Raw genomic sequence first — 72089 nt, 5'->3', positions numbered from 1 at the left:
ATGATATTGTATTTATACTAAAGGGACTAACGGACGCCTTAATTACTCTGTTTTCTTAGACAAACCTTGGTGGGGCTATTATTGACTTTTTTTGAGCTATCATCGACTTGGACGCGGGGTTTGGGGGCCAAAGGCCTACTATTATACTCGCACGACCGACCTGACATGCTCTACCCTAGCCGCCGCTGTATCATATGGTTTCGCACCGTTCCAGATCTTAGCGCCGCCACACAATTCTTCTCCAGCCCTCCTTCTGGCGTGCACCGCGAGAAGGGACAGTAGTCCTCCGAACCCCGCCTTTCGTGATCCTGTACGGGAGAGGGGCGATTAGGTTTTTGGGGAGCACACTCCTGTGACTGCTGCCAGCGACGACTTCCTCAATGATAGCCTTCTTCCCCGACCTCGGTAACCTCTTCATCAACGACATGAGTGACAACATCAACCACATCGGTTCTGCTCCCGCTGTACAGTATGTGATTCTGTCCTCCTGGTTTAGTTCGCATCATTACTTTGATGTTTTCAATTGTCGTCATGATCTATTTACTGCTGATTCAGATTAAATCTCATACTAAATTGCTCATATATTCAACAATCCAATCCAAAAACCTGATTACAGGCAATTTACTCCGGGTGGTTTTGCTGCGCTTTTGAAGCCGCCTACTTTTAAGGGGGTGCAATATAAAAGGTGGCGCACAAGAGCAGTATATTGGTTTCAGATCATGTACTGCTATGACGCCACTAAGGGTAAGCATGAGGGTGATCTTAATCCTACACAGCAGGAAGCTTTTCAGAACATGGATACCCTCTTCAAAGCCGCCCTGCTGAGTGTTCTTGACGATTACATTGTGGATTCATATATGTCGTTTGACAGCAGCAAAGACATGTGGGATGTGCTCGAGGCTACGTTTGGGCCCTCGGGCGCTGGCAACGAGTTGTACGTCATGGAGCAATTCTGTGACTACAAGATGACTGATGAGCGCTCTGTTGTCCAGCAGACTCATGAGATACAATCACTCTCTTAGGAACTTCAGTACTTTAAGTGTGTGTTGCCGGATAAATTTGTTGCTGGGACCATCATTGCCAAGCTTCCACCTTCATGGAACGATTTTGCTACTTCTCTGAAAAACAAGAGACATGAGTTTTCTGTTTTGGATCTCATTAGCACTCTTAATTTTGAGGAGAAGGCGAGAGCAAAAGACACACGTGCTCGGGTCACTGAGGGAGCTTCTAGTGCCCACATGGTACACGAGAAGAACTTCCAGCCCAACCAGCCCCAAAACAAGAGCAAATCTCAGGGGAAAGGCAAGTTTGATGCAAAGAACAAGCCATCGCATTCTACCAACTTCAAGAAGAATTCTCATAACGGGAAGGGATACAAACCTCAATTTTGGTAGCACCACACAAAACTTATATGGCTGGATCTACCTGCTGTCAGCTAACCTCATGGTGCTCCAGGTATTCCTACATTCGTAACTAGGTACAATGACCACCGCAAGATGAAATTAGCTTATTCGTACGTTGACTTGCTGAATGTAGTGTGGAACGATCCTATCATGTGTGGAGGAGCAAATAAGCAGTGCAACCAAAGGTGGAAATCAACCAAGGACTTATGAAATTATATATATTCTTCCTCAGGCAGGTCAGTATCCCCTTCGTCCAGATGATCGTGTTTTGTCATGCCGAGCTATTGATATGTGCTACTGTTTTGCAACACCGTTTAAGTATAGCTACTGTTTTCCTATCTTTTCAGATTCAGGACAATGAATATGATTTCAGAGGAACTGCACAATATGGACCCATGTTGATTCATCTCTATTGCCTCATGTGTTTGCTGCAAATGTGTCAGCATCAATTGCAAGATGAGGCAATTAGCTAGCTGTGGAGTTGCCAACATGCTCAAAGTGCTCGCAACATTGAGAAGAAACAAGCATGCCCAGGAAATTAATGCGTGTGCAGGGAGGCCCTTTGCTTAGAGAAGCATCAACCGATTTTCTTTATTTCCACACCTTCTCACAGCTTTGTATTGGTTATAGTATGGTGAATCATTGAGATGCATAGACATGCTGAACTTTGTTCTTCTCAATGTTAGGTTAATGTGAGTGTATGCATCCAGTACCACACCCTCTAATTTGGTGGATGCACACAGAGAAAATAAATCTCCTTAATTTACTCCATAACCACCCTATTAAATAGGCCTAGTAACAAACCAGGCGCATGCAGTGGCCGACGGGCACATGCATCCTGCATGCATGGCCTGTCAGCCAAGCCCATGCGCCAGCTCCAATGCAGCAACGGAAAAGAAGAGAGTGGTTCTTGGGAAAAGCGAGTAATTAGTGCAGTGGGCCTTATAAACACGAACAACTCGCTCTCCCGCTTCCGTCTCCCCACCCAATTCCCCCCGCACCCCAATCTTCCTCACTCGTCCAAAAAAACCCAGTCACCTTCTTCCTCATCCGTACAGAAAACGCCTGCTCCTCTTCTTCCACTCCTACAGAAATCCCCAGCCCTCCTTCTTCCCCACTCGCACTGCCAGTAGGCTCGTCTCTGGCTACTCTGCTCAAACCCGTGAGCTCGTCGTGACGCCCACAAGGAAAATGGAGTCGGCTGGCCCCAGCGCCAAGAAGATGAGGCTCCCGCCAGCGGCGACGCTGGTTGTAGATCCCGCACCCGGCAGCGCGGGGAGAAGCGGCCAGCCCCCTCCCCCCACCCGGATCTGAGGAACCGGTAAAATCTCCGGTGGACCGCATCAGCGATCTCCTGGGCGTAATCCTTGAGAAGATCATCTCGCTTCCCCCCACCAAGGATTGCTGCCGCACACAAGTCCTCTCAACTCGGTGGCGCCCTCTATGGCGCACCATGCCCCTCAATATTGACCGTCGTCAGATATCTGTCCTTCCTGAATTTGATCTCCTCAGAGCCATCGTCTCTTCTCACCAGCAGGGCCCCATTCAATGCCTCTGCATCCCGACAAGCTACCTGCTGTCCATACCCGGCAAGGTGGACCCTTGGCTGACATCCCCTGAATTCGGAAAACTCCAGCAGTTTGAGTTCTACCATTACCACAAAAGTTTCATACCACGAACATACCAAGAATTCGTGCCCACACCACCGTTGTCCATCTCGCGGTTTTCCTCCTCTCTCCACACCGCCACCTTTGCCCGGTGCCATCTACCAGATGATCTGGTACAAATGCTTCAACTCCCACTGCTAAAAAAACTTTTGCTTGTGACGATTTATCTGTCGGAGGCCTCACTGCACAGCATCATCCACTCCAATTGCCCTGCCCTGGAGCGCTTGCTGATTGTTTTGGGAATACAAATCGGTATCAGTTGTTTCCAAATAAAGTCGCCTCACCTTAAAAGCATTGGAATTTGTTTTAAAGGACAGCAGCTCATCATCGAAGATGCCCCTTCACTTGAAAGGTTGCTCCTTCATAATTGTTATACACCTTCAGAAATAATTGTCGTCTCTGCGCCCAAACTGGAGACCTTGGGTGTAATTCGTGAACCGTTTAATAATCACAAGGAGTTGGTGTTTGGCTCCTCACTTTTTCAGGTACCGTATATTATCATCTACACATTTGTAATCATATGCTGCATTTTTCATTTGTGCGCATAAGTTTTATATCATCTTGGAGTACACTTTGGGTACTAATATTATGTTCTATGCTCAATGAAGAGTTTGTCCATTGATAGCCTATCAATGCTGCTGGATTCTGTCAAGATCATATATATTAGAATGTATAGTTTTGATCTGGACATAATTATTGGCTTGCTGCGATGCTTTTGATCTTTGGAGAATTTATACATAGAGGCAATGATTTCATGCACATTGAAAGCCCGTATATATTGTACTAGAATTAACTATTCAGCTGTCGTTCTTTCGATATACTCTTTTTTCAGACCTTAACTGTTTTCAATCTTCATGTCTACTTAGGCAGAACCACATGGAGAAAAACATATAACCAATCACTAGCGTAATAAGCACAAGGATTTTCTCAGTTCTCATGACATTCATTTGAGGACAATAACGGTGGGGCGATATGCATCCAACCAGGCAAACAGAAGCTTTGTCACATTCTTCCTGTTGAATGCGAGGTTACTATTGTCCATGAGGCTTAATTTTTACAGCAAGATATTTCTCACGGACGAACATGTTGAGTAGTAAAAAAAGAAGTTTCAGGTGGACAATGGGCTTCTAAACGTGCTTGGCTTCTATTTACAATAAGTTGTAGACATCCTGAAATAATTTTTTTCCACAAGATGTTGATTTTATGGATCAGACCGATCCATTTGTTTGTGACTACAAAAAAGAGTGGTTGGGTTAGATGTTACTATCATGTTCAATCTAGGTTTTGTCTAAAAATTTGATGAACAATTAATCCTTGGGCTTTTTGTACCATTTGTATGCTTGACTTGCATGTTGTTGCCCTCGTACTCCCCTCCACCAGCCACTACACTGCCGCATCTTCCATGGCTGTTGTTCGTTCCCGTCCGAGGCCTTGCCGTCGTTCTCCGCCTTGGTTAGCTTGCTATGCCCGCCGCCGTCTGGCGTTGTCAACATGGTCAACAACCAAGAGGAATCAGGAGATGACTGTATGTGGAGAGGCTGACAGTAGGGACCCACCAAGGTCATTGCATTTCACAAGCAGGTGCCTCGTTATTACAAGCTAAAAAAATACTTCCTCCTAATTGTTTGACAACTAGGTTCCACGCCATTGTCAATGTAGTCAATAAACGAGAAAATTACACAACGAGCGGATAACACCAGGGACCCAGCAGCTCGCCCAGTTGTTTTTCAGTTTCAGAGATGGAGCTCAACTGCGCGTTGTGCAGGGGTTGTGGCCCGTCTCGCCCACGCTTTCGCTTTTAAGCACATGACGAGCCCAGTTAATATATTTTTTCTTTCTGAAATTGGCTAGCCAAGTTCTTTTTTTGGAGAATAGCAAAACCGAGGCCTACTTGCTTTTCTCAGCCCTGCTGGGCTACAAATCTTTCAAGACAAGGAGGGATGTAAGTAGTAAGAAATGGGCTTCCCCAGAAAATAGGCTATAAGTTGTAAGAAATGGGCTGTAAATTTTTAAACCAAAGCCAACCGACAATTGCATTAAAATATCTTTTTTTTAGGATTTCTCTACTCTCTACTCTTATAAAAACCAAAGCCAACTGGCAATTACATTAAAATATCATCTTTTCTCCCACAAGATAAACTACTCATACAAATGCATCTTCATGTTCCGTGCAACGAACGGGCATCTTGCTAGTTAAGATTCTAAATTTCATTCATTTTTTGCGGAGAATTGTTTTTTGAATTTTATTTTGATATAATTTTTTGAAAATTATTTTTAACGTGACTCGAAATTTCATGATTAAAAGAGTTCGGACCCCCCGAAATATGCAAAATTTCGTTGAATTTTTTAGCAGTGCTCAAAATATATGGTATGTCATGCTAATAAAAAGAATACGTGCTTCAAATATCCTTAAGAATTAGCAAATGGGATGTAAATTATTGAAAATAATGGCTAATGGGTTGTATGTTGTTTTCCACATATTTGGATGCTGACTTCTGGGCCTACTAGGTTGACGATGACGATGTCCTAAATTTTTTTACGCGTACGCAAGGCTTTGTCAACTTAGTCAACACACAACAGTGACTGTTGGATGTCCATCCAACGACCATCGTGCTTATTCAATCTTCAATCTTCCTGCTCCAACCGCCCAAACCAGCGCCGGCGGGACTGCCTGCTCCCTCCTCCCATGGCTGGCTGTGCTGCCGCCAGGCCATCCCTCTAACCACCCACACATCCTGTTATTTTCCGGTGACGTCAGCCTCAGCCGCAGCCAACCAGTCAGCGCTCGTTCTCCCCTCAGCGTGGGCATCCGCTGCGGTGGCTTCGCCGGCTCCGGGTGGTTCTCTTCCTGGGCCTCGCCCTCGTCCACCGCGTTTGTGCTCTCAGCGCGGCGAGGTCAACATGGTTAACAAACAACAGCCATCGGAAGAGGCTGACGGTAGGGGCCCACATAGGAAAATGCCTCCTTATTACGCGCAAAATAATTATTCCTCCACCTGATAGCTGGGACCCACCGGAAGGGCCTCTATATTTCGTGAAAAAAACGTTCCCCCCGCTGTCAGCTCGGACCCACCGGAAATGCCTCCTTATTACGCACAAAAAAATGAATACTCCCCCTGCTAGCTGGGACTCACCTTGGTGAGAGGCTGACTTGTGGGCCCACTAAGTTTATGGGGATGGAGGGCTTTGTCAACTTAGTCAATATGAACGATTCTAGCTCTAGTGACCGTACGATGTCCATCCAACGGCCGTAGTGCTTCTTCAACCTCTGGTCTTCGTGCTCCAGCCGTCCAAAGCAGCGCCGGTCGTGCCGCATGCTCCTGCCTCCCGTGGCCGGCTATGATGCCGCGGAGGCCTCACCTCCCCCTACTACTCCCACCACTGGCCAAGCCATCCCTCTACTCACCCACACCCCCTATTATTCTGCGGCGATGGCAGCCTCACACCGCAGCCGAACCAGTGAACCCTCGTACTCCTCTTCGCGTGGGCATCCACTGCTGCGTCTTCCTCAGCTCCGTGCCGTCCCCTTCCGAGGCCTCACCGTCGTCCACTGTCGTGGTGCTCTCGGCGTGGCGTGGTCAATGTGGTCAATGACCGTCTTTCATCGGAAGAGTACTATGCGTGGAGAGACTGATAGCTGGGTCCACGGCGGCCGCAAGGAAGTGCCTCTTTATTAGGCGCAAAATAATTATTCCTCCACCTGACAGCAGGGACCCACCGGATGGGCCACTGTATTTTGCGAAAAAAACATTTCCCCCTGACTGCTGGGACCCACCAGCTACACCTTCGCACACAAGGAAGTGCATCTGAAAAAAAAACGATTCGCCCCCCTGACTGCTAGGACCCACCAGCTACATCTTCGCATGCAAGGAAGTGCGTCCGAGCAAAAAAATCGATTCGCCCCCCTGACTGCTGGGACCCACCAGCTACATCTTCGCACACAAGGAAGTGCCTGACTGTCGGGACCCACCTGGTCGAAGTGTACGTAGCGTTGTCATTCTGGTCGCGAACGTGTACGTACATATATACTGGTCGATGTAGAGCCACGCACGTGTCGTCGTAGAGGCGCGCATGTAGCATGTACACGTACGTACAGCGGCCAGGGTGCAAGAAAGAAAATACAACCACAGATGTGTACATACGGGCGGGGTCTCGAACGCCTACTCGCGCATACATACGGCCAGGGCTCATGTATACGGTCGGTACTTCTTGTAGTACTTTGAATGTCCTTGACTCTAGGGTAGTAACCTTGGGTAGGGCGTATAGGTCAGGCCTATGACCCTACCCTAGGTTCATGGCATCGTCATGGCATACTTTCATTGTCAACATAACAACCAAGAGATCTCAATATCTTCCATGCTACATACATTATAGGCGGTTCCCAAACAAAATGGTAAGGTTTATACTCCCCCACCACCAACAAGCACATTCCACGGCTGGTCTGAAACAACGGGTACCATCCAACTAACAACAATCCCGGGGGAGTTTATTTGCAATTATTTTGATTTGATTTGAGCATGGGACTGGGGATCCCAGTTACCGGCCATTTTCTCGTGAATGATGAGCGGAGTCCACTCATCGTGAGAATAACTCACCTAGCATGGAAGATACAGATAGCCCTAGTTGGTACATGATCTATTCGAGCATACAAAACAGAATTTCATTTGAAGGTTTGGAATTTGGCACATACAAATTTACTTGGAACGGCAGGTAAATACCGCATATAGGAAGGTATGGTGGACTAATATGGAATAACTTTGGGGTTTATGGAAGTGGATGCAACAAGTAGTATTCCCGCTAAGTACAAGTGAAGGCTAGAAAGAGACTGGGAAGGGATCAACTAGAGAGCGACAACAGTCATGAACATGCATTAAGATTAATCAACAATGAGTGCAAGCATGAGTAGGATATAAATCACCATGAACATAAATGTCGTGGAGGCTATGTTGATTTTGTTTCAACTACATGCATGAACATGTGCCAAGTCAGGCAAAAGAATCATTCAAAGGAGGATACCACCCTATCATACCACATCACAACCATTTTAATAGCCTGTTGGCACGCAAGGTAAACCATTATAAACTCCTAGCTAATTAAGCATGGCATGAGTAACTATAATCTCTAATTGTCATTGCAAACATGTTTCATTCATAATGGGATGAATCAGGAATGATGAACTAATCATATTTACAAAAACAAGATAGGTCGATTTCATACCAGCTTTGCTCATCTCAATCATTTCATCATACATCGGCATTATTGCCTTTCACTTGCACGACCGAACGGTGTGTAAAATAATAATAGTACACGTGCATTGGACTAAGTAGGATTCTGCAAACATTTAATTCAAAGGAGAAGACAAGGTAATATGGGATCTTGGTTAGATCAACAATAATGCATATGAGAGACACTCATCATTTTCATCGTGGTCTTCTCCTCTCGACCCCAAATAAAAGAAAAGAATTTCAAAGAACGAGAAAAACTATTTACACGAGAAAGCTCCCAACAAGCAAAAGAAGAACGAGAAATCTTTTTGTTTTTTTTAATATTACTACTACAAGCATGGAAAGTAAAGTAGCTAAAAGCTACAACTAATTTTTTTGGTTTTTTCTCAAGGTTTTTCAAACACACAAGAAGAAAGCAAGAAAAGAAAATAAACTAGCATGGATAATACAATGAAAAAGTATGAACACCGACAACTAGAATGAGTGTCTGAACATGAATGTAATGTCGGTGAGAAATACATACTCCCCCAAGGTTAGGCTTTTGGCCTAAGTTGTCCTAAGCCCATGAATCAAAGTGGTCCTCTCCGGTGTACTGAGGAGGGTCCTCGGGGTGCCATGATACGTCCATTTTGCATCATGCTTTTATATCAATATTTATTACATTATGGGATGTTACTACACATTATGTCACAATACTTATGCCTTTTCTCTCTTATTTTACAAGGTTTACATGAAGAGGGAGAATGCCGAAAACTGGAATTTTGGGCTGGAAAAGGAGCAAATATTAGAGACCTATTTTGCACAACTCAAAAAGTCCTGAAACTCCACGAAAGTCACTTTTGGAATATATTAAAAATATTGGGCAAAGAAAGCACTAGAGGCGGGCCACCCACCGTCCACGAGGGTGGAGGGCGCGCCCCCTGCCTCGTGGGCCACCTGGCAGGCCCCGATGCGCATCTTCTGCTATATGGTGTCTTTTGCCCTAGAAAAATCAAAAGGAAGCTTTCTGGATGAAGTGCCGCCGTCTCGAGGCGGAACCTTGGCGGAACCAATCTAGGGCTCCGGTGGAGCTGTTCTATCGGGGAAACATCCCTCTAGGAGGGGGAAATCATTGCCATCGTCATCACCATCGATCCTCCCATCGAGAGGGGGTCAATCTCCATCAACATCTTCACTAGCACCATCTCCTCTCAAACCCTAGTTCATCTCTTTTATTCGATCTTTGTCTCAAAACCTCAGATTGGTACCTGCGGGTTGCTAGTAGATTTGATTACTCCTTGTAGTTGATGCTAGTTGGTTTATTCGGTGGAAGATCATATGTTTAGATCCTTTATGCATATTAATACCCCTCTGATTATGAACATGAATATGATTTGTGAGTAGTTACGTTTGTTCCTGAGGACATGGGAGAAGTCTTGTTATAAGTAGTCATGTGAATTTGGTATTCGTTTGATATTTTGATGAGATGTATGTTGTCTCTCCTCTAGTGGTGTTATGTGAATGTTGACTACATGAAACTTCACCATTGTTTGGGCCTTGGGGAAGGCATTGGGAAGTAATAAGGATGATGGATTGCTAGAGTGTCAGAAGCTTAAACCTTAGTTTATGTGTTGCTTCGTAAGGGGCTGATTTCGATTCATATGTTTCATGCTATGGTTAGGTTTACCTTAATTCTTCTTTCGTAGTTGCGAATGCTTGCGAGAGGGGTTAATCATAAGTGGGATGCTTCTCCAAGGAAGGGCAGTACCTAAGCACCGGTCCACCCACATATCAAATTATCAAAGTAACGAACGCGAATCATATGAGCATGATGAAAACTAGCTTGACGATAATTCCCATGTGTCCTCGGGAGCGCTTTGCTTTATATAAGAGTTTGTCCAGGCTTGTCCTTTGCTATAAAAAGGATTGGGACACCTTGTTGCACCTTGTTTACCTTTGTTACTCATTACCCGTTACAAATTACCTTTTTGTTATCGATAATTTCAGTGCTTGCAGAGAATACTTTACTAAGAACCGTTTGTCATTTCCTTCTGCTCCTCGTTGGGTTCGACACTCTTACTTATCGAAAGGACTACGATAGATCCCCTATACTTGGGTCATCAAGACTCTTTTCTGGCGCTGTTGCCGGGGAGTGAAGCGCCTTTGGTAGGTTGAATTTTGTAAGGAAACATTTGTATAGTGTGCTGAAATTTACTGTCACTTGTTACTATGGAAAATAATCCTTTGAGGGGCTTGTTCGGGGTGTCTTCACCCCGACCAGAAGATCAAAGAGTTGCTCCTCAACCTACTGAACCTACTGTAAATATTCACTTTGAAATTCCTTCAGGTATGATAGAGAAACTGCTAGCTAATCCCTATACAGGAGATGGAACATTACATCCCGATATGCACCTAATCTATGTGGATGAAGTTTGTGGATTATTTAAGCTTGTAAGTATGCCCGAGGATGTTATCAATAAGAAGGTCTTCCCTTTATCTTTGAAGGGAAAGGCATTGACATGGTTTATGCTATGTGATGATATTGGATCATGGAACTACAACCGACTAAAATTGGAATTTCATCAGAAGTTTTCTCCTATGCATCTGGTTCATCGTGATCGTAATTATATTTATAATTTTTGGCCTCGCGAAGGAGAAAGTATCGCTCAAGCTTGGGGAAGGCTTAAGTCAATGTTATATTCATGCCCAATCATGAGCTCTCAAGAGAAAATAATATTCAAAAATTTTATGGTCGGCTTTCTCTCAATAATCGCTCCATGATCAATACTTCTTGTACTGGTTCTTTTATGATAAATATTGTTGAATATTAGATGGGATTTATTGGAAAGAATTAAACATAACTCTGAAGATTGGGAACTCGACGAAGGTAAGGAGTCAGGTATAACACCTAAGTTTTATTGTGTTAAATCTTTTATGGATACCGATGCTTTTCGTGAATTTAGCACTAAATATGGACTTGACTCTGACATAGTAGCTTCTTTCTGTGAATCATTTTCTACTCATGTTGATCTCCCTAAGGAGAAGTGGTTTAAATATCATCCTCCCATTGAAGTAAAAGTAGTAAAACTCATTAAAGTTGAAGAGAAAACTATTACTTATAATGTTGATCCTATTGTTCCTACTGCTTATATTGAGAAACCACCTTTCCCTCTTAGAATAAAGGATCATGCTGAAGCTTCAACTGTGGTTCGTAAGAGTAATGCTACAACACCTACACCCCCTGAGCAAATTAAAGTTGAACCTTGTATTGCTATGGTTAAAGATCTCTTGTTCGATAATATTGATGGGCATGTTATTTACTCTATGATGAAGCTGCTAGAATTGCTAGACCAAATACTAAATATAAACATAGACTTGTTGTTGGCATGCCTGTTGTTTATGTTAAAATAGGAGATCATTGTTATCATGGCTTATGTGATATGGGTGCTAGTGCGAGTGCAATACCTCATTCCTTATACGAAGATTATGCATGATATCGCACCTGCTGAAATAGAAGGTATTGATGTTACTATTAAAAACTTGCCAATAGAGATACTATTTCACCAATTAGGATTGTTAGAGATGTTGAAGTCTTGTGTGGGAAAATTAAATACCCTACTGATTTTCTTGTCCTTAGTTCCCCACAAGGTGACTTTTGTCCCATTATATTTGGTAGACCCTTCTTGAATACTGTTAATGCTAGGATAGACTACAAAAAAGATATTGTTACTGTTGGCTTAGGGGATATGTCTCATGATTTTAATTTCTCTAAATTTCATAGACAACCCCATGGTAAAGAATTGCCTAGTAAAGATGAAATTATTGGTCTTGCTTCTATTGTCGTGCCTCCTAATGATCCTTTAGAACAATATTTGCTAGACCGTGAAAATGATATGTTTATGAATGAAAGAAGGGAAATAGATGAAGTATTCTTTAAACAGGGACCTATTTTGAAACACAACTTGCCTGTTGAAATCCTAGGGATCCTCCTCCACCCAAGGGTGATCCCGTGTTTCAGCTTAAACAATTACCTAATACTCTTAAATATGCTTATCTTGATGAAAAGAAGATATATTCTGTTATTATTAGTGCTAACCTTTCAGAGCATGAAGAAGAGAAACTATTGAAAACTCTGAAGAAGCACCATGCTGCTATTGGATATACTCTTGATGATCTGAAGGGCATTAGTCCGACTTTATGCCAACACAAAAATAAAGTGGAGAAAGATGCTAAACCAGTTATTGATCATCAACGATCGTTAAATCCCAAGATGAAAGAAGTGGTAAGAAATGAAATACTAAAGCTTCTTGAGGCAGGTATAATTTATCCTATTCCTGATAGTCAGTGGGTAAGTCCTGTCCATTGTGTCCCTAAGAAGGGAGGTAAAACTGTTGTTCCTAATGATAAGGATGAATTGATCCCACAAAGAATCGTTACAGGTTATAGAATGGTAGTTGATTTCCGCAAATTAAATATTGATCAAACTCTAGAAATATTATCCAAACATACACATTTTTGCTTTCTAGATGGTTATTCTGGTTTCTCTCAAATACCTGTGTCAAAAGAGGATCAGGATAAGACCACTTTTACTTGCCCTTTCGACACCTTTGCTTATAAATGTATGCCTTTTGGTTTATGCAATGCACCTACTACCTTTCAAAGATGTATGACTGCTCTATTCTCTGACTTTTGTGAAAAGATTGTTGAGGTTTTCATGGATGATTTCTCTGTGTATGGAACTTCTTTTGATGACTGCTTAAGCAACCTTAATTGAGTCTTGCAGAGATGTGAAGAAACTAATCTTGTCTTGAATTGGGAGAAGTTCCACTTTGTGGTTAATGAAGGTATTTTCTTGGGGCATAAAATTTCTGAAAGAGGTATTGAAGTTGATAAAGCTAAAGTTGATGCTATTGAAAAGATGTCGTGTCCTAAGGACATCAAAGGTATAAGAAGTTTCCTTGGTCATGCCGGTTTTTATAGGAGGTTCATTAAAGACTTCTCAAAAATTTCTAGGCCTCTCACTAATCTCTTACAAAAAGATGTTCCTTTTGTTTTTTATGATGATTGTGTAGAAGCATTTGAAATACTTTAGAAATCCTTGATTTCTACGCCTATTGTTCAGTCACCTGATTGGAATTTACCCTTTGAAATTATGTGTGATGCTAGTGATTATGTTGTAGGTGCTGTTCTAGGGAAAAGAGTTGATAAGAAATTAAATGTTATCCAATATGCTAGTAAAACTCTAGACAGTGCCGTGAGAAATTATGCTACTACTGAATTTTTAGCAGTTGTGTTCGCTTGTGATAAGTTCAAACCTTATATTGTTGATTCCAAAGTTACTGTTCACAATTATCTTGCTGCTATTAAATATCTTATGGAAAAGAAAGGTGCTAAACCTAGACTTATTAGATGGGTCCTCTTGCTACAAGAATTTGATTTGCATACTGTTGATAGAAAGGGAGCCCAGAACCCCATTGTAGACAACTTGTCTAGGTTAGAGAATGTTCTTGATGACCCACTACCTAGTGATGATAGATTTCCTAATGAACAATTAGTTGTCATAAATGCTTCTCTACTTCTCCATGGTATGCTGATTATGCTAATTACATTGTTGCTAAATTTATACCACCTAGTTTCACATACCAGCAAAAGAAAAAGTTTTCTATGATTTAAGACATTACTTTTGGGATGACCCACGCCTTTATAAAGAAGGAATAGATGGTGTCTGTCGGTGTCAAAACCGGCGGATCTCGGGTAGGGGGTCCCGAACTGTGCGTCTAGGCGGATGGTAACAGGAGACGAGGGACACGATGTTTTACCCAGGTTCGGGCCCTCTTGATGGAGGTAAAACCCTACGTCCTGCTTGATTGATATTGATATTGTAGATGTTTACAAGAGTGGATCTACCACGAGATCAAGGAGGCTAAACCCTAGAAGCTAGCCTATGGTATGATTGTAATGGTTGTTGTTGTTCTACGGACTAGAGCCATCCGGTTTATATAGACATCAGAGAGGGCTAGGGTTACATAGAGTCGGTTACAATGGTAGGAGATCTACATATCCGTATTGCCAAGCTTGCCTTCCACGCCAAGGAAAGTCCCATACGGACATGGGAGAAGTCTTCAATCTTGTATCTTCATAGTCTTGGAGTCCGGTCGATGATGATAGTCCGGCCGATGATAGTTCGGCCGATGATGGTAGTCCGGCTATCCGGACACCCCCTAATCCAGGACTCCCTCAGTAGCCCCCGAACCAGGCTTGAATGACGATAAGTCCAGCATGTGCGTAGTCTTCGGCGTTGCAAGGCGGGTTCTCCTTCAAGTTCCACGTACCTTCTGAACAGTGTCCGGCTTCCTCATCAATGTTGCGCGTCTTGGCTTCCATGCCCAATAATGGCCTTCTTCCATGCGTCGCGCGAATGTGAAAAGCCAGGGTGTCTTTTATGTTTTACCCCCTAGTTGTGCGAATAATCTGCCTATAAGGGAGGCAAGAATCCAGATCCAAATCACCATCTTCCTCCCGCAAATACTCATCGGAGAGCTTTCGACCAAGAATCCATTCCATCATGGACCGTCAACGCGGCTCCTCTTCTCGCGCTCCCAGCCCTTTGCCAGGAGATTGGAGGAGATGCTCTGTTCCGCACAACGAGCTGGTGAAGCTCCAAGCGGTGGGATATCTCCCTCCGGCCTTCATGCTTCCGGTTCGAGCCGGGCTGGCCACCTACAAAGGTGGGAAGCAAGCGGAGGTTACCCCAAATCCCAACAAAGGGGAGCGGGTATGCTTCGTCCCCTATCTGATAAGGGGGCTCAGATTTCCTGTACATCCATTCCTCCGCGGGCTCCTGGAGTTCTACGGACTCCAGCTTCATCACCTCACGCCCGCCTCAATCCTGCATATTGCGGGTTACGTAGCTCTTTGCGAGCTATTCCTGGGCGTCGAGCCCCTCTTCGCGCTGTGGAAGAGGTTGTTCTGCCTTGTACCCCGCTCTCACGAGGGGTCCATATATCAAGTGGGCGGCGCCGAAATATGGCGCGTTGCCGGGACCGGATATCCATCCGGAACCCCTAAGAAGGCGTCCGAAGACTGGCCTTCGGAATGGTTTTATATAGAAGACGCTCCGCTGCCGGACCCTGTTCGGATCGGCCTCCGGGAGTTCAGGAATGCTCCTCTGAAGAAACGCCTTAGTTGGCGTCCGCAGAGCCCCCAACTAGAGGAAGACAAGAGCGTCCATTATTTGATGGGCCGAATAAGGTTACTGGCCCATTCCCGGTTGACCATGATTGGAGTCATGGCAACATGCATTATGCGGGGGGTGCAGCCACTACAATACAGGGGCCACCCCATGTGGGATTTCAACGGGGAGGACGATGCCACCCGTCATGGCCGCAAAGGGCCGGATTCGGCCGAAGACCTGGTGACGATCCTGTCCGGCCTGTATAAGGGGGAGAAGGAGGATTTCCTGCGGAAGAACCCATTAAATGGGTTCTCCATGAATAATCCCCGGCCTTGGGTAAGCGAACACTCTGCGTGCCCGACCCATGCTTTTTGAAACTTAAGTTTCTTATATTGTGTTCTTCTTTCGACGCACGAGCTGCGCCGGATCGTGGAGGACATGCTAAGTCCAGCTCCGCAACCCGAGGATCCAGAGAGATCCCGGGATCCGGCCTCCAAAGAGGATCCGGACATAATGGTGGAACTAATCGATAGGGTGTTCCACCAGCTCAGCATGGACAATGCTTTAGTCGCCATCACGGCCGACTATCCCGGACTGTATCCGGCTTCCCAGGTGATTGCGACCGAAGTCCTGACACCGTCATTCCATCCTTGCTTATTTCTGACCACCGTATACGATGGCGCTGTGCAGGAGGCGCCCCTAGGGTGAGAAGCCGAGCCTGCGGTGGTTGGCCAACAAAGGCCAGTCTGGACCAGTAGGCGGAAGAGGAGCGCGGTGCAGACTGAAACGTCGCCGCAAAGGTGTAGCTCACAATTCATAATTTAGAGAAACGTTCCTAGGAAGCGTTTGAGTGCTCATGAGTTTTGTAGGAAAAAAAGCATCCGCCAGACTGCGGACGTGGAGGTTGCCAATCCAACCTCTACCAGCCAGGCTCCAGCACCTGGTCTGGAGGGGGAGGCGAGCGCAAGGAGCGAGCCGGATGTTCCTCCGACGGAGGATGCCGACAGACTGTCTGCCACCAAGTCTGAGGTGGAGAGTGCCCTGAATCACAGGCGCCGCTGGACAGTATTTCGCGACGTGTGCTTCTCCCCCGAGGCGTTGAATGCCTTTAACGCGGGGGACGCGCACCTTCGCGCTGCTCAAGATGGTTTTACCAGAGCCACGGAGCAGTATGTAAAAGACATACGGGTAAGAGAATTTAATAGTTGTATATGCCAGTAGCCCCCGAGACTTAAAGTAGTTATATTAACTGATTTAAGGATCATATGAAACGTAGGATCTTACCGAGAAGAATACCCAACTGTCTCAGGAGCTGCAAGAGTGCAAGGCCCAACTTGAGGCCGCACTTTCTGGCACAGGAGGAAACACAGGGACCTCTCCTGGTAACGCATTATTTTAGAAAGATAAGTAGCGTTTGGCCTGTGCGCAAGTATAAAAAATGACGTTGCAGGTGCTGCCGGACAAGATCCGGACAGGCAAGAACTTCTGCGCCAACTAAAGGCCGGCGAGAGGGTGCTGCATAAGGTGCAGCATGAAAGGAACAAGCTAAAGGATTCCCATGCCCAGCTTGGAGAAGAGCTGAAAGGCGTTCGGGCCGAGCTGTCGGGCTCCGTTAAGGAGAATCAGCGGCTTCGTCGCGGCATCTATAGTAAGTGCTTGAGCGAACTCCTTTGAAAAGAAGAGTTCGGCGAGGAAGTCAATTTAACAGAATATGTCTGCAGGTATGCTCACAGGTCGCCCTACGGAGGAGATGCCCGTATCAACGGGTGACCAACTTCCCGAATTGTTACAACTGATCGAACGAGTTCGGCAGGCAATGAGCGGCGTCATCCATGCTTTATGGCCAGCCTTCTCCTTACCCGAGGGTCTTGGGGAGCTTGCGGAGAAGCTTCAGGGAGTGCGGCAGCGCTTCCATTTATGGAAGATTTCGGGCTGCCGCCAAGGTGCCAGGGAGGCCTGGGCCATGGTAAAGACGCGGTATAAGAAGGCGGATCCCAACCACATGGCCGAAGTCGGACCTGTGGGGCCCGATGGGAAGGAGATCCCTGTGAGTTTAGTATACGGCCAAGTAGAGTTGGCCGCTAAATTTTCCCAACAGGACTGTAAATTAGACAACCTGTTAGACAGGATTGAGGAAGAATACAATCAGTCGATTTGACAATGTATTATAAAATGACATGTAAAATGCCTTCTAGCCGGATTGTAGATCGTTTGTCTTTGCTGACCTTTTCGCTTCGACCTCGGGACCCTAGAGTCTGGAGTGTGTCTGAATACCTTCTCGGTTATGAAACAACCAGGGTATGCATGGAGACCAGGCGTAGGGGTCATTAGTGCTTTATCAGACAAGTGCCCAACTAGTTATGTTACATTACATGGGTAGTAAGAAACATCTTCCAGGGAGAATAGTTCCGTTAAGGGTTCCTTTCCTCTGGGGGTGGCATGCCCTAAAGTGCATGTCCGGTCTGCGAAAAAAGCAGAAAAACATCTGGGAGCAGATAAATAAGTAGATAAAAATCATCTTTTAAGTCACCGACCGAATATTCCCTTAAGAACGCTAGCTTTCGGCTTCACCCAGTCCGAGGTACACATCCGGCTGACCCGGCAGTAACAATCGCAGAGGTCCTCCCTTTACCTCCTAGCCGAACAATCGGGAACGTAGGGGTAAGCACAGGAGCCAGGCAACCCAGCTTGGCCAAAACTTAAGTCATATCGATGCATATAATGGTGAATAAAAGGTACATGTGGAGGCTTGACACATGTGCTGGGCATGAAGCCCTTATAATTAAGCTTCTAGTAAAGAAGCCCCCAGGTATAATGAGTGCGGATAGCACATCAGTTGCGCGCGAACGTTGCGCAAGTAGGCCCTTTAAGGCTTGGATGAATAGGGTTGAGAAGAAAAAGATAAACAAAAGGCAGCTGAAGTAAAAAAAAATTTGGACGGGGGGAAAGGGACGAACTCTTAGTCCGGCGCTAGGCATAGAATCTTCGGAGGCGGGCTGCGTTCCATGGGTTCGGCTCGAGTCGGTTATCCGATGCATTTCATAGACGGTACGTTCCGCCGGTCAGGACTTGATCAATGATGAAGGGGCCCTCCCATTTGGGCTTGAGCTTGTCCTTTTTCTCGTCTGGCAGGCGTAGAACCAGTTCGCCAAGGTTGTAAGTCTTGGCCCGTACTTCTCTGCTTTGGTATCTTCGAGCCTGCTGCTGATAAAATGCGGAACGAGCCTTGGCGACGTCGCGTTCTTCCTCCAATGCGTCCAAGCTGTCCTGCCGATCCAACTCGGCTTCTCTTTCTTCGTACATGCGCACTTGAGGTGAGTCATGAATTATGTCGCAGGGCAAAACTGCTTCTGCGCCGTATACCATAAAAAATGGTGTGAATCCGGTAGTACGGTTAGGCGCTCTCCGCAGCCCCCAGAGTACGGAGTCGAGCTCCTCTACCCAGTGCGTGTTAGATTTCGTAAGGGACCGCACTAGTCTAGGTTTGATGCCGCTCATTATTAGACCATTTGCTCGTTCCACTTGACCGTTGGTTTGAGGTTGATAGACTGAAGCGTAATCGAGCTTGATGCCCATATTTTTGCACCATGATTTAACCTCATTGGCTGTGAAGTTCATGCCGTTATCGGTGATGATGCTGTGGGGGACACCATAACGGTGTACTACCCCGGATATAAAGTCTATCATTGGTCTGGACTCTGCCGTTTTAACTGGCTTGGCCTCTATCCATTTGGTGAATTTATCCACCATGACCAATAGGTACCTTTGCTTGTGGGTTCCCCCTTTAAGTGGTCCAACCATGTCAAGCCCCCAGACCGCGAATGGCCAAGTAATGGGTATATTTTTGAGGGCGGTGGGTGGCATATGGCTCTGATTAGCAAAGAGCTGACAACCGACGCATCTTTGGACTAAGTCCTGAGCATCTGCTCGGGCCGTCGGCCAATAAAATCCTATACGGAATGCCTTTCCTACAAGGGCCCGAGCTGCGGCGTGGTGTCCGCCTAGTCCGGCATGAATTTCAGCCAGGAGGTTTCGCCCTTCCTCTTCGGAGATACACCTTTGAAGGACTCCGGTTGTGCTTTTCTTATAAAGTTCTCCCTCATAGACCTTGTAGGCTTTAGATCGCCGGACAATGCAGCAGGCCTCATTTTGGTCTTCGGGAAGCTCCTGCCTAAGCAAGTAGGCGAGGAATGGTTCTGTCCACGGGGCAATTACTGCCATTATGTCGTGGGCGGAAGGTGTTATGTCATCGGCTGAATCGCCGGTTGGTGCGGCTTGTTCCGGTTTGTTATTTCTGGACTCCTCTTCCCATAGTACGGATGGCTTGAAGAGCCGTTCCAGGATGATTTAGGAGGGACAGCGTCGCGTTTTGCGCCGATGCGTGCCAGTACATCGGCTGCTTGGTTATTATCCCGGGCTACGTGATGGAATTCAAGTCCTTCAACCGGGCTGACATTTTTAGGATAGCGTTGCGATATGCTGCCATTTTCGGATCTTTGGCGTCAAAATCTCCGTTTATTTGGGATATTGCAAGGTTTGAATCCCCGCGCACCTCTAGGCACTGAATGCCCATGGAGATTGCCATCCGGAGACCATGTAAAAGGGCCTCGTATTCGGCTGCGTTGTTGGAGTCCGTGTACATTATCTGAAGTACGTATTGGACTGTGTCCCTGGTCGGGGACGTCAATACGACGCCAGCCCCCAATCCGGCTAACATTTTAGAGCCGTCGAAGTGCATAATCCAATTGGAGTATGCGCCGTACTCTTTAGGGAGTTCGGCTTTGGTCCATTCAGCGACAAAGTCAGCCAAAACTTGTGACTTTATAGCTCGCCGAGGTTTGTAAGTTATATCAAATGGTAAGAGCTCAATGGCCCATTTTGCAATCCTGCCTGTCGCGTCGCGGTTGTTTATAATGTCGTTAAGTGGTACTTCAGAGGCCACTGTTATCGAACACTCTTGAAAGTAGTGTCGGAGCTTCCGGGATGCCATGAACACCGCGTATGCTATCTTCTGATAGTGCGGGTAATGGGACTTACAGGGGGTTAACACAATGGATACATAGTATACTGGTTTTTGAAGAGGGAATTTATACCCTTCTGTCTCTCGTTCGACGACGAGTACCGCGGTTACAACTTGATGCGTTGCTGCGATGTATAACAACATTGGTTCGCCCAGGTTGGGCGCAGACAGGACCGGATTTGTTGCCAATATGGCCTTTATTTCTTCGAGTCCGGCGGTGGCAGCATCTGTCCACTCGAAGTGTTCGGTGCGCCTAAGGAGGCGATAGAGGGGCAATGCCTTTTCTCCTAGACGGGAGATAAAGCGGCTTAGAGCCGCCATGCATCCAGTCAATTTTTGTATTTGCTTGAGGTCTTTTGGGATATCTAGCTGTGATAGAGCTCGGATCTTGGCTGGGTTTGCTTCAATTCCTCTACCGGATACGATGAAGCCCAGCAACTTTCCAGCTGGTATGCTGAAAACGCATTTTTCCGGATTCAGCTTGATGTCATATGCTCTGAGGTTGTCGAATGTGAGCCTCAAGTCGTCTACTAGAGTTTCGACGTGTTTAGTTTTGACGACTACATCGTCTACGTATGCCTCTACTGTTTTCTCGATTTGGGTAGCCAGACATGTCTGAATCATGCGCTGATATGTTGCGCCGGCGTTTTTAAGTCCGAAGGGCATCGTGTTGAAGCAGAATGGTCCATATGGAGTAATGAATGCCGTTGCGGCTTGATCCGCTTCTGCCATCTTGATTTGATGATAGCCGGAGTATGCGTCCAGGAAGCACAATGAATCGTGCCCTGCAGTGGCATCGATGATTTGGTCGATGCGGGGGAGGGGGAAGGGATCTTTTGGGCAGGCTTTGTTTAGGTCTTTGAAATCGACACATAGGCGCCAGGATTTGTCCTTCTTTGGTACCATTACCAGGTTTGCTAGCCAATCCGGATGTTTGATGTCTCTGATGAATCCGGCTTCCAATAGTTTGGCTAGCTCTTCTCCCATTTCCTGTCTTTTGGGTTCGGAAAATTGTCGAAGAGCCTGTTTGACTGGCTTGAATCCTTTTAGGATGTTTAGGCTGTGTTCTGCCAATCTGCATGGGATTCCGGGCATATCCAAGGGGTGCCAGGCAAAAATGTCCCAATTTTCCCGAAGGAATTCTCGCAGTGCGGCGTCTACATCAGGGTTCAATTGTGCCCCGATGGAGGCCGTCTTTGTCGGGTCCGTTGGGTGGACCTGGAATTTTACTATTTCATCTGCTGGTTTAAAGGAGGTGGACTTGGATCTCTTATCGAGTATCACATCGTCCCTATTCACCGTAGAGCGCAGCGCGGTGAGTTCCTCTGCTGCTAGGGCTTCGGATAGTGCCTCTAAGGCTAATGCGGCTGTCTTGTTTTCGGCGCGGAGTGCTATGTCCGGATCACTAACGAGAGTGATTATTCCGTCGGGCCCAGGCATTTTGAGCTTCATGTACCCGTAATGGGGTACGGCTTGAAAAATTGTGAATGCCTCTCGTCCTAATATAGCGTGATATCCGCTGTTGAACGGGGCCACTTGGAACATGACTTCTTCGGATCTGTAATTGTCTGGCGAGCCGAATACCACATTGAGTGTGATTTTTCCTGTGCAGCGCGCCTCCCGGCTAGGGATTATTCCTCTAAAGGTTGTGCTGCTTCGCTCAATGCGGCTCCAGTCTATTTCCATTTTTTGAAGGGTTTCCTCGTAGATGAGGTTTAATCCGCTGCCGCCATCCATGAGGACTTTTGTAAGTCGGAAGCCGTCCACTATTGGACTAAGTACCAGTGCGGCTAGAGCTCGGGCTGTTCGGAATTTAGGTTCGTCGCTGGCGTTGAAGGTGATGGCTGTGTCGCTCCATGGATTGGTTGTTGCTACTTGGTAGACTTCGGCGAGGCTGCGGATTGTTCGTTTCCGCGTATTATTTGATGCGAAAGTCTCGAAGGCTGTTGATCCCGTACCGATGTTGTTAGAGTGGTTTTCCGGGGCTAGAAGCTCCTCTCCACTTTTGGCCACCTGCTGTAATATCCAACATGCTCGAAGGCTATGTGTTGGGACGGCGCCTTCTGTACTGTGAATTTTACAGGGTCCGCTAAGCCATCCCTCCAGTACGGTTCCGTGCCCTTTATGGGGGTTTTTGCTTTTTGGTTTTTGTATCTGGTGCCTGAGTGTAATGCACCCTTTTGTTGCGGACTAGGGTTGTATTCGGCGCCGGATTGTCCCAAAACTTATTTTCGGTTGTCCGGAAACTCTCCATCGCATAGTACTTTCGTACTATGGACGCCAGGTCGGCGAAGCGTGTAATTTCACGACGGCTGACGGCGTTCAAGATTCCCTCGTCCGTGCAGTTATTGCAAAAAATTGAGATTGCGTTTTCCTCTCGGCAGTCCTTTATCCTGTCCATAACCAAGAGGAATCTGGCCCAGTAGTGATGTACTGTCTCAGCGGTCTCTTGCCGGATTAGAGATAGATCGCATATGTCTGGGCGGGTGGGTGGAATTAAGTCCGGAACCCTACCCATCTCAAGGCTCGAGGGCCGAGAAGTTTCCAAACTTGGAAGCTTGGATTGCTGGACGTTGTCCAACGAGTCTGGTCCGATGCCTGACTTTAAGTTCAGTGCTTGATCGAAGTCCGTCCCTCCGCGGGAATCCGGCATGGGGGGTTCGGGAGCCCGGACATGACTAGTTTTCAATACAGGAGAAGAGTCGCCGCATTGTTCCTCTGCCACTGCAACATGGTGGGTGACCTGGGGAGAGTTAATCTCTCTCAGATCGGTTTTAAGCCCAATCTGATTGTAGTCTGTAGCGACTCCCAGGGCGGCTATGCGATCCAAGAGCTCGTTTACGGACGAGAGCTCTACTAGATCCAGCCGCTCGGCAAATTCCGAGCTGACGCGAAGATTGCTTTTGACGACTTGAGAGGTCATTGTCGAAGCGGTGGCCGGACAGGCGGTCATAAGAAAACCACCTAGCCGGATAGTTTGGCCGGCGGCCAAGGCTCCTTTGGCGAAAATACCGTCCTTGAAGACGGGAGGAGGCATCCTTCCTATCGGTGACGGCACAGAGGAACTCTCAATGAAAGCACGAATGTCAGTGTCAAAACCGGCGGATCTCGGGTAGGGGATCCCGAACTGTGCGTCTAGGCGGATGGTAACAGGAGACGAGGGACACGATGTTTTACCCAGGTTCGGGCCCTCTTGAGGGAGGTAAAACACTACGTCCTGCTTGATTGATATTGACATTGTGGATGTTTACAAGAGTGGATCTACCACGAGATCAAGGAGGCTAAACCCTAGAAGCTAGCCTATGGTATGATTGTAATGGTTGTTGTTGTTGTCCTACGGACTAGAGCCATCCGGTTTATATAGACACCGGAGAGGGCTAGGGTTACATAGAGTCGGTTACAATGGTAGGAGATCTACATATCCGTATCGCCAAGCTTGCCTACCACGCCAAGGAAAGTCCCATCCGGACACGTATCTTCATAGTCTTGGAGTCCGGTCGATGATGATAGTCCGGCCGATGACAGTTCGGCTGATGATGGTGTCCGACTATCCGTACACCCCCTAATCCAGGACTCCCTCAGTAGCCCCTGAACCAGGCTTCAATGACGATAAGTCCGGCGCGTATATTGCTTGGCATTGCAAGGCGGGTTCCTCCTCCGAATGATAGAAGATTGTGAACACCAGGATAGTGTCCGGCTCTACAAAATAAATTCCACATTCCACCGTAGAGAGAATAACATATACACAAGTTCAATCTGCTGACGTTTTTTGCAGCATGACGTCACGCCACTACCAAGCCATTACTTGAATCGTTTTTTACTCTACCACCTCAGCGCATTTAGCGAAGCGGTTTCCTTGGCACGTCTCGTCGAAGCAGAGATTGTGTTCCCCCTTAATCCGGGATTCTCATCAATACATACGTGGGTAACCCAACCGCGATATTGATGGTGACGCTTGGGGGATAAGCAAGTTTTACCAGGCCGGTGGGGGATGCGTAGACTTCGCCCGCCCATATAAGGGATAAGGATTCACCTTTTCACCTACGCCTTCTTCCTCCTTTGCTTATCCATCTCCGCGCACTCGAGCTCCAGCGCCCAAGCCCGCACATCTCGTCTCAACCTTCCCCAGTTATGTCCGGAGCGGGAGGCAAGTGGATGACCTCCTCCGTAAAGGAGGAGCACATCGAAAGACTGCGCAGCGCCGGCTACCTGTCCGGCGACATCGCGCACCGGCTGCCCGACGAGGGGCAGCTCATCCCCACCCCCAGGCCCCATGAGAGGGTCGTTTTTCTTCCCCACTTCCTCCGCGGACTGGGTTTTCCACTTCACCCCTTTGTCCGGGGACTCATGTTCTACTACGGCCTGGATTTCCATGATCTGGCGCCGAACTTCATCCTCAACATCTCGGCGTTTATCGTCGTGTGCGAGGCCTTCCTCTGCATCCCGCCCCACTTCGGCTTGTGGCTCAAGACCTTCAATGTCAAGCCGAAGGTAGTGAAGGGCACTCAAGCAGAGTGCGGAGGCGCCATGTTGGGCAAGATTCCCAATGTCCTTTGGTTCGAAGGGCCTTCGTGGAATCCATCAAGGGGTGGCAATCGGGGTGGTTCTAGATCACCGAGCCACGCGACCCTAAGTGGGCGGCGGCCCCCGAGTTCAGATCTGGTATCCCCATGCAGCTCACCTCCTGGAAAGAGAAGGGCTTGCTATGGGGTAGTTCGGAGGAGCTGACGGGACTCCAAGCCTGTATCCAGAAGCTGGTGAAGAAGCTCAGGCTGGTTAACGTGGTCCAGGTCATGCTCGTCCGCCGGATTCTCCCATGCCAAGAGCGGGCATTCAATCTGTGGGAGTTCAATCCGGAACAGCACCAGGCGCTGAGCGGGCTCTTCGACACGACGTACGAAGGCGCCTGGAGGGTGCTGTTTAAGGGTGCCGAAGCCCCCGCATCCGCGACTGAAGATCGCGGATTTCGCTCGCAGCACCGAGCCGACGAGGTAAGTGATTCTACCCCTTTACGGGACACTTGCTTTTCATAGTTTGTCTCTATGCGGGTTTTAATTTCCCCTTTTCCTTTGAAAGGACTGGATGAGGAAGGCGGAGCAGATTATCTGCCCGGCTCCTATGCCAGAAAACCCAGTAGATGCCCGTCTAGCGAGGCTGCTGGTTCCGGCACCGCACGTGGTGCTGGAGAAGAAGGCCCAGAAGGAGGCCATGGCTGCTCGAAAGAGCTCCCGTTTTCAGGTGTCCAACGACTCCGGGGCGGACTCCTCCCCGAAAAACGAGGAGGAGAAAGAGGACTCTCTCCCAGAGGAGGGAGAGAGGAAGAGGAAGGCTTCCCCAACAGGGGAGGCCGAAGGGTCCAAGAGGGGAAGGACTATTCCCCCGGACAGCTCCGCCAACATCAACGTTGGCGAGGAAGAATGGCCTTCAAGGGCCAGGCCTCCGGCGAGATCGTAAGTATCTGGATTCCTGAATGATTTATAATTTCTTTTTCTGCGTCACATAGTGTCATTCTGATGCCGCATGCTGCCTGTAGTCCGGCCAATGATGATCTCCCCGCTTCATCGAGCGGGTCGTTGGCTCCGTCGGATGTAAACTCCATCCCGACCGCCTCCACCCCTCGCGACACCGAGGACACCGAGGTGGGATCCCAAGAAGGGACCCATCAGGGGGAGGCTCCGGAGGCGCCACAAGGCGTCCTCCCGGACTTTGCGCTGGACTCCACATCAGAACCCGCAGTGGTTCCGGAGTCCGGCCGGCGGCCCCTTCGCACGAAGGGCAAGACCGTGATGCCGGCGGCTTCTGTCCAATTGGAGGCGCCGAACAATTTGTTGGAGGCGCTCCATGTGACGCTCCAAAAATTTGGCCTTGTTTTAATGGAATAAAATTTTGCCAGGATTTAAAACTTTGAATTTTTGAGCTCCATTTTGATTTTTAAATCATTTCCTTCCCTGTTATTATGAGTTTTTCCCAGAGAGAAAACTTTTCAAATGTGTTATTGGACTTGATTAACCTCTCAAGTAAAACTTTCCCTTATCCAATATAACTAATTAACTAATTTAGTTGCTTGATCATTGTTTTCTTGAAAAATGGTTTTTTAAGGTTAAATGGCCTTATTTGAACTACAACCATTTGATAAATTCACTTAAAATTCCCACAAAAATTTGGAGATGTCATGTGATGTTTTTAAATCACTTTTATGCAAAAATATATTTAACTCATGAAATATTTTGAGCCCTACACTCAATTTTTCTTCTCTGGTCCAGAGTGCATTTTCCACTACAACCTATTTAAATATTTCTTTAAAACTTATACCAAAATTAGGGGAGGTCAGTAGGAGCCTATTATTTCACTTTGTGCAAAAACCTATTTATGTTCTTTGAAAAATTTGAGTGAATCAACCTCATCTTCATTCTGGACCAACTTGATGGTTTGTATAGCAACCATGTTTTTACTTGCTCTTTAACCCTTGATTATTTCTCCTACTTGTAGTCCCCCATGTTGAACCCTTAAGTCCTGGAGCATGCACCTCTTGGATCATTTTTGGTTCATGAAATAATGTCATTTATTCCCTGTCCAGAATTGAAATTCTGCTAAAATTACACTAGCATGTTTCTGCTTTTGGCCAAATAACCTCACCACTCTCTCTTGCATCTAAGGAGATCTTGATCTGGAGATTTGGGCCACCCCAAGAGTTGCTTAGAAGCCTTTAACATTTTGTCAAACACCTGGTGTGTATGGCCAGTTTTGACATGATTTTGTATTTGCATTGTGACCTTGCACCTCGGATCATACTAGCATGTCCAGTAGAATTCCAGTTGCTCCTAACCTGGGACTGTTAATTGCCAGCCTCGACCGTGACCTCTAGCGTGCTCTGGCATAGTGTCGAACACGTCCCGTGCACGCCCGGAGCGCGAGCAGAGCGCGCGTATTGCACGACCCGCGCCCGAGCTGACACGCTGGCCCCCTGGCTTTGGCCCACACGGCAGCATCACGCCACGCGCTCCCCTTCTCTCAGCTACGCGCCAAGCCACCCCTCGCCGCGCTCGGCAGGCCAAGCACTAGCCGCCGCCGCCACCCGACAGCCCTGCGCCGTGCAGCGCCGCCCAAGCCACCCCGGCTCGCCACCTGGCCCCTGGAGCAGTGCCCTCTCGTCCACTAGCTCTTGCCGTCATCCCCAGCCACGCCACGTCGCCCTAGCTACAGAAAGGCGGTTCGCCGGAGAGCTTATCCACGGCCGCCGTGGAACCGCCTTGCCACACTATAAAAAGGGACCCCGAGCCCCTCTGAGCATGCACGCAACCTCAGGCTACCCCCGTGGAACCCCCATAGCCCGCAATCGCCAGGGAAACGCCGCCTTCTTCATCTCCGGCAACTCCTGCCGCCGCCACTGTCTCGTTCACTCCGGCGCCACCAGGGCTTCCCCCTCTCTGTTCTCTTCACCAAGAACCCCTCTTTCCTTCCAGGAACTCAACCCCCTACTTGATTTTGATCGGGAGCCATCGCCGCCACAAAACCACTTCGCCACCGAGGCCTCCGCCGCCGCGAAGCTCGCCGCCGGCAGCTCCCTCCGTCCCCACCGGCCTGGCAACCACCGAGATGACCGCACTGGAGTGGCGCATCCATCCCCACCCTTGGGGCCCCGCGAGGAGCCGCCAGTCGCCGCCGACGATCGCCGGAGCTCCGCCTCCGCTCGGGACAGAGGAAGGAGAGGGAGAGAGACTACTCAAACCTGACTAGTGGGCCCCGTGGACCCACTGTCAGTGACCCCGTGTCTGTCCATGTGGTTAAGTGGAGGCGTAAAGCCTCAAGTACGCCTCCTCTGCACCGAAAGCGTATTTCTATCTGAAACGTTTTCTTTTCTGTTTTATTTTTAAAAAAACAGATTTGACCAAATCTTTGACTGGCTATAACTTTTTAAATATAACTCCAAATGAGTTGATTCTTTTTCCTACCTTCCTCAAATTTGGTCTAGTTTATTTTAAGATTTATTTGAAAACTTTTCAAACAACTTTTTGGTTCTGTTTTTTTTGTAATGTGTGTTAATTCAAATATATTTTTTAAATAGGATTTTGGGGAGAGAGAAGAAACTTTCAAAAGTTTTGGAGTGCACCCTGCCTTTCCACACATTGAAGGCAAGCATTCTGAACCCCGGCATAATATTTTTGGTGTGATCGTTGATACATTTATAACACCACCGCATTTCGAAGGACTTGTTATTTCATGTGATATGATCATATGCATGGGTGCATGTTGTTGATTCCATGCTGTTGGTAATGGACACACTTGTGATGATAATCACCCTCATATGCCTTGCATGCATACCGGCAGGAACCCGGGAAAACCTCTGCCTTGGGTAGGCATGAGTTTGTTGCCGGTCTCCGTCAGGACGGTTATGTCTGGTATGGCATGGTAAGGTGATATGAGAGGTGACTCTGTTGGATGAAATATATTTGTCATGCTAATAATGCAGGGAATACTTGAACCTCCTGAGTCGACCGTAGATCGAGTCTTGTTCCAGTAACCCCCATACTTGTTTCGTACTACCACTCGTCTCTACAGCAAGTAGAGTACGGTTCAGTAAGTTGTCAACCTCTTTCCAGCACACACCGTACAGAGAGGCCATGGTGGAAGATACCGGTTGTAGCTGGTAGGCAGGCCACCTGGTCCGGGGGCATGGGTGTTTCCGGTTGGGACAGAGAGGGGAGGCCACCCCTTAGAGCGCGTGATATAAATTTGATCCCATGCTACGCGAGGTTGTAGCCTCCCCACTTCGAGTTTGCTTAACAGGTGTCGTGGGTGCTTCCAGACACGTGTGAGATAAGCTGGTGTGTGCAAGTTAAGTGTGTTTTCAAAAAAAAGACCGTAGACGGAATTAGTCCTGCTGGACTAGAGAAATCCGTTACTCATGGGTAAAGAGTACACCCTCTGCAGAGAATAAACCTATTCGAATAGTCGTGTCCATGGTTAAGGATTACAGTCTGGGATGGGTCAGGTGTCGGTCTTAGTGTCGGTCTTCGGAGGTGAAACCGTTAACCAGAAAATGGAATTACTACTCGTGACTTGTGATATTTGTGATTATTATTATTGTTGACTAACCCGTGATATTATTGTTATTACCGAATATCTCTGGGATGGTTCTACCTCCGGGATATTCATTTTGATTGTTTCTTTTAAAGCCCTTTATGTGGTGTCGCTCAGACGCCCGACTGTGGCATTTCTTTTAAAGCCCTTTATGTGGTGTCGCTCAGACGCCCGACTGTGGCATTTCTTTTAAAGCCCTTTATGTGGTGTCGCTCAGACGCCCGGCTGTGGCATTTCTTTTAAAGCCCTTTATGTGGTGACGCTAAGACGCCCGACTGTGGCATTGCTTGTTATTTGTTTCAAATTTTTTTATACTACCATGTTATTGCATTTTATAAATAACTTGCTTGCACGCATCAGAGTTTCATTTATCTATTGTGACTGACGTCATGAGCATAAAATATTTTTAGCATATCATTGTTATATTATACCTGTGTTCATAATGTTTGCGAGTACATTCAAAGTACTCACTGGCTTGTCCCTGGCTATTGTCTTGGCCAGATTATCTTGCACGGAGAGGAGCGACGCGATGCCAGCCCCGAAACCCACTCAATGGAGATAGCAGCCTCGCGAAGATAGGAATTAACCTGGTCAGCTGTTCCCGTGGGAAATGGAGTCCCATAGACCCTGACGTCTCACAGACCGCTTCCGCCATCAACCACTAGAAACCCTTTGTTGTACTCACAGCCAGAATGGTCTTGTACTACATATTGTGTATTTTACTTGGAATTTCTGTATCAAGTTGGAGACTCATCAGCTAACATGAATCCTGGGGCTGATGAGCACGATGGTCTTTTCTGGAAATTTATTACCCGGAAAACCCGGTCGTGACACTCCAGAGCGCTTCCATCGAGGAAGAACACCGCACTATTATGAGTGCGGTGATTCAGAAGGTACAGCTCGCCAAGAGCGGGCTGACCGAAGCCTGCAGTAGCCTTCTATCAGGCTTTGAGGTAAGAAGTTAAAAATATGCAATGTAATACTGCATAGACAGTAGCCCCTGATGCTCGGTTCGGTGTTCGGAAAGAAAAGCCGGACTGAGGATCTCAAAAAAAGAAGATATATGTAGGGTTGCTAAAAAGTATGTCAATATGGGTTGCAGGCTGCGCTGCTGACCTCTGCCGCACTGACTGTGGAGGTCGGTGCTTTGAAGCAGGAGCTCGAGCGGTCCGAGCAAGAGCTCGGCCGCACCAAGAAGCAACTCCAGGACAAAGAAGGTGAGTAACACCACTTTGAACTTGTACCTTACAGAAAAGGATTTAGGTTGCAACAAAAAATAACAAGGATAACATGGGTACTACAGGGGCCACGAACAAGGTGGCGACCCTGAAGGAGGCCGTGTCCGCGGCCGAACGCAATACGGTCGCGGAATGGGCAGAGCGAGAAAAACAGGAGGCGCAGGTGGCGGTGGTTCGGCAAGAGCTCCAGGCTCTCATGGAAAAGCATGAGAGTTTGGAGCGTGACTCAAAGACTCGAGAGTCCAAGCTTGCCTCAGCTCTCGAAAGTGCCAAAACTGCCAAGGCCGATGCCCATAAGTCCCTTCAGGAGATTGAGTTGGTGAGGAAGATAGCGGCGGGTAAGGCATTTTTCATGCAAAGCAAGCATGTGAATGTAAATTACGTGTTACTTACCCGTATTCGGAGCTCTCCAGGGGCATTTGCAGATCTGCCTCGCAATGTGTCTGATGCCGCCGTATTCTATCAAGCCGAGGAGGGGAGCTCAACGGAGAAGGTCTTCTGGTCTCAGTATGCTGAGGCCGGCCATCCGGTGCCCCCTAGCGACCAGCTGAAGCAGCTAGTCGAGCTCCACAAGGCGGCCGAGCAGGCCATGAAGGGCCTCATAGTCCGGCTGTGGCCTGGAGAGGCCATGCCTGGGAGCTACTTCGGCATCATGCGACGGTTGGTCGATGCGTGCCCCTGGGTGGAGGTTATCAAGCGCTCCCCCTGTATTGAAGGTGCTCGTCGGGCCCTTGCCCGCGCAAAGGTGCATTGGGGCAAGCTAGATGCGGAGAAGCTAATCACTGACGCGCCACCAACGGCCAAGGAATATCGTACGCCCAAAATGTACTATAAGACTGTCCTGAAGGGTGCCCGCAAGATTGCGGATGAGTGCCCCAGGGATGTAATTATTGAGTAAATTCGCAATGTGTTATCCTGTGCGCTGAAAACTTTGTTCATATGCGCTAAGCAACGCTTGTTAATTTAAAATATTACCTTCTGTGCGGCCGTTTATTAAATCTGAGAGATGGCAAGTCGTCGGCTTTAGCCCCCATGCCACGAGTGCTGGGGTGTTGGGGATAAACTTGAGCACTCTTGTTCCCATTTTTGGGTCCATCTAGGGAGGCGCTCAGCACAACGAACAAGGCAACCGGACTTATAGTGTTTGAACACTCTCACTTAGCCATAGAATTCTATAATTTTAAATTTTGGCGAAGCCCCTAGTATTCGGAAGACCAAATTAGGGGCGCTATCCACGCCTTCGTCGGACATCATCCGGAACTTCGCTCGAAAGCGGCGTAGGTCTTTAAGGACCCGAAAGGACCTCTCGAACAGTGACCAGTCTCTCGCTTTATCATGACAGTCAGTTTTAGCTTTCTCCACTGAGGCGTTAACCCGGCACAACCGGGGCACAATCGCAGTGGTTCTCCCAGTGCTACCTTAGCCGATAGAATGGAACGTAAGGTGCCAAACATGGGAGCCGGGCAAACCCAACTATTGACCCAAGACATGATTCGGAGCCGATTCATATAATGCTATAAGTTCGGGGTGCCGCACTTGTGAAAGTGTTCGGACTTTATCACACCATAATGCGGGGAACATAAGCCCCTGGTGTATTTGGCCGTACCAAAATGTACGGATGCAACATGTCGTAAATGAACATATATATATATATATATATATATATATATATATATATATATATATATATGTAAGGTAATGCAATTATGGGCAAAAAGTGCTGCATTTTATTCGAGAAGATTTGCTATGAGTGCGGAATGATACAAATAGTGCGGAAAGCAAGGGATTGCACGAATTAAAGGCGTCTCCCTCCAGGGATAGGCCGCGGAATGGTGTATTTAACAAATTTAATGCTCGTAATGGAGACCACCTGAGTGTTCGTCGCGGCCTTTGTCCCTCCCTGGCTGTTGCATCATGAGTTCGGCAGGTTCGCCGCCGGACAGAGTTCTATATAAAAAAGAGAGAAATAAAAGATAAAAAGAGCGACACACTTGGGAGCCCCTGGTGTGGTCGAACCGCACTCTGGGTCTGTTGTGTTTGTGCCTCTCCCCCTATGCCCATGGTATCTCCAGGGCGTAATTATGTACTCGGAGAGTTTGTCTTACAATTGTGCGAGGGCTGGGGTTAAGGCCGCATTGCTACGCATGCTCGGAACGTGCCAGGTGGTCTTGGTTGATGTTGCTCCGGGCGCGTTTGGCCGTGTCCGGTCGTTTAGCGGCCGGACTCGAAAATTGCCTTAAAAGGCTGCTCTGTACTTCTGCCGCGAGAGCCGCTGTATGTCCCTCCGTTCGGAGGGAGCGTTCCGTGTTTCCATTGACCGTGATGACTCCACGAGGGCCTGGCATCTTGAGCTTAAGGTATGCATAATGCGGCACCGCGTTGAATTTTGCGAACGCGTTTCGTCCGAGCAGAGCGTGATAGCCACTGCGGAATGGGACTATGTCGAAGATTAACTCCTCGCTTCGGAAATTATCCGGGGATCCGAAGACCACTTCCAGTATGACTGAGCCTGTACAACTGGCCTCGACACCTGGTATGACGCCTTTGAAGGTTGTCTTTGTAGGTTTAATCCTTGAAGGGTCTATGCCCATCTTGCGCACTATATCCTGATAAAGCAGGTTCAGGCTACTGCCACCGTCCATCAGGACTCTCGTGAGGTGAAATCCATCGATGATTGGGTCTAAAACCAATGCCGCGAATCCGCCATGGAGGATACTGGTCGGATGGTCTCTTCGATCGAAAGTGATCGGGCAAGAGGACCATGGGTTGAATTTCGGGGCGACTGGCTCCATGGCGTATACGTCCCTTAGTGCATGCTTCCGCTCCCTCTTGGGTATATGCGTTGCGTATATCATGTTTACCGTCCGAACTTGAGGGGGGAATCCCTTCTGTCCTCTGTTGTTCGGCGGCCGGGTCTCTTCCTCGTCATCGGTGTGTAGCCCCTTGTCACTGTTTTCGGCGATTAATTTGCCTGCCTACTTGAATACCCAACAATCTCTGTTGGTGTGGTTAGCTGGCTTTTCGGGGGTTCCATGTATTTGACAGGAGTGGTCGAGTATTCGGTCCAAATTGGACGGGCCCGGAGTGGTTCTTTTGAATGGCTTCTTCCGTTGACCGGGCTTGGAGCCTCGGAATCCGGCGTTGACTGCCGTATCCTCATTGCTGTCGCCGTTAATGCGGCATTTGTTTTTGTTTCGACGCAACCTGCAATTGCGGTCCTTGGTATCCGGACTGCCAGCGTTTTTGCTGAGGTTGTTGCTGCGAGCTAGCCAGCTATCCTCTCCCGCGCAGAAGCGGGTCATGAGTGATGTGAGGGCTGCCATGGGTTTCGGCTTCTCCTGTCCTAGGTGCCAGGCCAGCCACTCGTCGCGGATGTTATGTTTAAAGGCAGCGAGGGCCTCTGCATCTGGACAGCCGACGATTTGCTTTTTCTTTGTTAAGAACCGTGTCCAGAATTGCCTGGTCGATTCGTCTGGCTGCTGGATTATGTGGCTTAGGTCATCTGCGTCCGGTGGCCGCACATACGTGCCCTGGAAGTTGTCGAGGAATGCGGCTTCCAGGTCTTCCCAGCATCCAATTGACTCTGTGGGCAGGCTGTTAAGCCAATGCCGAGCTGGTCCTTTAAGCTTGAGCGGGAGATATTTGATGGCGTGAAGATCGTCGCCGCGGGCCATATGTATATGGAGGAGATAATCCTCAATCCAAACTTCGGGGTCTGTTGTGCCATCATAGGATTCGATATTAACGGGTTTAAACCCTTCAGGGATTTGATGATCCATTACTTCGTCAGTGAAGCATAGTGGGTGTGCGGCGCCTCTGTATTGAGCAATATCGCGACGTAGCTCGAGAGAGCGTTGTCTGCTGTGTTCGGCCCGACCGGAGTAGTTGTATCCGGCGCGACGGTATTCGTCGTGGGTCTTGGGGCGCCCACGTGATCCATAGATAGATCTGGATTGTCTTGCCTTGTCCTCCAATATATCCCGCAAGTCCGGCGCGTTCCCCCGTGGCTTCATGCTTTTTGAGCGATGCCGGGGTACGGTTTTGGTGGAGGGCTTGCACGCCTCTCTGTCGCGGCCACGAGGTGGTCGGTCTGCCGTATTGTGCGCTGGTGATGGAGGTTTGTATGCTAGCTCCTCTAGTCGGGGGAGCAACTTGCGTTTTGGGTAACTTTTGGAGGGGCGTTCGAGTTCATACTCTTAGGCCGCGCGGACCTCGGTCCATCTGTCGGCCAGTAGGTGTTGATCAGCTTGAAGCTGTTGCTGCTTTTTCTTTAGGCTGTTTGCCGTGGCCATTAGCCTGCGTCTGAAACACTCTTGTTCGACGGGATCCTCAGGCACGACGAATTCGTCGTCGTCGAGGCTTGCCTCGTCTCCGGAAGGAGGTAAGTAATTATCATCCTCGACCTCTTCGTCTGCCGCCCTCTCATGAGGGCTTGCTTCTGCCTCCTCCTGCGCTGGATCGTGCTGGAGGGGGTTGTCTTCGGCACTTTCCGGGGTGTTATTATCTCCTGTGCCGGAATCTCCATTCTTGCTATGACGGGATTTAGAGCGGCGCCGCTGACGTCGGCGCTTGGGCTGTTTCTTTAAGGGATCGGCCTCCGTTGCTTCTTCGCCGTCCCCATCTTTTGGGGTGTCCACCATATATATGTCGTATGACGAGGTGGTTTTCCAGTGTACTGTAGGCACTGGTTCTTGATAGTCTCCGGCATCGTCGTCCATACCATCGATGTCTTCGGAGTCGTAGTCGAGTACGTCGGTTAGATCGTCGACGGTGGCTACGAAGTGGGTGGTGGGTGGGCTCTGAATTTCTTCGTCGTCCACGTCCCAACCATCCTGGCCGTAGTTCGGCCAGGGCTCTCCGGATAGTGAGAGATGCTTCAGCGAATTTAAGATATCGCCGAAGGGTGAGTGCTGAAAGATGTCCGCAGCGGTGAAGTCCATGATCGGCTCCCAATCGGATTCGACTGGTAGGGGCGCAGGGGGTTCGGAGTCTGGCAGGGAGTCTGGCACCTCGGAGTCATGAGCTTTATGCGGGACAAGGTAAGTGTTCGGCTCCATCGCCGTAGAAGTTGCAGCTCCCGAGGCGGTGTCTAGCCATCCGTCCTCGATCTGAGCGATCGGCTCCGGACAATGGGTCGGAGCGGATTCGTGTGCGGCCTCCAAGGTGCTGTCCGGCGGCAGAGTTAGGTCGTGCCCATCGTGACAGCGCGGCACACTCGGCTGTGGCTCAGATCCATCGAAGATCAAGTCCCCCCGGATATCGGCCATGAAGTTTAGGCTTCCAAACCTGACCTGACGGCCAGGGGCGTAGCTTTCGATCTGCTGTAGATGGCCAAGTGAGTTGGCCCGCAGTGCGAAGCCGCCGAATACGAAGATCTGTTCGGGGAGAAAAGTCTCACCCAAGACTGCGTCGTTGTCGATTGAAGAGGCCATCAAGCCTATCGGTGACGACACAGAGGAACTCTCAATGAAAGCACCAATGTCGGTGTTAAACCCGGCGGATCTCGGGTAGGGGGTCCCGAAGTGTGCGTCTAGGCGGATGGTAACAGGAGACAAGGGACACGATGTTTTACCCAGGTTCGGGCCCTCTTAATGGAGGTAAAACCCTATGTCCTGCTCGATTGATATTGATATTGTGGATGTTTACAAGAGTGGATCTACCACGAGATCAAGGAGGCTAAACCCTAGAAGCTAGCCTATGGTATGATTGTAATGGTTGTTGTTGTCGTCCTACGGACTAGAGCCATCCGGTTTATATAGACACCGGAGAGGGCTAGGGTAACATAGAGTCGGTTACAATGGTAGGAGATCTACATATCCGTATCGCCAAGCTTGCCTTCCACGCCAAGGAAAGTCCCGTCCGAACAAGGGACAAAGTCTTCAATCTTGTCTCTTCATAGTCTTGGAGTCCGGTCGATGATGATAGTCCGGCCGATGACAGTTCGGCTGATGATGGTTGTCCGGCTATCCGGACACCCCCTAATCCAGGACTCCCTCAGTAGCCCCTGAACCAGGCTTCAATGACGATAAGTCCGGCGCGTATATTGCTTGGCATTGCAAGGCGAGTTCCTCCTCCGAATGATAGAAGATTGTGAACACCAGGATAGTGTCCGGCTCTGCAAAATAAATTCCACATTCCACCGTAGAGAGAATAACATATACACAAGTTCAATCTGCTGACGTTTTTTGCGGCATGACGTCACGCCGCTACAAAGCCATTACTTGAATCGTTTTTTACTCTACCACCTCAGCGAATTTTAGCGAAGCGGTTTCCTTGGCACGTCTTGTCGAAGCAGAGATCGTGTTCCCCCTTAATCCTAGATTCTCATCAATACGGACGTGGGTTACCCAACCGCGCCATTGATGGTGACGCTTGGGGGATAAGCAAGTTTTACCAGGCCGGTGGGGGATGCGTAGACTTCGCCCGCCCATATAAGGGATAAGGATTCACCTTTTCACCTACGCCTTCTTCCTCCTTTGCTTATCCGTCTCCGCGCACTCGAGCTCCAGCGCCCAAGCCCGCACATCTCGTCTCAACCTTCCCCAGTTATGTCCGGAGCGGGAGGCAAGTGGATGACCTCCTCCGTTACGGAGGAGCACATCTGAGAGTTTGGAGCGTGACTCAAAGTGCGGAATGATACAAATAGTGCGGAAAGTAAGGGATTGGACGAATTAAAGGCGTCTCCCTCCAGGGGTAGGCCGCGGAATGGTGTATTTAACAAATTTAATGCTCGTAATGGAGACCACCTGAGTGTTCATCGCGGCCTTTGTCCCTCCCTGGCTGTTGCATCATGAGTTCGGCAGGTTCGCCGCCGGACAGAGTTCTGTAAAAAAAAGAGAGAAATAAAAGATAAAAAGAGCGACGCACTTGGGAGCCCCTGGTGTGGTCGAACCGCACTCTGGGTCTGTTGTGGTTGTGCCTCTCCCCCTATGCCCATGGTATCTCCAGGGCGTAATTATGTACGCGGAGAGTTTGTCTTACAATTGTGCGAGGGCTGGGGTTGAGGCCGCATTGCTATGCGTGCTCGGAACGTGCCAGGTGGTCTTGGTTGATGTTGCTCCGGGCGCGTTTGGCCGTGTCCGGTCGTTTAACGGCCGGACTCGAAAATTGCCTTAAAAGGCTGCTCTGTACATCTGCCGCGAGAGCCGCTGTATGTTCCTCCGTTCGGAGGGAGCGTTCCGTGTTTCCATTGACCGTGATGACTCCACGAGGGCCTGGCATCTTGAGCTTAAGGTATGCATAATGCGGCACCGCGTTGAATTTTGCGAACGTGGTTCGTCTGAGCAGAGCGTGATAGCCACTGCGGAATGGGACTATGTCGAAGATTAACTCCTCGCTTCGGAAATTATCCGGGGAGCCGAAGACCACTTCCAGTGTGACTGAGCCTGTACAACTGGCCTCGACACCTGGTATGACGCCTTTGACGGTTGTCTTTGTAGGTTTAATCCTTGAAGGGTCTATGCCCATCTTGCGCACTGTATCCTGATAAAGGAGGTTCAGGCTACTGCCGCCGTCCATCAGGACTCTCGTGAGGTGAAATCCATCGACGATTGGGTCTAAAACCAATGCGGCGAATCCGCCATGGCGGATACTGGTCGGATGGTCTCTTCGATCGAAAGTGATCGGGCAAGAGGACCATGGGTTGAATTTCGGGGCGACTGGCTCCATCCCGTATACGTCCCTTAGTGCACGCTTCCACTCCCTCTTGGGTATATGCGTTGCATATATCATGTTTACCGTCCGAACTTGAGGGGGGAATCCCTTCTGTCCTCTGTTGTTCGGCGGCCGGGTCTCTTCCTCGTCATCGCTGTGTAGCCCCTTGTCACTGTTTTCGGTGATTAATTTGCCTGCCTGCTTGAATCCCCAACAATCTCTGTTGGTGTGGTTAGCTGGCTTTTCGGGGGTTCCATGTATTTGACAGGAGCGGTCGAGTATTCGGTCCAAATTGGACGGGCCCGGAGTGGTTCTTTTGAGTGGCTTCTTCCGTTGACCGGGCTTGGAGCCTCGGAATCCGGCGTTGACTGACGTATCCTCATTGCTGTCGCCGTTAATGCGGCGTTTGTTTTTGTTTCGACGCAACCTGCCATTGCGGTCCTTGGTATCCGGACTGCCAGCGTTTTTGATGAGGTTGTTGCTGCGAGCTAACCAGCTATCCTCTCCCGCGCAGAAGCGGGTCATGAGTGATGTGAGGGCTGCCATGGATTTCGGCTTCTCCTGTCCTAGGTGCCGGGCCAGCCACTCGTCGCGGATGTTATGTTTAAAGGCAGCGAGGGCCTCTGCATCCGGACAGTCGACGTTTTGATTTTTCTTTGTTAAGAACTGTGTCCAGAATTGCCTGGCCGATTCGTCTGGCTGCTGGATTATGTGGCTTAGGTCATCTGCGTCCGGTGGCCGCACATACGTGCCCTGGAAGTTGTCGAGGAATGCGGCTTCCAGGTCTTCCCAGCATCCAATTGACTCTGCGGGCAGGCTGTTAAGCCAATGCCGAGCTGGTCCTTTAAGCTTGAGCGGGAGATATTTGATGGCGTGAAGATCGTCGCCGTGGGCCATATGTATATGGAGGAGATAATCCTCAATCCAAACCACGGGGTCTGTTGTGCCATCATAGGATTCGATATTAACGGGTTTAAACCCTTCAGGGATTTGATGATCCATTACTTCGTCAGTGAAGCATAGTGGGTGTGCGGCGCCGCTGTATTGAGCAATATTGCGACGTAGCTCGAGAGAGCATTGTCTGCTGTGTTCGGCCCGACCGGAGTAGTTGTATCCGGCGCGACGGTATTTGTCGTGGGTCTTGGGGCACCCACGTGATCCATAGATAGATCTGGATTGTCTTGCCTTGTCCTCCAATATATCCCGCAAGTCCGGCACGTTCCCCCGTGGCTTCATGCTTTTTGAGCGATGCCGGGGTACGGTTTTGGTGGAGGGCTTGCACGCCTCTCTGTCGCGGCCACGAGGTGGTCGGTCTGCCGTATTGTGCGCTGGTGATGTAGGTTTGTGCGCTTCCTCCTCTAGTCGGGGGAGCAACTTGCGTTTTGGGTAACTTTTGGAGGGGCGTTCGAGTTCATACTCTTCGGCCGTGAGGACCTCGGTCCATCTGTCGGCCAGTAGGTCTTGATCAGCTTGAAGCTGTTGCTGCTTTTTCTTTAGGCTGTTTGCCGTGGCCATTAGCCTGCGTCTGAAACGCTCTTGTTCGACGGGATCCTCAGGCACAACGAATTCGTCGTTGTCGAGGCTTGCCTCGTCTCCGGAGGGAGGTAAGTAATTATCATCCTCGACCTCTTCGTCTGCCGCCCTCTCGTGAGGGCTTGCTTCTGCCTCCTCCTGCGCTGGATCGTGTTGGAGGGGGTTGTCTTCGGCACTTTCAGGGGTGTTATTATCTGTGCCGGAATCTCCATTCTTGCTGTGGCGGGATTTAGAGCGGCGCCGCTGACGTCGGTGCTTGGGCTGTTTCTTTAAGGAATCGGCCTCCGTTGCTTCTTCGCCGTCCCCATCTTTTGGGGTGTCCACCATGTATATGTCGTATGACGAGGTGGTCTTCCAGTGTCCTGTAGGCACTGGTTCTTGATAGTCTCCGGCATCGTCGTCCATACCGTCGATGTCTTCGGAGTCGTAGTCGAGTACGTCGGTTAGATCGTCGACGGTGGCTACGAAGTGGGTGGTGGGTGGGCTTTGAATTTCTTCATTGTCCGCGTCCCAACCGTCCTGGCCGTAGTTCGGCCAGGGCTCTCCGGATAGCGAGAGATGCTTCAGCGAATTTAAGATATCGCCGAAGGGTGAGTGATGAAAGATGTCCGCAGCGATGAATTCCATGATCGGCGCCCAATCGGATTCGACTGGCAGGGGCGCGGGTGGTTCGGAGTCCGGCAGAGAGTCCGGCACCTCGGAGTCATGAGCTTTATGCGGGACAAGGTAAGTGTTCGGCTCCATCGCCGTAGAAGTTGCAGCTCCCGAGGCGGTGTCCAGCCATCCGTCCTCGACCTGAGCGATCGGCTCCGGACAATGGGTCGGAGCGGATTCGTGTGCGGCCTCCAAGGTGCTGTCCGGCGGCAGAGTTAGGTCGTGCCCATCGTGACAGCGCGGCATGCTCGGCTGTGGCTCAGATCCATCGAAGATCAAGTCCCCGCGGATATCGGCCGTGAAGTTTAGGCTTCCAAACCTGACCTGACGGCCAAGGGCGTAGCTTTCGATCTGCTCCAGATGGCCAAGTGAGTTGGCCCGCAGTGCAAAGCCACCGAATACGAAGATCTGTCCGGGGAGAAAAGTCTCACCCAGGACTGCGTCATTGTAGATCAAAGAGGCCATCAAGCCTATCGGTGACGACACAGAGGAACTCTCAATGAAAGCACCAATGTCGGTGTCAAAACCGGCGGATCTCGGGTAGGGGTCCCAAACTGTGCGTCTAGGCGGATGGTAACAGGAGACAAGGGACACGATGTTTTACCTAGGTTCGGGCCCTCTTAATGGAGGTAAAACCCTATGTCCTGCTTGATTAATATTGATATTGTGGATGTTTACAAGAGTGGATATACCACGTGATCAAGGAGGCTAAACCCTTGAAGCTATCCTATGGTATGATTGTAATGGTTGTTGTTGTCGTCCTACAGACTAGAGCCATCCGGTTTATATAGACACCGGAGAGGGCTAGGGTTACATAGAGTCGGTTACAATGGTAGGAGATCTACATATCCGTATCGCCAAGCTTGCCTTCCACGCCAAGGAAAGTCCCATCCGGACACGGGACGAAGTCTTCAATCTTGTATCTTCATAGTCTTGGAGTCCGGTCGATGATGATAGTCCGGCCGATGACAGTTCGGCTGATGATGGTAGTCCGGCTATCCGGACACCCCCTAATCCTGGACTCCCTCAGTAGCCCCTGAACCAGGCTTCAATGACGATAAGTCCGGCGTGTATATTGCTTGGCATTGCAAGGCGGGTTCCTCCTCCAAATGATAGAAGATTGTGAACACCAGGATAGTGTCCGGCTCTGCAAAATAAATTCCACATTCCACCGTAGAGAGGATAACATATACACAAGTTCAATCTGCTGATGTTTTTTGCGGCATGACGTCACGCCACTACCAAGCCATTACTTGAATCGTTTTTACTCTACCACCTCAGCGCATTTTAGCAAAGCGGTTTCCTTGGCACGTCTTGTCAAAGCAGAGATCGTGTTCCCCCTTAATCCGGGATTCTCATCAATACGGACGTGGGTAACCCAACCGCGCCATTGATGGTGATGCTTGGGGGATAAGCGAGTTTTACCAGGCTGGTGGGGGACACGTAGACTTCGCCCGCCCATATAAGGGATAAGGATTCACCTTTTGACCTACGCCTTCTTCCTCCTTTGCTTATCCGTCTCCGCGCACTCGAGCTCCAGCGCCCAAGCCCGCACATCTCGTCTCAACCTTCCCCAGTTATGTCCGGAGCGGGAGGTAAGTGGATGACCTCCTCCATTACTGAGGAGCACATCGAAAGACTGCGCAGCGCCGGCTACCTGTCCGGCGACATCGCGCACCGGCTGCCCGACGAGGGGCAGCTCATCCCCACCCCCAGGCCCCATGAGAGGGTCATTTTTCTCCCCCACTTCCTCCGCGGACTGGGTTTTCCACTTCACCCCTTTGTCCGGGGGCTCATGTTCTACTACGGCCTGGATTTCCATGATCTGGCGCCGAACTTCATCCTCAACATCTCGGCGTTTATCGTCATGTGCGAGGCCTTCCTCTGCATCCAGCCCCACTTCGGCTTGTGGCTCAAGACCTTCAATGTCAAGCCGAAGGTAGTGAAGGGCACTCAAGCGGAGTGCGGGGGCGCCATGTTGGGCAAGATGCCCAATGTCCTTTGGTTCGAAGGGGCCTTCGTGGAATCCGTCAAGTGGTGGCAATCGGGGTGGTTCTATATCACCGAGCCGCGCGACCCTAAGTGGGCGGCGGCCCCCGAGTTCAGATCTGGTATCCCCACGTAGCTCACCTCTTGGAAAGAGAAGGGCTTGCTGTGGGGTAGTTCGGAGGAGCTGACGGGACTCCAAGCATGTATCCAGAAGCTGGTGAAGAAGCTCAGGATGGTTAACGTGGTCCAGGTCATGCTCATCCGCCGGATTCTCCCATGCCAAGAGCGGGCATTCAATCTGTGGGAGTTCAATCCGGAACAGCACCAGGCGCTGAGCGGGCTCTTCGACACGACGTACGAAGGCGCCTGGAGGGTGCTGTTTAAGGGCACCGAAGCCCCCGCATCCGCGACTGAAGATCGCGGATTTCGCTCGCAGCGCCGAGCCGACGAGGTAAGTGATTCTACCCCTTTATGGGACACTTGCTTTTCATAGTTTGACTCTATGTGGGTTTTAATTTCCCCTTTTCCTTTGACAGGACTGGAATTGGAAGGCGGAGCAGATTATCTGCCCGGCTCCTATGCCAGAAAACCCAGTAGACGCCCGTCTAGCGAGGCTGCTGGTTCCGGCACCGCACGTGGTGCCGGAGAAGAAGGCCAAGAAGGAGGCCACGGGTGCTCGAAAGAGCTCCCATTTTCAGGTGTTCGACGACTCCGGGGCGGACTCCTCCCCCGAAAACAAGGAGGAGAAAGAGGACTCTCTCCCAGAGGAGGGAGAGAGGAAGAGGAAGGCTTCCCCAACAGGGGAGGCCAAAGGGTCCAAGAGGGGAAGGACTATTCCCCCCGACAGCTCCGCCAACATCAACGTTGGCGAGTAAGAATGGCCTTCAAGGGCCAGGCCTCCGGCGAGATCGTAAGTATCCGGATTCCTGAGTGATCTATAATTTCTTTTTCTGTGTCACATAGTGTCATTCTGATGCCGCATGCTGCCTGTAGTCCGGCCAATGATGATCTCCCCGCTTCATCGAGCGGGTCCTTGGCTCCGTCGGATGTAGACTCCATCCCGACCGCCTCCACCCCTCGCGACACCGAGGACGCCGAGGTGGGATCCCAAGAAGGGACCCATCAGGGGGAGGCTCCGGAGGCGCCACAAGGCGTCCTCCCGGACTTTGCGCCGGACTCCATATCAGAACCCGCAGTGGTTCCGGAGTCCGGCCGGCGGCCCCTTCGCACGAAGGGCAAGACCGTGACGCCGGCGGCTTCCGTCCAACCGGAGGCGCCGAACAATTTGTTGGAGGCGCTCCAGAGCGCTTCCATCGAGGAAGAACACCGCACTATTATGAGTGCGGTGATTCAGAAGGTACAACTCGCCAAGAGCGGGCTGGCCGAAGCCTGCAGTAGCCTTCTATCAGGCTTTGAGGTAAGAAGTTAAAAATATGCAATGTAATACCGCATAGACAGTAGCCCCTGATGCTTGGTTCGGTGTTCGGAAAGAAAAGCCGGACTGAGGATCTGAAAAAAAAGAAGATATATGCAGGGTTGCTAAAAAATTATGTCAATATAGGTTGTAGGCTGCGCTGCTGACCTCTGCCGCACTGAGTGCGGAGGTCGGTGCTTTGAAGCAGGAGCTCGAGCGGTCCGAGCAAGAGCTCGGCTGCGCCAAGAAGCAGCTCCAGGACAAAGAAGGTGAGTAACACCACTTTGAACTTGTACCTTACAGAAAAGGATTTAGGTTGCAAGAAAAAATAACAAGGATAACATGGGTACTGCAGGGGCCACGAACGAGGTGGCGACCCTGAAGGAGGCCGTGTCCGCGGCCGAACGCAATGCGGCCACGGAATGGGCAGAGCGAGAAAAACAGGAGGCGCAGGTGGCGGTGGTTCGGCAAGAGCCCCAGGCTCTCATGGAAAAGCATGAGAGTTTGGAGCGTGACTCAAAGACTCGAGAGTCCGAGCTTGCCTCGGCTCTCGAAAGTGCCAAAACTGCCAAGGCTGATGCCCATAAGTCCCTTCAGGAGATTGAGTTGGTGAGGAAGATAGCGGCAGGTAAGGCATTTCTCATGCAAAGCAAGCATGTGAATGTAAATTACGTGTTACTTACCCGTATTCGGAGCTCTCCAGGGGCATTTGCAGATCTGCCTGGCAGTGTGTCTGATGCTGCCGTATTCTATCGAGCCGAGGAGGGGAGCTCAACGGAGAAGGTCTTCTGGTCTCAGTATGCTGAGGCCGGCCGTCCGGTGCCCCCTAGCGACCAGCTGAAGCAGCTGGTCGAGCTCCACAAGGCGGCCGAGCAGGCCATGAAGGGCCTCATAGTCCGGCTGTGGCCTGGAGAGGCCATGCCCGGGAGCTACTTCGGCCTCGTGCGAATGTTGGTGGATGCGTGCCCCTAGGTGGAGGTTATCAAGCGCTCCGCCTGTATTGAAGGTGCTCGTCGGGCCCTTGCCCGCGCAAAGGTGCATTGGGGCAAGCTGGATGCGGAGAAGCTAATCACTGACGCGCCACCAGCGGGCAAGGAATATCGTACGCCCGAAATGTACTATAAGACTGTCCTGAAGGGTGCCTGCAAGATTGCGGATGAGTGCCCCAGGGATGTAATTATTGAGTAAATTCGCAATGTGTTATCCTGTGCGCTGAAAACTTTGTTCATATGCGCTAAGCAACGCTTGTTAATTTAAAATATTACCTTCTGTGCGGCCGTTTATTAAATCTGAGAGATGGCAAGTCGTCGGCTTCAGCCCCCATGCCACGAGTGCTGGGGTGTTCGGGATAAACTTGAGCACTCTTGTTCCCATTTTTGGGTCCATCTAGGGAGGCGCTCAACACAACGAACAAGGCAACCGGACTTATAGTGCTTGAACACTCTCACTTAGCCATAGAATTCTATAATTTTAAATTTCGGCGAAGCCCCTAGTATTCGGAAGACCGAATTAGGGGCGCTATCCACGCCTTCGTTGGACATTATCCGGAACTTCGCTCGAAGTGGCGTAGGTCTTTAAGGACCCGAAAGGACCTCTCGAACAGCGACCAGTCTCTCGCTTTATCATGACAGTCAGTTTTAGCTTTCTCCACTGAGGCGTTAACCCGGCTCAACCGGGGCGCAATCGCAGTTGTTCTCCTAGTTCTACCTTAGCCGATAGAATGGAACGTAAGGTGCCAAACATGGGAGCCGGGCAAACCTAACTATTGACCCAAGACATGATTCGGAGCCGATTCATATAATGCTATAAGTTCGGGGTGCCGCACTTGTGAAAGTGTTCGGACTTTATCACACCATAATGCGGGGAACATAAGCCCCTGCTGTATTTGGCCGTACCAAAATGTACGGATGCAACATGTCGTAAATGAACATATATATATATATATATAAGGTAATGCAATTATGGGCAAAAAGTGCTGCATTTTATACGAGAAGATCTGCTATGAGTGCGGAATGATACAAATAGTGCGGAAATCAAGGGATTGGACGAATTAAAGGCGTCTCCTTCCAGGGGTAGGCCGCGGAATGGTGCATTTAACAAATTTAATGCTCGTAATGGAGACCACCTGAGTGTTCGTCGCGGCCTTTGTCCCTCCCTGGCTGTTGCGTCATGAGTTCGGCAGGTTCGCCGCCGGACAGAGTTCTGTATAAAAAAAGAGAGAAATAAAAGATAAAAAGAGCGACACACTTGGGAGCCCCTGGTGTGGTCGAACCGCACTCTGGGTCTGTTGTGGTTGTGCCTCTCCCCCTATGCCCATGGTATCTCCAAGGCGTAATTATGTACACAGAGAGTTTGTCTTACAATTGTGCGAGGGCTGGGGTTGAGGCCGCATTGCTACGCGTGCTCGGAACGTGCCAGGTGGTCTTGGTTGATGTTGCTCCGGGCGTGTTTGGCCGTGTCCGGTCGTTTAACGGCCGGACTCAAAAATTGCCTTAAAAGGCTGCTCTGTACTTCTGCCGCGAGAGCCGCTGTATGTTCCTCCGTTCGGAGGGAGCGTTCCGTGTTTCCATTGACCGTGATGACTCCACAAGGGCCTGGCATCTTGAGCTTAAGGTATGCATAATGCGGCACCGCGTTGAATTTTGCGAATGCGGTTCGTCCGAGCAGAGCGTGATAGCCACTGCGGAATGGGACTATGTCGAAGATTAACTCCTCGCTTCGGAAATTATCCGGGGATCCGAAGACCACTTCCAGTGTGACTGAGCCTGTACAACTGGCCTCGACACCTGGTATGATGCCTTTGAATGTTGTCTTTGTAGGTTTAAGCCTTGAAGGGTCTATGCCCATCTTGCGCATTGTATCCTGATAAAGCAGGTTCAGGCTACTGCCGCCGACCATCAGGACTCTCGTGAGGTGAAATCCATCGACGATTGGGTCTAAAACCAATGCGGCGAATCCGCCATGGCGGATACTAGTCGGATGGTCTCTTCGATCGAAAGTGATCGGGCAAGAGGACCATGGGTTGAATTTTGGGGCGACTGGCTCCATCGCGTATACGTCCCTTAGTGCACACTTCCGCTCCCTCCTGGGGATGTGCGTTGCGTATATCATGTTTACCGTCCGAACTTGAGGGGGGAATCCCTTTTGTCCTCTGTTGTTCGGCGGCCGGGTCTCTTCCTCGTCATCGCTGTGTAGCCCCTTGTCATTGTTTTTGGCGATTAATTTGCCTGCCTGCTTGAATACCCAACAATCTCTGTTGGTGTGGTTAGCTGGCTTTTCGGGGGTTCCATGTATTTGACAGGAGCGGTCGAGTATGTGGTCCAAATTGGACGGGCCCGGAGTGGTTCTTTTGAATGGCTTCTTCCGTTGACCGGGCTTGGAGCCTCGGAATCCGGCGTTGACTGCCGTATCCTCATTGCTGTCGCCGTTAATGCGGCGTTTGTTTTTGTTTCGACGCAACCTGCCATTGCGGTCCTTGGTATCCGGACTGCCAGCGTTTTTGCTGAGGTTGTTGCTGCGAGCTAGCCAGCTATCCTCTCCCGCGTAGAAGAGGGTCATGAGTGATGTGAGGGCTGCCATGGATTTCGGCTTCTCCTGTCCTAGGTGCCGGGCCAGCCACTCGTCGCGGATGTTATGTTTAAAGGCAGCGAGGGCGTCTGCATCCGGACAGTCGACGATTTGATTTTTCTTTGTTAAGAACCGTGTCCAGAATTGCCAGGCCGATTCGTCTGGCTGCTGGATTATGTGGCTTAGGTCATCTGCGTCCGGTGGCCGCACATACGTGCCCTGGAAGTTGTCGAGGAATGCGGCTTCCAGGTCTTCCCAGCATCCAATTGACTCTGCGGGCAGGCTGTTAAGCCAATGCCGAGCTGGTCCTTTAAGCTTGAGCGGGAGATATTTGATGGCGTGAAGATCATCGCCGCGGGCCATATGTATATGGAGGAGATAATCCTCAATCCAAACCGCGGGGTCTGTTGTGCCATCGTAGGATTTGATATTAACGGGTTTAAACCCTTCAGGTATTTGATGATCCATTACTTCGTCAGTGAAGCATAGTGGGTGTGCGGCGCCTCTGTGTTGAGCAATATCGCGACGTAGCTCGAGAGAGCGTTGTCTGCTGTGTTCGGCCCGGCCGGAGTAGTTGTATCCGGCGCGACGGTATTCGTCGTGGGTCATGGGGCGCCCACGTGATCCATCGATAGATCTGGATTGTCTTGCCTTGTCCTCCAATATATCCCGCAAGTCCGGGGCGTTCCCCCGTGGCTTCATGCTTTTTGAGCGATGCCGGGGTACAGTTTTGGTGGAGGGCTTGCATGCCTCTCTGTCGCGGCCACGAGGTGGTCGGTCTGCTGTATTATGCGCTGGTGATGCAGGTTTGTACGCTTCCTCCTCTAGTCGGGGAGCAGCTTGCGTTTTGGGTAACTTTTGGAGGGGCGTTCGAGTTCATACTCTTCGGCCGCAAGGACCTCGGTCCATCTGTCGGCCAGTAGGTCTTGATCAGCTTGAAGCTATTGCTGCTTTTTCTTTAGGCTGTTTGCCGTGGCCATTAGCCTGTGTCTGAAACGCTCTTGTTCGACGGGATCCTCAGGCACGACGAATTCGTCGTAGTCGAGGCTTGCCTCGTCTCTGGAGGGAGGTAAGTAATTATCATCCTCGACCTCTTCGTCTGCCGCCCTCTCGTGAGGGCTTGCTTCTGCCTCCTCCTGCGCTGGATCGTGCTGGAGGGGGTTGTCTTCGGCACTTTCCGGGGTGTTATTATCTCATGTGCCGGAATCTCCATTCTTGCTATGGCGGGATTTAGAGCGGCGCCGCCGACGTCGGCGCTTGGGCTGTTTCTTTAAGGAATCGGCCTCCGTTGCTTCTTCGCCGTCCCCATCTTTTGGGGTGTCCACCATATATATGTCGTATGACGAGGTGGTCTTCCGGTGTCCTGTAGGCACTGGTTCTTGATAGTCTTCGGCATCGTCGTCCATACCGTCGATGTCTTCGGAGTCGTAGTCGAGTATGTCGGTTAGATCGTCGACGGTGGCTACGAAGTGGGTGGTGGGTGGGCTCTGAATTTCTTCGTCGTCCACGTCCCAACCATCCTGGCCGTTGTACGGCCAGGGCTCTCCGGATAGTGAGAGATGCTTCAGCGAATTTAAGATATCACCGAAGGGTGAGTGCTGAAAGGTGTCCGCAGCGGTGAATTCCATGATCGGCGCCCAATCGATTCGACTGGCAGGGGCCCAGGAGGTTCGGAGTCCGGCAGGGAGTCCGGCACCTCGGAGTCATGAGATTTATGCGGGACAAGGTAAGTGTTCGGCTCCATCACCGTAGAAGTTGCAGCTCCCGAGGCGGTGTCCAGCCATCCGTCCTCGATCTGAGCGATCGGCTCCAGACTATGGGTCGGAGCCGATTCGTGTGCAGCCTCCAAGGCACTGTCCGGCGGCAGAGTTAGGTCGTGCCCATCGTGACAACACGACACGCTCGGCTGTGGCTCAGATCCATCGAAGATCAAGTCCCCGCGGATATCGGCCGTGAAGTTTAGGCTTCCAAACCTGACCTGACGGCCAGAGGCGTAGCTTTCGATCTGCTCCAGATGGCCAAGTGAGTTGGCCCACAGTGCGAAGCCACCGAATACGAAGATCTGTCCGGGGAGAAAAGTCTCACCCAGGACTGCGTTGTTGTAGATCAAAGAGGCCATCAAGCCTATCGGTGACGACCCAGAGGAACTCTCAATTAAAGCACCAATGTCGGTGTCAAAACCGGCGGATCTCGGGTAGGGGGTCCCGAACTGTGCGTCTAGGCGGATGGTAACAGGAGACAAGGGACACGATGTTTTACCTAGGTTCGGGCCCTCTTAATGGAGGTAAAACCCTATGTCCTACTTGATTAATATTGATGTTGTGGATGTTTACAAGAGTGGATCTACCACGAGATCAAGGAGGCTAAACCATAGAAGCTAGCCTATGGTATGATTGTAATGGTTGTTGTTGTCGTCCTACGGACTAGAGCCATCCGGTTTATATAGACACCGGAGAGGGCTAGGGTTACATAGAGTCGGTTACAATAGTAGGAGATCTACATATCCGTATCGCCAAGCTTGCCTTCCAAGCCAAGGAAAGTCCCATCCGGACACGGGACGAAGTCTTCAATCTTGTATCTTCATAGTCTTGGAGTCCGGTCGATGATGATTGTCTGGCCGACGACAGTTCGGCTGATGATGGTAGTCCGGCTATCCGGACACCCCCTAATCCAGGACTCCCTCAGTAGCCCCTGAACCAGGCTTCAATGACGATAAGTCCGACGCGTATATTGCTTGGCATTGCAAGGCGGGTTCCTCCTCCGAATGATAGAAGATTGTGAACACCAGGATAGTGTCCGGCTCTGCAAAATAAATTCCACATTCCACCGTAGAGTGAATAACATATACACAAGTTTAATCTGCTGACATTTTTTGCGGCATGACGTCACGCCACTACCAAGCCATTACTTGAATCGTTTTTTACTCTACCACCTCAGCGCATTTTAGCGAAGCTGTTTCCTTGGCACATCTTGTCGAAGAAGAGATCATGTTCCCCGTTAATCCGGGATTCTCATCAATACGGACATGGGTAACCCAACTGCGCCCGTCGCCCCGCCCCCTCTATCGAAGGCGAGTCCCAAATGGTCACGGAGACGGCTCTTGGTATTCACCCTCTTTATAACGGGACCAAGGCTCGTTTCTTTTCTTCAATCCTCCATCGAATCCTGTCCCTGCTCCAAGTTCCAGCACCTAGAGCACCAGATTCGAGCGCTTCGGACCTTCAACGATGTCCGGTTCCGACCTCCAGGGCCTGTGGATGCCCTCCTCCGTCACGGAGGAGGACGTGCTAAAGCTGCGGGAGGCCAAGTACCTGGCTTATGAGATTTCGCACAGGTTGCGTGCCGAAGGGCAGGCCATCCCCACACCCGAGCCCGGCGAGTATGTCGTTTTTGTATCCCACCTCCGTCGGGGTTTAGGCTTCCCGATGGATCCTTTTGTGAGAGGGCTCATGTTTTACTATGGGATGGAATTCCATGATTTGGCTTCGGAGTCCATCCTCCATATTTCCGCATTTATTGTTGTCTGCGAAGCCTTCCTCCGTGTCACCCCTCACTTCGGCCTGTGACTGAAGACCTTCAATGTGGCGCCGAAGATGATCGGGGGGCGTCAAGCAGAGTGTGGCGGGGCGGCCATAAGTAGGAGGGCCGATGCCCCGTGGCCCGCTGGCTCCTTCCAAGAGGAGCTTGGCCCGTGGCAGCAAGAGTGGTTCTATATTACCGTTCCGAGGGGCCGCAGACAAAAGCCGTCGCCCTTATTCCGCCCGGGACCTCCACGACGGTTGATGTCGTGGGTCAACCAAGGGCTCAACTGGGGGCCGTCAAAGGACGTGCCCCTACTGCAGGGCCGGATTCGAGATCTCCAAACGAGGGAGGTCGATATGGTGGTGGTAATGCAGGTTATGCTGATTAGGTGTCTCCCGCCCTGCAAACGCCGCCCTCTCCGGCTGTGGGAGTTCAATCCGGAGGGCCCACGGATTCTTCAACACTTCATGGTTATGACACCCCTGGAGATGTACAAATTATTCTTCGGATCGCAAGAGGCGCGCCCGGAATTGACCGAGGATGCTGGCCTAAGCTGCAATCGCCCGGATACTCAAGTAAGTAGTTCCAAGTCCGGACATAACATTTGTTTGCCTTTCGATAATTCGCCTTATGACCAACTTCCTTCTAAACAGGAGTGGATAGCGGAAGCAAAATTTATATGGTGTTCGGCCCCCCTCCCCGAGACCGCGCCGGATTCCGTGCTGGTTCGGATGCTTGAGGTTGCACCTCCAGAGGAAGGCGAAGGGGAAAACAGGAAAGCTACTGCCTCGCCTAAGGAGGCTCTTGAAAGAGGGGGGATCGAGAATCCCTCCCTCCAAGGGGAGAAGAGGACTACCTCCGAGGACCCGGGGGCAAACGCCCCTAAACGGGGGAAGGAATCTTCGCCGGAGGGTCCTGCGTCTGGGAGTCCCCGGCCGCACAATCTCCCTTAAAGAATCAGCCCTCCAACGAGCCGTAAGTAGAAAGAAAGGAGTTTTATAATAAGGCACATCCCTATTTGTGCTTCTGAGGATAACTAAAGTTTTTACCTTGTAGTTCGGATCTTCTTCCTTCGCAAATGAGCTCGTCTTCGGGGGACCTTCGTCCGGAGATGATGGAGAGCGAGACGCCTCCGTCCGAGGCGCCGTCGGATAGGGCGGACGAGCCTGAAGTGTCGTCACGGAGGGAGCCCCCTGGTTTGGCAAAGCCGGATAGTTCGGCGCCAACTGGTGTATGGCTAAAGGGTCTGCTTGAGAAGGCGTCTATCTCAGAAGATCACCACGCATTGATGAGCATGGTGATTGAAAGGATTTCGTCCACCGAAGGCGGGTTGCATAATGCCGTCAGGAGTTTGCTGGCGGGGTTTGAGGTACGTAAAAAATGACACACCTTTTAACAGTTTTGCATATAGAATGCGCCCTGTATAGATAGTAGCCCCTGAGACTCGGTAGGTTGTCGAAATCGACAATGTGCCGAGGATCAAAATCGCAGGTTTAAATTCTGCCGTGCCAATGCAGGTGGCGGGTCGTCCGGAGGCCAGCCGGACTGATGGAGTTGCTGAACTAAAGCGGCAACTCGCTGTTGCGGATGCGGACATCACGCTGGTCAACAGGCGACTTGATGAGTCGCAAGGTAAGTGTTTCTGTGTGGTCACTAGGTAAGGGAGCCGAAGCTAGCTCCTTACAACATGTGTGTGAAATGCAGATAGTGCCGCTGCTGTGGAGAGCCTTCGGGCCGAACTTGCTCAAGCCAAGGAGCAGGCCAGAAGGAGTAATGCGGCGGCCTCGAGGGCGGCCGAGGAGTTAGCGGCCGAAAGGGTCGCACACTGCCGGAGCAGGGAAGAGATGGCCGAAATGGCCGTGAAGTTAAAAGATGCTACCGACCGCAATGAGGCTCTTGGGAAGGAGCGCCTAGCGGGGCAAGAAGATCTGGAGAAGGCCACCGCCGAAGCCAAGGATGCCTGCTCTGTAATGCGGGCTATAAAGGAAGAGCAGCGCCAGGCCGGAGAAATTGTAGCTGGCAAGCCTTTTCTGCTGCGCCGAAAGTTTACGGATCCAAAGTATGCTCAGCTGGGCCAACTGTGGGGTCCAGAGGACCCTTACATGGACTTAGCAGCGAGTGCGGCGGATGGCGTTGTGCATTTTCGAAGCCAGAAGGATAACAAGACGGAAGAGCTGTTTTGGTCTCAATTCCATAGTCCGGAGTGCTCACTTCCGCTGACCGACTGTTTGGCCGAGTGGGCTGAGCTAAATAGGTTATCCGGGCTTGCTATGACGGATATAGTGACCCATGTCTGGCCGGATAGGCCCAAGCCGAAGAGTTACTTTGGCTTATTGCAGCAATTTCTTGGGGCGGTGCCGCATGTCAAGGCGATGAAGCGGTCGGCCTGCATAGAGGGTGTGCGGATGGCACTCGCCCGTGTGAAGACAAATTGGACAGAGATGGATGCCACCGCTGTTGCGACCCCGGGTTCGGATGATAGTCGGTTACCCGCCGAGCACTATTTTGGCGAAGTGCTGCGTGGTGCTCGTGTAATAGAGTCGCAGTGCTCAAAAAATGTTATGTTCGAATGAACGTTTTTACGATGTAAAACAATATTTATGATGTAAGCGCCTTTTATACTTGTGCGTTCAAGTAATAGAATATTTCCTATGCAGCCGTTCATGTATACGTGTGTATAACCTGGAAGATGGCAGTCGTCGGCTTCAACCCCCACGCACAAGGTGCGGGGGTGCTCGCAAAAAATAGCGCATTTTCACACTTAATCTGACGTCTCGGTCCTGTAAAGGAGGTGGTAGCGTAGCAAACGAGGCAACCGGACTATAATGCTTTATCACTTTCACTTAGCCATGGAGTTCGAGGGTGGGGCTACGACATAGCCCCTGGGGGCACCTCGCTCTCCGAATTTGGGGCGCGTATGTGCCTGACCGGGAAACGGCCCTTCGTCAAAGCGGAGGAATTCTAAACATTCCCATGGTCGATCGAGTGGTTGACCAGTCTCTCGCTGTATCATAACAGTCAGTTTTCGGCTTTCTCTACTGAGGTGCTCGCCCAGCCGAACTGGGGCACAATCGCAGTAGTTCTCCTGGTGCCGCGTTAGCCGGTGATAGGAACGTAAGGCAGCAAAACACAGGAGCCGGGCAAACCCAACATTTGACCAAAGACATGATTCGGAGCTGATGCATATCAGGCCTAACTCGAGACGCCGAACACTCCCGAAGGTGTTCGGTCTTTATGATAGCGGGCAAAACAATGCCCTAAGCCCCTTGTGTCCAGGTACGGGCAAGTTCTTCTGGCGCGGCCGATGCCAAAACGCCAGTATCCACTCTGGTTATAATGAGAAACCAGGGGATTATAGCAACAAGAGACAGTAAGAAAGGTTTACGTAGGGTCTTAGTCTGAAAAGAGTCCTTGCGACGGGTCCCTACTGCACGTCTACGCCTGTGTCTCCGTTGTGCCGTATCCTAGACGGGTGTGCACACTGTTCATCTGTAAAAAGAGAGGAACTTAGTTTGAAAGAAATCGTGCGAGAAAGTGCATAAAAAATTGAAATATAGATTAATAAAGTTGAGCCTATGCTAGCTCATTATGGCTTATATGTACAAACCCTTGTGAAGGGGTGTGCGGCTAGGTAGCCCCTAGCTTATTTATTCCGGACTCGTCCAGCCGTGTCCGGGGTCTCAGGCGACCTTTTAATGAAATGATGCCACGTGGACCGGACATTTTAAGCGTAAGAGACGTGTAATGTGGTATTGCATTGAAGCGGACGAAAGCTTCCCGTCCCAGTGACGCTTGATAGCTACTTTTAAATGGGGAAACATTAAAGGTTAGCTTTTCTCGTCGGAAGTTGTCAAGTGACCCGAACACAACTTCTAGTAATAATGAAATTGTGCACCTGGCGTAAGGGCCTGGCGCCACTCCTTTGAAGGAAGTGCGGCTATGCTGAATTGTAGTAGGGTCTATCCCAACTTGCGGATTGTGTCCGGATATAGCAGGTTTAAGTCACTGCCGCCGTCCATCAGAACCTGCGTAAATTGCGGTCCATCTATTATGGGATCCAGTATCAGGGCAGTCTATCCTGCATTCCGGATACTTCTGGACTAATCCAGGTGGTCGAAAGTGATTGGTTTTGACATCCAATCTCGGTGTTCCGCTGGGGTGGACCGTGCGACACTTGTCTTAGCGAGTGCCGTGTTGGTTTTCCGTACTATCACATGAAGTGAGTTTACTGTTTTGACTTCTTGTGGGAAAGTCTTTTGACTTCCGGTGCTCTGCTGGTGGGGTTCGTCATCGTCCTCGCTTGGCGCATCGAGCCCCTTGTGTCCGGTGTTGAGTCTGCCGGACTGTTTAAAAACCCAACAATTTCGGTTGGTATGGTTTGCAGGCCTTCCAGAGGTACTGTGGATTTGACATATCCGATCTAAAATTTTGTTTAAATTTGATAGCTTGTCGCTGTTGTCCTTAAGAGGCAGTGTTTTATTGTTTGGCCGCGAGCTTTTGAATCCGGCGTTGACCGCCGTACCCTTTGGGCTTTTTTCTTTATTCCGGCGCTGATCTTTCCTGCGCCATGATTTTCCGTTTCCATCTCTGATCTCAGATGTACTCGGGTCGCTGGTGCTGCATCTTGCTAGCCAGTTGTCTTCTCCTGCGCAAAACCGCGTCATGAGGCTTGTTAGCGCGGCCATTGTTCTTGGCTTCTCTTGGCCGAGGTGTCTGGCGAGCCATTCGTCTCGGACGTTGTGTTTAAAAGCTGCTAAGGCTTCCGCGTCCGGATAGTCGACTATTTGGTTCTTTTTGGTAAGGAACATGTTCCATAATTTGCGCGCTGACTCTCCGGGCTGTTGGGTTATATGACTCAGATCGTCTGCATCCGGAGGGCGGACATAAGTCCCTTGAAAATTTGCTCTAAACGCGTCCTCAAGCTCTTCCCAACTTCCAACAGTGTTTTCTGGGAGGCTTTTGAGCCAATGCCGAGCTGGCCCTTTGAGCTTGAGGGGTAGGTATTTTATGGCATGGAGATCATCTCATCTAGCCATGTGTATGTGTAGTATGTAATCTTCTATCCAGACTCCGGGGTCTGTTGTGCCGTCGTATGCCTCTATGTTTATGGGTTTGAACCCTGCTGAATTCATGATCCAGCACCTTATCGGTAAAACATAGCGGGTGTGTGGCGCCCCTGTATTTCGGTGTGCCGCTGTCTTCGAACACTTGTCGTGTTGTGTTACTTCCTGGGGCCCTCTTTTTTGGCCCGTAGATGGACCTAGTTAGGTCGTCCGTTTTCCCAGGATCATAAGTCGGCTTGTGTGCGGCGCCGCTTGTCACTTTTGGCCTGTCATCTGGCCGTCTATCCGGCCAGGCGGCCTCTTTATTTTTTGACTGTGAGGGCTCTATGGCTTCCTCGTCAAATTCTGGCAGCAACTTGCGCTTCGGGTAGCTCTTTGTTTGATGGCCATTGCCATATTTGTCTGCGGTCTTGAGTACTTTGCTCCACTTCATTCTAAGTATGTTGTCCGCTGTTTTGAGCTTCCGTTTTTCCTTCTTCAAACTTCTTGCAGTGGCGACGAGTCTTTTGTGTAGGTTCTTATGCTCCGGTGTTGTGTCCGGACTGTTGATTGCTCCGTGAAGGGGTTGATTATCCGGCTTGTCCTGTTCGTCGTCCGCTGGTTTGCCCTGCTCTATCGCTGGGTCGTTAGGAATGCTGCTTTGATCGAGGCGGGACTTAGGGCGGCGTCTACGTCGCCGTTTTGGTTGTTTATCGGCGGGATTATCCTCTGCCGTGTCCCGTTGTTCCTCGTTATCGCTTTCCTTTGGGGTGTCCACCATATGTATGTCATGTGACGAGGTGGCCTTCCAGTGCCCCGTAGGCGCTGGTTCTTGATTGTCTCCGGCATCGTCGTCCATACCGTTGATGTCTTCGGAGTCGTAGTTTAGCACGTCGGTTAGATCGTCGATGGTGGCTACGAAGTGGGTGGTGGGTGGGCTCTGAATTTCTTCATTGTCCGTGTCCCGACCATCCTGGCCGCAGTTCGACCAGGGCTCTCCGGATAGTGAGAGATGATTCAGCGAATTTAAGATATTGCCGAAGGGTGAGTGCTGAAAGGTGTCCGCAGCGGTGAATTCCATGATCGGCGCCCAGTCGGATTCGACTGGCAGGGGCGCGGGAGGTTCGGAGTCCGGCAGAGAGTCCGGCACCTCGGAGTCATGAGCTTTATGCGGGACAAGGTAAGTGTTCGGCTCTATCTCCGTAGAAGTTGCATCTCCCGAGGCAGTGTCCAGCCATCCGTCCTCGATCTGAGCGATCGACTCCGGACTATGGGTCGGAGTGGATTCGTGTGCGGCCTCCAAGGCGCTGTCCGGTGGCAGAGTTAGGTCGTGGCCATCGTGACAGCGCGGCACGCTCGGCTGTGGCTCAGATCCATCGAAGATCAAGTCCCCGCGGATATCGGCCGTGAAGTTTAGGCTTCCAAACCTGACCTGACGGCCAGGGGCGTAGCTTTCGATCTGCTCCAGATGGCCAAGTGAGTTGGCCCGCAGTGCGAAGCCGCCGAATACGAAGATCTATCCGGGGAGAAAAGTCTCACCCAGGACTGCGTCGTTGTAGATCGAAGAGGCCATCAAGCTTATCGGTGGCGACACAGAGGAACTCTCAATGAAAGCACCAATGTCGGTGTCAAAACCGGCGGATCACGGGTAGGGGGTCCCGAACTGTGCATCTAGGCGGATGGTAACAGGAGACAAGGGACACGATGTTTTACCCAGGTTCGGGCCCTCTTGATGGAGGTAAAACCCTACGTCCTGCTCGAGTGATATTGATATTGTGGATGTTTACAAGAGTGGATCTACCACGAGATCAAGGAGGCTAAACCCTAGAAGCTAGCCTATGGTATGATTGTAATGGTTGTTGTTGTTCTACGGACTAGAGCCATCCGGTTTATATAGACACCAGAGAGGGCTAGGGTTACATAGAGTCGGTTACAATGGTAGGAGATCTACATATCCGTATCACCAAGCTTGCCTTCCACGCCAAGGAAAGTCCCATCTGGACACGGGACGAAGTCGTCAATCTTGTATCTTCATAGTCTTGGAGTCCGGTCGATGATGATAGTCCGGCCGATGACAGTTCGGCTGATGATGGTAGTCCGGCTATCCGGACACCCCCTAATCCAGGACTCCCTCAGTAGCCCCCGAACCAGGCTTCAATGACGATAAGTCCAGCATGTGTGTAGTCTTCGGCGTTGCAAGGCGGGTTCTCCTTCAAGTTCCACATACCTGCTGAAAAGTGTCCGGCTTCCTCATCAATGTTGTGTGTCTTGGCTTCCACGCCCAATAATGGCCTTCTTCTACGCGTCGCGCGAATGTGAAAAGCCAGTGTGTCGTTTATGTTTTACCCCCTAGCTGTGTGAATAATCTGCCTATAAGGGAGGCAAGAATCCAGATCCAAATCACCATCTTCCTCCCGCAAATACTCATCGGAGCGCTTTCGACCAAGAATCCATTCCATCATGGACCGTCAACGCGGCTCCTCTTCTCGCGCTCCCAGCCCTTTGCCAGGAGATTGGAGGAGATGCTCTGTTCCGCACAACGAGCTGGTAAAGCTCCAAGCGGGGGGATATCTCCCTCCGGCCTTCATGGTTCCGGTTCGAGCCGGGCTGGCCACCTACAAAGGTGGGAAGCAAGCGGAGGTTACCCCAAATCCCAACAAAGGGGAGCGGGTATGCTTCGTCCCCTATCTGATAAGGGGGCTCGGATTTCCTGTACATCCATTCCTCCACGGGCTCCTGGAGTTCTACGGACTCCAGCTTCATCACCTCACGCCCGCCTCAATCCTGCATATTGCGGGTTATGTAGCTCTTTGCGAGCTATTCCAGGGCGTCGAGCCCCACTTTGTGCTGTGGAAGAGGTTGTTCTTCCTTGTACCCCGCTCTCACGAGGGGTCCATATATCAAGTGGGCGGCGCCGAAATATGGTGCGTTGCCGGGACCGGATATCCATCCGGAACCCCTAAGAAGGCGTCCGAAGAATGGCCTTCGGAATGGTTTTATATAGAAGATGCTCCGCTGCCGGACCCTGTTCGGATCGGCATCCCGGAGTTCAGCAATGCTCCTCTGAAGAAACGCCTTAGTTGGCGTCCGTGGAGCCCCCAACTGGAGGAAGACAAGAGCGTCCATTATTTGATGGGCCGAATAAGGTTACTGGCCCATTCTGGGTTGACCATGATTGGAGTCATGGCAACATGCATTATGCGGGGGGTGCAGCCACTACAATACAGGGGCCACCCCATGTGGGATTTCAATGGGGAGGATGATGGCACCCGTCATGGCCGCAAAGGGCCGGATTCGGCCGAAGACCTGGTGACGATCCTGTCCGGCCTGTATAAGGGGGAGAATGACGGTTTCCTTCGGACGAACCTGTTAAATGGGTTCTCCATGAATAATCCCCGGCCTTGGGTAAGCGAACACTCTGCGTGCCCGGCCCATGCTTTTTGAAACTTAAGTTTCTTATATTGTGTTCTTCTTTCGACGCAGGAGCTGCGCCGGATCGTGGAGGACATGCTAAGTCCAGCTCCGCAACCCGAGGATCCAGAGAGACCCCGGGATCCGGCCTCCGAAGAGGATCCGAACATAATGGTGGAACTAATCGATGGGGTGTTCCACCAGCTCAGCATGGACAATGCTTTAGTCGCCATCACGGCCGACTGTCCCGGACTGTATCCGGCTTCCCAGGTGATTGCGACCGAAGTCCTGACACCGTCATTCCTTCCTTGCTTATTTCTGACCAACGTATACGATGGCGCTATGCAGGAGGTGCCCCTAGGGCGAGAAGCCGAGCCCGCGGTGGCTGGCCAACAAAGGCCAGTCCGGACCAGTAGGCGGAAGAGGAGCGCGGCGTGGACTGAAACGTCACCGCAAAGGTGTAGCTCACAATTCATAATTTAGAGCAACATTCCTAGGAAGCGTTTGAGTGCTCATGAGTTTTGTAGGGAAAAAAGCGTCCGCCGGACTGCGGGCGTGGAGGTTGCCAATCCAACCTCTACCAGCCAGGCTCCAACACCTGGTCTGGAGGGGGAGGCGAGCGCAAGGCGCGAGCCGGACGTTCCTTCGACGGAGGATGCCGATAGACTGTCCGCCACCAAGTCTGAGGTGGAGAGTGCCCTGAATCACAGGCGCCGCCGGACAGTATTTCGTGACGCGTGCTTCTCCCCCGAGGCGTTGAATGCCTTTAACGCGGGGGACGCGCACCTTCGTGCTGCTCAAGATGGTTTTACCAGAGCCACGGAGCAGTATGTAAAAGACATACGGGTAAGAGAATTTAATAGTTGTATATGCCAGTAGCCCCCGAGACTTAAAGTAGTTATATTAACTGATTTAAGGATCATATGAAACGTAGGATCTTACCGAGAAGAATACCCAACTGTCTCAGGAGCTGCAAGAGTGCAAGGCCCAACTTGAGGCTGCACTTTCTCGCACAGGAGGAAACACAGGGACCTCTCCTGGTAAGTAGCGTATGGCCTGTGCGCAAGTCTAAAAAATGACGTTGCAGGTGCTGCCGGACAAGATCCGGACAGGCAAGAACTTCTGCGCCAACTAAAGGCCGGCAAGAGGGTGCTACATAAGGTGCAGCATGAAAGGAACAAGCTACAGGATTCCCATGCCCAGCTTGGAGAAGAGCTGAAAGGCGTTCGGGCCGAGCTGTCGGGCTCCGTTAAGGAGAATCAGCGGCTTCGTCGCGGCATCTATAGTAAGTGCTTGAGCGAACTCCTTTGAAAAGAAGTGTTCGGTGAGGAAGTCAATTTAACAGAATATGTCTGCAGGTATGCTCACAGGTCGCCCTGCGGAGGAGATGCCCATATCAACGGGTGACCAACTTCCCGAATTGTTGCAACTGATCGAACGAGTTCGGCAGGCAATGAGCGGCGTCATCCAGGCTTTATGGCCAGCCTTCTCCTTACCCGAGGGTCTTGGGGAGCTTGCGGAGAAGCTTCAGGGAGTGCGGCAGCGCTTCCATTTATGGAAGATTTCGGGCTGCCGCCAAGGTGCCAGGGAGGCCTGGGCCATGGTAAAGACGCGGTATAAGAAGGCGGATCCGAACCACATAGCCGAAGTCGGACCTGTGGGGCCCGATGGGAAGGAGATCCCTGTGAGTTTAGTATACGGCCAAGTAGAGTTGGCCGCTAAATTTTCCCAACAGGACTGTAAATTAGACAACCTGTTAGACGAGATTGAGGAAGAATACAATCAGTCGATTTGACAATGTATTATAAAATGACATGTAAAATGCCTTCTAGCCGGATTGTAGATCGTTTGTCTTTGCCGACCTTTTCGCTTCGACCTCGGGACCCTACAGTCCAGAGTGTGTCTGAATACCTTCTCGGTTATGAAAAAAACCAGGGATTGCATGGAGACCAGGCGTAGGGGTCATTAGTGCTTTATCAGACAAGTGCCCAACTAGTTATGTTATATTACATGGGTAGTAAGAAACATCTTCCAGGGAGAATAATTCCGTTAAGGGTTCCTTTCCTCTGGGAGTGGCATGCCCTAAAGTGCATGTCCGGTCTGCGAAAAAAGCAGAAAAACATCTGGGGGCAGATAAATAAGTAGATAAAAATCATCTTTTAAGTCACCGACCGAATATTCCCTTAAGAACGCTAGCTTCCGGCTTCACCCAGTCTGAGGTACACATCCGGCTGACCCGGCAGTAACAATCGCAGAGGTGCTCCCTTTACCTCCTAGCCGAACAATCGGGAACGTAGGGGTAAGCACAGGAGCCAGGCAACTCAGCTTGGCCAAAACTTAAGTCATATCGATGCATATAATGGTGAATAAAAGGTACATGTGGAGGCTTGACACATGTGCTGGGCATGAAGCCCATATAATTAAGCTTCTGGTAAAGAAGCCCCCAGGTATAATGAGTGCGGATAGCACATCATTTGTGCGCGAACGTTGCGCAATTAGGCCCTTTAAGGCTTGGATGAATAGGGTTGAGAAGAAAAAGATAAACAAAAGGCAGCTGAAGTAAAAAAAAATTTGGACGGGGGGAAAGGGACGAACTCTTAGTCTGGCGCTAGGCATAGAATCTTCGGAGGCGGGCTGCGTTCCATGGGTTCGGCTCGAGTCGGTTATCCGATGCATTTCGTAGACGGTACGCTCCGCCGGTCAGGACTTGATCGATGATGAAGGGGCCCTCCCATTTGGGCTTGAGCTTGTCCTTTTTCTTGTCCGGCAGGCATAGAACCAGTTCGCCAACGTTGTAAGTCTTGGCCCGTACTTCTCTTCTTTGGTATCTTCGAGCCTGCTGCTGATAGAATGCGGAACGAGCCTTGGCGACGTCGCGTTCTTCCTCCAATGCGTCCAAGCTGTCCTGCCGATCCAACTCGGCTTCTCTTTCTTCGTACATGCGCACTCGAGGTGAGTCATGAATTATGTCGCAGGGCAAAACTGCTTCTGTGCCATATACCATAAAAAATGGTGTGAATCCGGTAGTACGGTTAGGCGTTGTTCGCAGCCCCCAGAGTACGGAGTCGAGCTCCTCTACACAGTGCGTGTCAGATTTCGTAAGGGACCGCACTAGTCTGGGTTTGATGCCGCTCATTATTAGACAATTTGCTCGTTCCACTTGACCGTTGGTTTGAGGATGATAGACTGAAGCATAATCGAGCTTGATGCCCATATTTTTGCACCATGATTTAACCTCATCGGCCGTGAAGTTTGTGCCGTTATCGATGATGATGCTATGGGGGACACCATAACGGTGTACTACCCCGGATATAAAGTCTATCACTGGTCCGGACTCTGCCGTTTTAACTGGCTTGGCCTCTATCCATTTGGTGAATTTATCCACCATGACCAATAGGTACCTTTGCTTGTGGGTTCCCCCTTTAAGTGGTCCAACCATGTCAAGCCCCAAGACCGCGAACGGCCAGGTAATGGGTATAGTTTTGAGGGCGGTGGGTGGCATATGGCTCTGATTAGCAAAGAGCTGACAACCGACGCATCTTTGGACTAAGTCCTGAGCGGCGTGGTGTCCGCCTAGTCCGGCATGAATTTCAGCCAGGAGGTTTCGCCCTTCCTCTTCGGAGATACACCTTTGAAGGACTCCGGTTGTGCTTTTCTTATAAAGTTCTCCCTCATAGACCTTGTAGGCTTTAGATCGCCGAACAATGCAGCGGGCCTCATTTTGGTCTTCGGGAAGCTCCTGCCTAAGCAAGTAGGCGAGGAATGGTTCTGTCCATGGGGCAATTACTGACATTATGTCGTGGGCGGAAGGTGTTATGTCATCGGCTGAATCGCCGATTGGTGCGGCTTGTTCCGGTTTGTTATTTCCGGACTCCTCTTCCCATAGTACGGATGGCTTGAAGAGCCGTTCCAGGAAGATGTTATGAGGGATAGCGTCGCGTTTTGCGCCGATGCGTGCCAGTACGTCGGCTGCTTGGTTATTATCCCGGGCTACGTGATGGAATTCAAGTCCTTCAAACCGGGCTGACATTTTTAGGACATCGTTGCGATATGCTGCCATTTTCAGATCTTTGGCGTCAAAGTCTCCCTTTATTTGGGATATTGCGAGGTTTGAATCCCCGCGCACCTCTAGGCATTGAATGCCCATGGAGATTGCCATCCGGAGACCATGTAAAAGGGCCTCGTATTCGGCTGCGTTGTTGGAGTCCGTGTACATTGTCTGAAGTATGTATTGGACTGTGTCCCCGGTCGGGGACGTCAATACGACGCCAGCCCCCAATCCGGCTAACATTTTAGAGCCGTCGAAGTGCGTAATCCAATTGGAGTATGCGCCGTACTCTTTAGGGAGTTCGGCTTCGGTCCATTCAGCGACAAAGTTAGCCAAAACTTGTGACTTTATAGCTCGCCGAGGTTTGTAAGTTATATCAAATGGTAAGAGCTCAGCGGCCCATTCTGCAATCCTGCCCGTCGCGTCGCGGTTGTTTATAATGTCGTTAAGTGGTACTTCAGAGGCCACTGTTATCGAACACTCTTGAAAGTAGTGTAAGAGCTTCCGGGATGCCATGAACACCGTGTATGCTATCTTCTGATAGTGCGGGTAACGGGACTTGCAGGGGGTTAACACAGTGGATACGTAGTATACTGGTTTTTGAAGAGGGAATTTATACCCTTCTGTCTCTCGTTCGACGACGAGTACCGCGCTTACAACTTGATGGGTTGTTGCGATGTATAACAACATTGGTTCTCCCAGGTTAGGCGCAGCCAGGACCGGATTTGTTGCCAATATGGCCTTTATTTCTTCGAGTCCGGCGGTGGCAGCATCCGTCCACTCGAAGTGTTCGGTGCGCCTAAGGAGGCGATAGAGGGGCAATGCCTTTTCTCCTAGACGGGAGATAAAGCGGCTTAGAGCCGCCACGCATCCAGTCGATTTTTGTATTTGCTTGAGATCTTTTGGGATATCTAGCTGTGACAGAGCTCGGATCTTGGCTCGGTTTGCTTCAATTCCTCTACCGGATACGATGAAGCCTAACAGCTTTCCAGCTGGTATGCCGAAAACGCATTTTTTCGGATTCAGCTTGATGTCATATGCTCTGAGGTTGTCGAATGTGAGCCTCAAGTCGTCTACTAGAGTTTCGACGTGTTTAGTTTTGACGACTACGTCGTCTACGTATGCCTCTACTGTTTTTCCGATCTGGGTAGCCAGACATGTCTGAATCATGTGCTGATATGTTGCGCCGGCGTTTTTAAGTCCGAAGGGCATCGTGTTCAAGCAGAATGGTCCATATGGAGTAATGAATGCCGTTGCGGCTTGATCCGCTTCTGCCATCTTGATTTGATGATAGCCGGAGTATGCGTCCAGGAAGCACAATGAATCGTGCCCTGCAGTGGCATCGATGATTTGGTCGATGCGGGGGAGGGGGAAGGGATCTTTTGGGCAGGCTTTGTTTAGGTCTTTGAAATCGACACATAGGCGCCAGGATTTGTCCTTCTTTGGTACCATTACCAGGTTTGCTAGCCAATCCGGATGTTTGATGTCTCTGATGAATCCGGCTTCCAATAGTGTCGCTAGCTCTTCTCCCATTGCCTGTCTTTTGGGTTCGTAAAATCGTCGAAGAGCCTGTTTGAATGGCTTGAATCCTTTTAGGATGTTTAGGCTGTGTTCTGCCAATCTGCGTGAGATTCCGGGCATATCCGAGGGGTGCCAGGCAAAAATGTCCCAATTTTCCCGAAGGAATTCTCGCAGTGCGGCGTCTACATTTGGGTTCAATTGTGCCCCGATGGAGACCGTCTTTGTCGGGTCCGTTGGGTGGACCTGGAATTTTACTATTTCATCTGCTGGTTTAAAGGAGGTGGACTTGGATCTCTTATCGAGTATCACATCATCCCTATTCACCATAGAGCGCAGCGCGGTGAGTTCCTCTGCCGCTAGGGCTTCGGATAGTGCCTCTAAGGCTAATGCGCCTGTCTTGTTTTCGGCGCGGAGTGCGATGTCTGGATCACTAACGAGAGTGATTATTCCGCCGGGCCCAGGCATTTTGAGCTTCATGTACCCGTAATGGGGTACGGCTTGAAAAATTGTGAATGCCTCTCGTCCTAATATAGCGTGATATCCGCTGTTGAACGGGGCCACTTGCAACGTGACTTCTTCGGATCTGTAATTGTCCGGCGAGCCGAATACCACATCGAGGGTGATTTTTCCTGTGCAGCGCACCTCCCGGCTAGGGATTATTCCTCTAAAGGTTGTGCTGCTTCGCTCAATGCGGCTCCAGTCTATTTCCATTTTTTGAAGGGTTTCCTCGTAGATGAGGTTTAATCCGCTGCCGCCATCTATGAGGACTTTTGTAAGTCGAAAGCCGTCCACTATTGGACTAAGTACCAGTGCAGCTGGAGCTCGGGCTGTTCGGAATTTAGGTTCGTCGCTGGCATTAAAGGTGATGGCTGTGTCGCTCCATGGATTGGTTGTTGCTACTTGGTAGACTTCGGCGAGGCTGTGGATTCTTCGTTTCCGCATATTATTTGATGCGAAAGTCTCGAAGACTATTGATACCGTACCGATGTTGTTGGAGTGGTTTTCCGGGGCTAGAAGCTCCTCTCCACTTTTGGCCACCTGTCGTATTATCCAACATGCTCGAAGGCTATGTGTTGGGACGGCGCCTTCTGTACTGTGAATTTTACAGGGTCCGCTAAGCCATCCCTCCAGTATGGTTCCGTGCCCTTTATGGGGTTTTTGCTTTTTCGTTTTTGTATCTGGTGCTTGAGTGTAATGCACCCTTTTGTTGCGGACTAGGGTTGTATTCGGGGCCGGATTGTCCCAAAACTTATTTTTGGTTGTCCGGAAACTCTCCATCGCACAGTACTTTCGTACTATGGACGCCAGGTCGGCGAAGCGTGTAATTTCATGACGGCTGACGGCGTTCAAGATTCCCTCGTCCGTGCAGTTATGCAAAAAATTGAGATTGCGTTTTCCTCTCGGCAGTCCTTTATCCTGTCCATAACCAGGAGGAATCTGGCCCAGTAGTGATGTACTGTCTCAGCGGGCTCTTGCCGGATTAGAGATAGATCGCAGATGTCTGGGCGGGTGGGTGGAATTAAGTCCGAAACCCTACCCAGCTCAAGGCTCGAGGGCCGAGAAGTTTCCAAACATGGATGCTTGGATTGCTGGACGTTGTCCAACGAGTCTGGTCCGATGCCTGACTTTAAGTTCAGTGCTTGATCGAAGTCCGTCCCTCCGCGGGAATCTGGCATGGGGGGTTCGGGAGCCCGGACATGACTAGTTTTCAATACAGGAGAAGAGTCGCCGCATTGTTCCTCTACCACTGCAACGTGGTGGGTGACCTGGGGAGAGTTAATCTCTCTTAGATCGGTTTTAAGCCCAATCTGATTGTAGTCTGTAGTGACTCCCAGGGCGGCGATGCGATCTAAGAGCTCGTTTACGGACGAGAGCTCTATTGGATCCAGCCGCTCAGCGAATTCCGAGCTGACGCGAAGATTGCTTTTGACGACTTGAGAGGTCATTGTCGAAGCGGTGGCCGGACAGGCGGTCATAGGAAAACCACCTAGCCGGATAGTTTGGCCAGCGGCCAAGGCTCCTTTGGCGAAAATACCGTCCTTGAAGACGGGAGGAGGCATCCTTCCTATCAGTGACGGCACAGAGGAACTCCCAATGAAAGCACCAATGTCGGTGTCATAACCGGCGGATCTCAGGTAGGGGGTCCCGAACTGTGCGTCTAGGCGGATGGTAACAGGAGACAAGGGACACGATGTTTTACCCAGGTTCGGGCCCTCTTGATGGAGGTAAAACCCTACGTCCTGCTCGATTGATATTGATATTCTGGATGTTTACAAGAGTGGATCTACCACGAGATCAAGGAGGCTAAACCCTAGAAGCTAGCCTATGGTATGATTGTAATGGTTGTTGTTGTCGTCCTATGGACTAGAGCCATCCGGTTTATATAGACACCGGAGAGGGGTAGGGTTACATAGAGTCTGTTACAATGGTAGGAGATCTACATATCCGTATCGCCAAGCTTGCCTTCCACGCCAAGGAAAGTCCCATCCGGACACGGGACGAAGTCTTCAATCTTGTATCTTCATAGTCTTGGAGTCCGGTCGATGATGATAGTCCGGCCGATGACAGTTCGGCTGATGATGGTAGTCTGGCTATCCGGACACCCCCTAATCCAGGACTCCCTCAGTAGCCCCTGAACCAGGCTTCAATGACGATAAGTCCAGCGCGTATATTGCTTGGCATTGCAAGGCGGGTTCCTCCTCCGGATGATAGAAGATTGTGAACACCAGGATAGTGTGCGGCTCTGCATGCAAAATAAATTCCACATTCCACCGTAGAGAGAATAACATATACACAAGTTCAATCTGCTGACGTTTTTTGCGGCATGATGTCACGCCACTACCAAGCCATTACTTGAATCGTTTTTTACTCAACCACCTCAGCGCATTTTAGCGAAGCGGTTTCCTTGGCACGTCTTGTCGAAGCAGAGATCGTGTTCCCCCTTAATCCGGGATTCTCATCAATACGTACGTGGGTAACCCAACCACGCCATTGATGGTGACGCTTGGGGGATAAGCGAGTTTTACCAGGCAGGTGGGGGACGCGTAGACTTCGCCCGCCCATATAAGGGATAAGGATTCACCTTTTCACCTACGCCTTCTTCCTCCTTTGCTTATCCGTCTCCGCGCACTCGAGCTCCAGCACCCAAGCCCGCACATCTCATCTCAACCTTCCCCAGTTATGTCCGAAGCGGGAGGCAAGTGGATGACCTCCTCGGTTACGGAGGAGCACATCGAAAGACTGCGCAGCGCCGGCTACCTGTCCGGCGACATCGCGCACCGGCTGCCCGACGAGGGGCAGCTCATCCCCACCCCCAGGCCCCATGAGAGTGTCGTTTTACTTCCCCACTTCCTCCGCGGACTGGGTTTTCCACTTCACCCCTTTGTCCGGGGGCTCATGTTCTACTACGGCCTGGATTTCCATGATCTGGCGCCGAACTTCATCCTCAACATCTCGGCGTTTATCGTCGTGTGCGAGGCCTTCCTCTGCATCCATCCCCACTTCGGCTTGTGGCTCAAGACCTTCAATGTCAAGCCGAAGGTAGTGAAGGGCACTCAAGCGGAGTGCGGAGGCGCCATGTTGGGCAAGATGCCCAATGTCCTTTGGTTCGAAGGGGCCTTCGTGGAATCCGTCAAGGGGTGGCAATCGGGGTGGTTCTATATCACCGAGCCGCGCGACCCTAAGTGGGCGGCGGCCCCCGAGTTCAGATCTGGTATCCCCATGCAGCTCACCTCCTGGAAAGAGAAGGGCTTTCTGTGGGGTAGCTCGGAGGAGCTGACGGGACTCCAAGCCTGTATCCAGAAGCCGGTGAAGAAGCTCAGGCTGGTTAACGTGGTCCAGGTCATGCTCGTCCGCCGGATTCTCCCATGCCAAGAGCGGGCATTCAATCTGTGGGAGTTCAATCCGGAACAGCACCAGGCGCTGAGCAGGCTCTTCAACACGACGTACGAAGGCGCCTGGAGGGTGCTTTTTAAGGGCGCCGAAGCCCCCGCATCCGCGACTAAAGATCGCGGATTTCGCTCATAGCGCCAAGCCGACAAGGTAAGTGATTCTACCCCTTTACGGGACACTTGCTTTTCATAGTTTGACTCTATGTGGGTTTTATTTTCCCCTTTTCCTTTGACAGGACTGGATGAGGTAGGCGGAGCAGATTATCTGCCCGGCTCCCATTCCAGAAAACCCAGTCGACGCTCGTCTAGCGAGGCTGCTGGTTCCGGCACCACATGTGGTGCCGGAGAAGAAGGCCAAGAAGGAGGCCGCGGGTGCTCGAAAGAGCTCCCATTTTCAGGTGTCCGACGACTCCGGGGCGGACTCCTCCCCCGCAAACGAGGAGGAGAAAGAGGACTCTCTCCTAGAGGAGGGAGAGAGGAAGAGGAAGGCTTCCCCAACAGGGGAGGCTGAAGGGTCCAAGAGGGGAAGGACTATTCCCCCGGACAGGTCCGCCAACATCAACGTTGGCGAGGAAGAATGGCCTTCAAGGGCCAGGCCTCCGGCGAGATCGTAAGTATCTGGATTCCTGAATGATTTATAATTTCTTTTTCTGCGTCACATAGTGTCATTCTGATGCCGCATGCTGCCTGTAGTCTGGCCAATGATGATCTCCCCGCTTCATCGAGCGGGTCGTTGGCTCCGTCGGATGTAAACTCCATCCCGACCGCCTCCACCCCTCGCGACACCGAGGACGCCGAGGTGGGATCCCAAGAAGGGACCCATCAGGGGGAGGCTCCGGAGGCGCCACAAGGCGCCCTCCTGGACTTTGCGCCGAACTCCATATCAGAACCCGTAGTGGTTCCGGAGTCCGGCCGGCGGCCCCTTCGTACGAAGGGCAAGACCGTGACGCTGGCAGCTTCCGTCCAACCGGAGGCGCCGGACAATTTGTTGGGGGCGCTCCTGGCGCTTCCATCGAGGAAGAACACCGCACTATTATGAGTGCGGTGATTCAGAAGGTACAGCTTGCCAAGAGCGGGCTGACCGAAGCCTGCAATAGCCTTCTATCAGGCTTTGAGGTAAGAAGTTAAAAATATGCAATGTAATACCGCATAGACAGTAGCCCCTGATGCTTGGTTCAGTGTTCGGAAAGAAAAGCCGGACTGAGGATCTGAAAAAAAAAACAAGATATACGCAGGGTTGCTAAAAAATTATGTCAATATGGGTTGCAGGCTGTGCTGCTGACCTCTGCCGCACTGACTGCGGAGGTCGGTGCTTTGAAGCAGGAGCTCGAGCGGTCCGAGCAAGAGCTCGGCCGCGCCAAGAAGCAGCTCCAGGACAAAGAAGGTGAGTAACACCACTTTGAACTTGTACCTTACAGAAAAGGATTTAGGTTGCAACAAAAAAATAACAAGGATAACATCGGTACTGCAGGGGCCACGAACGAGGTGGCGACCCTGAAGGAGGCCGTGTCCGCGGCCGAACGCAATGCGGCCGCGGAACGGGCAGAGCGAGAAAAGCAGGAGGCGCAGGTGGCAGTGGTTCGGCAAGAGCTCCAGGCTCTCATGGAAAAGCATGAGAGTTTGGAGCGTGACTCAAAGACTCGAGAGTCCGAGCTTGCCTCGGCTCTCGAAAGTGCCAAAACTGCCAAGGCCGATGCCCATAAGTCTCTTTAGGAGATTGAGTTGGTGAGGAAGATAGCGGCGGGTAAGGCATTTTAATGCAAAGCAAGCATGTGAATGTAAATTACGTGTGACTTACCCGTATTCGGAGCTCTCCAGGGGCGTTTGCAGATCTGCCTCGCAGTGTGTCTGATGCTGCCGCATTCTATCGAGCCGAGGAGGGGAGCTCAACGGAGAAGGTCTTCTGGTCTCAGTATGCTGAGGCCGGCCATCCGGTGCCCCCTAGCGACCAGCTGAAGCAGCTGGTCGAGCTCCACAAGGCGGCCGAGCAGGCCATGAAGGGCCTCATAGTCCGGCTGTGGCCTGGAGAGGCCATGCCTGGGAGCTACTTCAGCCTCGTGCGACGGTTGGTGGATGCGTGCCCCTGGGTGGAGGTTATCAAGCGCTCCGCCTGTATTGAAGGTGCTCGTCGGGCCCTTGTCCGTGCAAAGGTGCATTGGGGCAAGCTGGATGCGGAGAAGCTAATCACTGACGCGCCACCAGCGGGCAGGGAATATCGTACGCCCGAAATGTACTATAAGACTGTCCTGAAGGGTGCCCGCAAGATTGCGGATGAGTGCCCCAGGTATGTAATTATTGAGTAAATTCGCAATGTGTTATCCTGTGCGCTGAAAACTTTGTTCATATGCGCTAAGAAACGCTTGTTAATTTAAAATATTACCTTCTGTGCGGCCGTTTATTAAATCTGAGAGATGGCAAGTCGTCGGCTTCAGCCCCCATGCCACGAGTGCTGGGGTGTTCGGGATAAACTTGAGCACTCTTGTTCCCATTTTTGGGTCCATCTAGGGAGGCGCTCAACACAACGAACAAGGCAACCGGACTTATAGTGCTTGAACACTCTCACTTAGCCATAGAATTCTATAATTTCGAATTTCGGCGAAGCCCCTAGTATTCGGAAGACCGAATTAGGGGCTCTATCCACGCCTTCGTCGGACATTATCCGGAACTTCGCTCGAAGCGGCGTAGGTCTTTAAGGACCCGAAAGGACCTCTCGAACAGCGACCAGTCTCTCGCTTTATCATGACAGTCAGTTTTAGCTTTCTCCACTGAGGCGTTAACCCGGCTCAACCGGGGTGCAATCGCAGTGGTTCTCCCAGTGCTACCTTAGCCGATAGAACGGAACGTAAGGTGCCAAACATGGGAGCCAGGAAAACCCAACTATTGACCCAAGACATGATTCGGAGCCGATTCATATAATGCTATAAGTTCGGGGTGCCGCACTTGTGAAAGTGTTCGGACTTTATCACACCATAATGCGGGGAACATAAGCCCCTGGTGTATTTGGCCGTACCAAAATGTACGGATGCAACATAAGCCCCTGGTGTATTTGGCCGTACCA

The sequence above is a fragment of the Triticum dicoccoides genome, chromosome 1B (genome assembly GCF_002162155.2).
Source record: "Triticum dicoccoides isolate Atlit2015 ecotype Zavitan chromosome 1B, WEW_v2.0, whole genome shotgun sequence".
Taxonomy (NCBI): Eukaryota; Viridiplantae; Streptophyta; class Magnoliopsida; order Poales; family Poaceae; genus Triticum; species Triticum dicoccoides.
Note: the sequence above shows the minus strand (reverse complement) of the source record.